The sequence below is a fragment of the Oncorhynchus clarkii genome, chromosome 4 (assembly GCF_045791955.1).
Source record: "Oncorhynchus clarkii lewisi isolate Uvic-CL-2024 chromosome 4, UVic_Ocla_1.0, whole genome shotgun sequence".
Taxonomy (NCBI): domain Eukaryota; kingdom Metazoa; phylum Chordata; class Actinopteri; order Salmoniformes; family Salmonidae; genus Oncorhynchus; species Oncorhynchus clarkii.
In genome coordinates, this window is record NC_092150.1 from 8,938,661 (window position 1) to 8,999,608 (window position 60,948).

The window sequence follows — 60,948 nt, forward strand, 5'->3', positions numbered from 1 at the left end:
GGTTGTTATTCTTCACTTCCCTCTAGCCCTTTTCTATACCAATGTCACGATGATTCATTAACGAAACGCATTTCTTTTAAATGGTTTAATGTTGAGTAAAGCAATGCCTGAAACGAAAGTAAGTTTATATAAGTATCGATTCGCTCTTACCACCTGCCCATCCGTTGTGGCCCATCCCTTATGACCACCTGAATCAACTATTATTTACGAGTCACTATAATATAAAAGGGTACTTCATTCGACGGCACACAGGATGATTTGAGAACCTATTTAGGATTTTGACAGCTTCGACGTCGTTATGCAGTCCTCTTTGGTAAGATCATATTCCATTGATCAGTTGTTGATTTTATATCATTGACAAAGGATGGTTTAAAAAACGGTTTCGGAGAGTATTATCAAGTCATTCATTCATAATGAAGATATCATACATTGATTCATGGTACTGATTTGACTGACTGTACTTTGCTTATCCAGGGTATGGGAGCAGTGTCTGGTGATACCGTAGTATTCTTTGATTTGGAGACTACCGGATTAGGTATTGTACTAAATATATACCCTTGTTTTTAAATATTGTTAGGTTGATAGAGTGCTCTACTGTTTTATGCTAAAAGCTTCTATAATAAAACATTTATGTAGTAGACTTACAGTAGACTGAGGGTAATAGCCATTGGTTGGAAAAGTACCCAATTGTCGTCATACTTGAGTAAAAGTAAAGATACTCAAATAATCCACGACTAAAATTAAAGTCGCCCAGTAAAATAACACTTGAGTAAAAAATCTTTATAAAGTATTTGGGTTTTAAATACAGTATACTTAAGTATCAAAAGTAAATGTAATTGCTGAATGTATAGCTAAGTATCAAAAGTAGAGGTATAAATAATTTTAAAAAATCCTTCCGCAAACCAGACGGTACAATTTCCGTGATTTAAAAAAATATATATGTTTTACGGATAGCCAGGGACACACTCCAACACTCAAGACATAATTTACAAATAAAGCATTTGCTTTAGTGAGTTGGTCAGATCAGAGGCAGTAGAGATGACCGGGGAAGTTCTCTAGATAAGTGTGTGAATTGGACCATTTTTCAGTCCTGATGAGTAATTTGGGGTGTCAGAGAAATTGTATGGAGTTAAAAGTACATTGTTTTCTTTAGGAAGGTAGTGGAGTAAAAGTTGTAAAAAATATATATAAATAGCAAAGTAAAGTGCAGATACTCCAAAAGACAACTTAAGTAGTACTTTAAAGTATTTATTATTTAAGTACTTTACACCACTGGTAATAACTGCTTTGTTGTTGTTGCATTTCCCCTTTTAGTAGTAGACTATACGCACAATGTATTGTAAATGTTAGAGCTAAGAAACCCTGTATACAATTCAGGAACTCTCTTTGGACTACTTTTAAAGCAATATGTATTTACAGTATATTTGTGACAAAGATGTGCGTGGGAGTTTATAGAGAGACAATTTGATGCCTGCTTTCTCTATTAACGAAAGTGATGTGTGAAAACGAGTTCCTGATGTTGTGCAATATCTACTGGCTCACTTGATGGTCCAGGATAGATATGTTCTCATATTTATCATCAATAAACCATATTATTTATGAGCCATTCACAATAGAAAAAAAATCTACGTAGCCTTAACAAGTCATTGGAAATAGAGCAACACGACACATGAGCCTGTACTTCTATTATGATAAGGTATTATTATGAACTGCACACTATGGGCCCGATTCAGACTTAGAAAATGTACTCCTTTCCTATGCACTTCTCAGTAGCTGGTATTCAGACTTAACTTATGTAGGTGCGTAATGGGGTTTCAGGCGTGGTTCCCTTGCGTGCGCTGAATAAATGTAATTCAACCGCTGACAACCCTCCCACTTGCTGGCCATCAGATTTTCATGTGGAGTTTTTATTCAGTAGGGTTTATTTATCTAAAGCCATCCCTTTAAATTTGGTGTACCTTTAAATTAGAAATTCTATCGACAGACTCATATACTATAATATATGGAATGGTTCCGAATATTTATTTGTATTTTTATTTTTTTATTTTACCTTTATTTAACTAGGCAAGTCATTTGAGAACACATTCATATTTACAATGACGGCCTACCCCGGCCAAACCCGGATGATGCTGAGCCAATTGTGCGCTGCCCTATGGGACTCCCAATAACGGCCGGTTGTGATACAGCCTGGATTCAATAAAGACACGTAAAGACACGCATATTCAACTTTTTGACAGCACCAATTGGGAGATTTGAAAATAAAATAAAAACTAGGATCTTGTATTTAGGGTTCGGAAAGTATTCATGAATAATACAAATTTTAAAAAAGATTTGGAAAGCTTTTACGAACTAAATATAATGGTGAATCAAAAATAGTGGTTTGATTCATCCTGAAAGTTGCCATATTGAATTATTCAACTCTTGAAATATTGGAAGGTGAGAAAAGTGTACAATAGGGGTTGAACAGTAAATCTACCCAAATAATACTCATTCCTCCCTAACCATGGAACTGTGAGGATAACGGTCCTGTGCAGTCGTCAGTTATAAATGTAAGGAAACTAACACTAGTGACAGTTATAAATGTAAGGAAACTAACACTAGTGACAGTTATAAATGTATGGAAACTAACACTAGTGACAGTTATAAATGTAAGGAAACTAACACTAGTGACAGTTATAAATGTAAGGAAACTAACACTAGTGACAGTTATAAATGTAAGGAAACTAACACTAGTGACAGTTATAAATGTATGGAAACTAACACTAGTGACAGTTATAAATGTAAGGAAACTAACACTAGTGACAGTTATAAATGTAAGGAAACTAACACTAAAGAGACAGTTATAAATGTACGGTATGTATAGTGGCTAATATTTAGCATGATACAAATTGAAGAAAAAAAATACTGGGAAAAGTCCAGACAATTATACTGAACCAAAATATAAATGCGACATGTCAACATGTAAAGTGTTGCAAGGATCTGTACACAATTCCTGGAAGCTAAAAATGTCCCAGTTCTTCCATGACCTGCATACTCACCAGCATGTTTGAGATGCTCTGGATCGACGTGTACGACAGCGTGTTCCAGTTCCAGCCATTGAAGTGGAGTGGGACAACATTCCACAGGCCACAATCAACAGCCTGATCAACTCTATGTGAAGGAGATGTGTCGCGCTGCATGAGGCAAATGGTCACACCAGATACTGACTGGTTTTCTGATCAACACCCCTACTTTTTTGTTAGGTATCTGTGACCAACAGATGCATATATCTGTATTCCCAGTCATGTGGAATCCATAGATTAGGGCCTAATGAATGTATTTCAATGGACCGATTTCCTTATGAACTGTAATTCAGTAAAACTGTTGTGTTTATATTTTTGTTTCCGTGTAAAACATTCTAGAAATCACAAAACAACTCTGTAGGTTTGGCGCTGTACTGTCATGGCTACAGAAGCCGATAGCGTGGATCTCCACATTTTATCCCTGCAAGTTATGAGGCCAGAATTTCATAAACGTCACTGTGGAAAAGGCGATATGTTGATATGCTTCTGTTTGCTGCCATATGACTGGTTTCACATTTGTCTCCACATTTGTTTTCAGCGATCATATTTACAATCCCCTTATCCAAACGGCTTAATAATTCACCTAGCTCTTATCAATAGCTCTTATCAATTAGTAAATTACAGTGCATGGATAATGCTGTTATTTCTATTGGGGGGAAAAAGGAAAGTAGATGTTCTTCCAGTTGGAACAGACAGGTTGCTCGACTTTATTCATCGTGCGTAAAGATAGTGGACTAATGAAGTATTCAAGTCAAGGTCAGATTACGGTGTATCTGTGGACACTCCTCCTCCACGACCTTCATTTATTTGACCTGCACGCCAAACGAATAGCGGGTGAATAGCATTATCTCATGCTTAAAGTTCAAGGTCAGAAACAAGTGTAGGGAAAAAAGTGCATAAAAAGGAATGATGTTCCATTACCCTGCAATTTAACTCAGGTCAAACCCCCCCCCCCCCCCCACCCCCCCCAGGTGCTGCATTACTCATAAATGTTTTTACACAGACCCAAAACGTCTTCTACAGGGACAGCCGAGGCACACATTGTTTTAGTTAGCACCTTTGTTCATATTTTACATGTGAATCCAGCCTTGCCACAATACTGGCAAGTATTAAACCTACTTACCAATAACCCTAACCCCTCCTAACCTTAACCCAACTGTGAATAGAGTTTAACAGGGCATAAGGGTAAACGGTACTGTCCTTTAAATGTGACGGAATCTCCATCTACCTCCATAGACACATCCATGTGTGACATCATCCAGCTGTCGGCCATCAGCGGGGAGAGGGCATTCAACGTGTACGCTGTTCCTCGTTGCACCATGACGGACGAGGCCTCCAGGATCACAGGGTTCACCGTCAGGGACCACCGGACCCTGCTCCTACACGGTCGACGGGTGGACACCATCCCCCTCAGGGAGGTCCTCACCTCCTTCATCTCCTTCCTCCGATCCTTCCACAAGCCCCTGCTGGCGGCCCACAATGCCCGGCGCTTCGACTGCCCCGTGCTGGCCAGGGCTCTGAGGGAATGCTCCCTGACGGACGAGTTCCAGGAAGTAGTGTCTGGTTTCCTAGATACTTTCAGGATTAGTAAGGAGATGTTTCCATCCAAACTGGCCAAGTACTCTCAGGAGTACATGGTGAAGGTGTTCCTCAATAAGACGTACGATGCTCACAACGCCTTGGAGGATGTCAAGGCCCTGCAGGAGCTCTATCAAAAATGGAGTCCCAGGCAGGAACTGGTGCGCCGTCATACCTTCCCCCTGTAACATGCCTCTAACCCATACACTAGAAGGGTTTTATGATAGAGGGAAGCATCTGTAAAAAAAAAAAAAAAAAAAATATATATATATATATATATATATATATATATATAAAATAATATTTTATTACACATGCAGGTTTTTTCAGTGTTTTCACACTGTATTTCCACAGTTACTTGTTTCTGATCGAGGGAAGCATCTGTAAAAAAAAAAAAACATATAATAATATTTTATTACACACTCAGGTTATTTGCGTGCCCTGGTCTTTCCTGTGCATATAGAACTTTTGTGGATGATCTTGTCCACAATATAAAAATAAGAAAATGTAACTGTAAGTATTGTCATGCACAATTTTAGCAAACAATAATCATGTGGTAGCGTGTGTAAAAAAAAAAAAAAAAAAAACGTTTTTAAACATGCTTTATAAAATTGTTATTTGAAAATGGTTATTAATTAAAGTCTGAAACAGGTTTAGGATTGTTGTTGTCTTCTTGGTTGCAATGTAAACATATATGAAGAAATGGGCCTACCTTGGAGAAACTACTGACTATTAAGTTGGACAGGAACTGGGGATAAAATCTAAACAAATCTGTCAAACCTAATGGATTCTGTGCTTCTCAATAACATTAATAATGCTATATGAGAAACTCAGGGAAACGTTTTGGTTGGACAACTAATTTCAGGTCGAGAGGGGTCAACTCATTAGTGGACTGCGCTTTTCAGGGTCCAGCTGCACTATCATCTCAGTGGATCTGTCAGGAAAAATGTGTGTTTCGAAAGGAGTGGTCGTTCCTTTAGAAACCCCCACTTCTCCTTCTATGGTTCCTTTAGAAACCCCCACTTCTCCTTCTATTGTTCCTTTAGAAACCCCCACTTCCCCTTCTATGGTTCCTTTAGAAACCCCCACTTCCCCTTCTATGGTTCCTTTAGAAACCCCCACTTCTCCTTCTATGGTTCCTTTAGAAACCCCCACTTCTCCTTCTATGGTTCCTTTAGAAACCCCCACTTGTCCTTTTTATGGTTCCTTTAGAAACCCCCACTTCTCCTTCTATGGTTCCGTTAGAAACCCCCACTTCCCCTTCTATGGTTCCTTTAGAAACCCCCACTTCTCCTTATATGGTTCCTTTAGAAACCCCCACTTCTCCTTCTATGGTTCCTTTAGAAACCCCCCACTTCTCCTTCTATGGTTCCTTTAGAAACCCCCACGTTTCCTTATATGGTTCCTTTAGAAACCCCCACTTCTCCTTCTATGGTTCCTTTAGAAACCCCCACTTCTCCTTTTTATGGTTCCTTTCGAAACGCCGACTCCGTTCGACACCCCTGCGTTTCCTGAGAGATGCACTGAGAGACGACCTATCAGTAAGTGGAAGCATAGACACCCTGAGGGATGACTGCTCTTAGAGATGACGTCAAACTTCGGATACATGCTGTAGTAGCAGAGAGGAAGAGACGAAGAGAGGGGTTTTACTAGGTCCACTAAAATAAGGAATTTTTGTATGGAGGTCAATGAGAGAGTGTTGAATTTTGATCAACAAAAAATGCAATTGCTAATTTGCTACTGTATGTGATGCCTAGAAGTTTCGTAATTGTATTTATTTTCGGTAATATCAATTACCCAAACAAAGACTTTCTTTTAAAAAAGTATACTTTGTCATAAGACTTTATATGGGCAAATAAAACTCATAGAATAAAAAGGAAAGTTAGAACATCTTCCTAAATCTGAGGCTGGTTTTAACCTTCCAGATTTGGAATTGTATCAACTCACCAGCCAAGGCGTTTACTTGCAACATATAGTTAAATACACTGAAGAGGAACAATGGGTACATATTGAAGATACGCTCATCCCCAAAATCTTCTTATGTGTATATTTTCAAGGGAAAAGCTGAGAACATTAACAACAAGGAATAAGGAAGAAAATGAAACGTATTTGCCATGGACCAATATCACTCCCTAAAAACACAACTTTATGGAACAAACCTAGGATAGCTTTTCAGAATTCACAGATAAATTGGTCTACATGGAAAACTATAAAGGCATAGAAACTGTAAATGACTTGGTAACAGGAAATACATTTATTTCAATGACAGAATTAAAAAGCAATTTTGGATTGATACATATGCAATTTTAAAGTTTCATATCACATAAATTCGAAATCTTTTGGACATCAGAGAAACCTTGAGGGAATCTTATTTGAGTCAGAAAAGGATGATCATATGACAGGTAAGATATACAAAACCTTGCAGAGAGCCAATCCAACTGACAATCTCTTAGAAACAAAATATAAACTATTGGAACCAATACTTTAAAATAACGTATGTTGGCACAAGTTGGAGGGAATGTTGAAGCATAACTAACGAAATTACAGTCAACGAAAATGTATGCTTAATCCAGTATAAACTAATGTATAGAATTTATTATACACAAGACAAAATTCACCAATGACAATGACTCATTCCCAATGAGCCATGCTTTCTGGGAATGCTATGGTGTCCAAAAGTGATGGGCGGAGCTAGAAAGTTGGCTGTCAGAAGTATTAGAATGTAAAACCTACTTTTAATCCGTCTGTCTGCATATTTCAAGACATGGCATATGGGGTTGTAGTGAGATACCCAATGGACTGGACGATTCTCTTCTCATCACTCATCTTGAAAAATAAACATACTAAAAACGTGGGAGTAAATCACTCCGACGCCATTAACACAATGGAAAAATAAATAATTAATTTAATAATTAATTTAAATTAATAATAATTAATTTAATAAATAATTTGTTATTGAAATATTGTAATAGCATGTGTGACCAAGAAAAACAAATTGGTACAATTTAAGGCCATGTGGCAAACAATAATGCAGGCACTGTGGATGGGGGTGTGGCCAGGCACTGTGGATGGGGGTGTGGCCAGGCACTGTGGATGGAGGTGTGGCCAGACACTGTGGATGGGGGTGTGGCCAGGTACTGTGGATGGGGGTGTGGCCAGGCACTGTGGATGGAGGTGTGGCCAGACACTGGGGAGGAGGATGTGGCCAGGCACTGTGGATGGGGGTGTGGCCAGGCACTGTGGATGGAGGTGTGGCCAGGCACTGTGGATGGGGGTGTGGCCAGGCACTGTGGATGGGGGTGTGGCCAGGCACTGTGGATGGGGGTGTGGCCAGGCACTGTGGATGGGGGTGTGGCCAGGCACTGTGGATGGGGGTGTGGCCAGACACTGTGGATGGAGGTGTGGCCAGGCACTGTGGATGGGAGTGTGGCCAGACACTGGGGATGGGGGTGTGGCCAGGCACTGTGGATGGGGGTGTGGCCAGGCACTGTGGATGGAGGTGTGGCCAGGCACTGTGGATGGGGGTGTGGCCAGGCACTGTGGATGGGGGTGTGGCCAGGCACTGTGGATGGGGGTGTGGCCAGGCACTGTGGATGGGGGTGTGGCCAGGCACTGTGGATGGAGGTGTGGCCAGACACTGTGGATGGGGGTGTGGCCAGGTACTGTGGATGGGGGTGTGGCCAGGCACTGTGGATGGAGGTGTGGCCAGACACTGGGGAGGAGGATGTGGCCAGGCACTGTGGATGGGGGTGTGGCCAGGCACTGTGGATGGAGGTGTGGCCAGGCACTGTGGATGGGGGTGTGGCCAGGCACTGTGGATGGGGGTGTGGCCAGGCACTGTGGATGGGGGTGTGGCCAGGCACTGTGGATGGGGGTGTGGCCAGGCACTGTGGATGGGGGTGTGGCCAGACACTGTGGATGGAGGTGTGGCCAGGCACTGTGGATGGGAGTGTGGCCAGACACTGGGGATGGGGGTGTGGCCAGACACTGGGGATGGAGGTGTGAGCATGCGAGTCTGGGCAGATGAGATGGAGTCATTATTTGTAAGTCTGTCTGTAAATTGTTGTTCGTATGTGTAACTGGTTTGGGGGAATTATTTTTTTTATTTAAAAAGTAATTTCGTAATGGTTAGGTTGTTATGAATGCACTGATATAAGTGGGTGTAAGTGGCATTTCGGCAACTTTGATAAAAACACCAACTTATATTGTTAAATAAAGGTTAAATAAAAATAATTGAAAATATATATACCGTAGTTGTGCCTGGATATAACCTGTTTTAGCATGGACATTGCCATTGAGGGACTACACCATGTTAAAGTAGTCAACTGGTGTAGAATCCTATGACTTGGGAGCAATAAGCCAATGAAGAAGAAAATGTACAACTTTAAAATGGAGATAGCCTCAATGGCGCTTCCCATGCTGTCACAGACAATATAATGGCACAGATACAAAAGGGAGTCCTCTATCTCTATGGCCTGTTGTTCACACACTTATATCTTCCATTCATTGGCTAGAATGGTCCCACCTGATTATCGCTTCCTCCCGCATGCCTTCCATCTTTGAGGGCATGTATTTCCATTGTTAGAGTGGTCACTTGAGAAAGTAGAAACCTTCCATCATCCCAGAGAAGAGTCCCCTAAGCAAGCTGGTCCTGGAGCTCTGTTCACAAACACACCCCACAGATCCCCAGGGCAGAAACACAATTAGACCCAACCAAATCCTGAGAAAACAAAAAGATAATTTACTTGACACATTGGAAAGAATTTGCAAAAAAACAGAGCAAACTAGAATGCTATTTGGCCCTAAACAGAGAGTACACAGTGGCAGAATACCTGACCACTGTGACTGACCCAAACTTAAGGAAAGCTTTAACTATGAACAGACTCAGTGAGCATAGCCTTGCTATTGAGAAAAGTCGCCGTAGGCAGACCTGGCTCTCAAGAGAAGACAGGCTATGTGCACACTGCCCACAAAATGAGGTGGAAACTGAGCTGCACTTCCTTACCTCTTGCCAAATGTATGATGACCATGTTAGAGACACATATTTCCCTCAGATTACACAGATCCACAAATAATTCATATTTATGTTTATTTATTTTCCCTTTTTTACTTTAACTATTTGCACATCATTACAACACTGTATATAAGATGACATTTGAAAAGTCTTTATTATTTTGGAACTTCTGTGAGTGTAATATGTACTGTTAACTTTTTATTGTTTATTTCACTTTTGTTTATCTACTTCACTTGCTTCGCCAATGTAAACACATGTTTCCCATGCCGATAAAGCCCCTTGAATTGAAAGGTGTCTGCAGAAGGGATAAGCCTAGATGTCCATGTCAAATCAAATCAAACTTTATTTGTCACATGCGCCGAATACAAGTCTAGACTTTACCGTGAAATGTTTACTTACAAACCCTTGACCAACAGTGCAGTTCAAGAAGAGTTAAGAAAATAATTACCAAATAGACTAAAATAAAAAGTAATAATTAAAAGTAACACAATAAGAATAACGAGGTTATATACAGGGGGAACCGGTACCGAGTCAGTGTACAGGGGTACAGGTTAGTTGAGGTCATTTGTACATGTAGGTGGGGGTGAAGTGACTATTCATAGATAATAAACAGCGAGTAGCAGCAGTGTACAAAAGGGGTGAATGTAAATTGTCCGGTGGCCATTTTATTAATTGTGTTGGGGAAGAGATTATCTCATGTGTTGTAAAAGTGAAAAGAATGTGAAGTGTTGCAATTGTGGTTGGAACCATTTTGGCATGTCCGACTAGGGCTCCCTGCCATCCAGGACCTCTATAGCAGGCGGTGTCAGAGAAAGGCCCTATAAATTGCCACCCAAGCCATAGACTGTTCTCTTTGCTACAGCACGGCAAGTGGTAAAGGTGCACCAAGTCTGGAACCAACATGACCCTGAACATATTCTACCCCCAAGCCATTAGACTGCTAAATAGTTAGTGAAATAGTTAACCAAATGGCAACCCAGATTATCTGCATTGACTCATCACATACACTGCTGCTACTGTTTACTATCAGTCGTTTTTTCCCTAGTTATATGTACATATTTACCTCAATTACCTAGTACCACTTGTATCAACGCGGTACTCATACCTATTTAGCCAAGTTATCATTTTACTCATTGTGTAATTATTAATACTTTCTTATATTACTTGTTTTACTTTTCTGTTATTTCTCTCATTTATTTCTCCCTGCATTGTTGGGAAGGGCTGTAAGGATGCGTTTCACTGTTAGTCCACACCTTTTGTCTACAAAGCATGTGACGAATAAAATTGTATTTTATTTTTACCTTGTTTTTACAACCCCTTCCAGTTGGTGGCGGCAATACACCTTTTTGGGGGATGTAGTTCGCCATGAAACGCACAAGAAGAAGAAGCAGAAGAAGACGTCGGTCACAGTAAGAACAATGGTTTGTCATACACATCTTTGATATTGTCGTCTTTCTAGAGTTTCCTCCCTCATTGTACTAGTGTTTGTGCTGTTGCCCAAGGTTTGGGATTTCCGACACTAGTTGAATAGCCCCAAATAGAATAGAAAGAATCCAAGCAAATTAGAGAATTGATTTGGTCTAGTAATATTTGTGGTTTCATTGTCTTGTCTCTAGCGAATTGTTTGCTCTCATAACTTAATTCACGGCGCATTTATAGTAAATCGTCAGTTTGAGCTCTGCATTTTCACAACATTTTTCTCGTTTGATTTATAGACGTGATGAGAACTAATGGAAAATGAGAACAATCGCCTCGTTGTGGCCACCAGCCCTGGCCGAAGTTTGGTGTTCTTTGACTTGGAGACAACAGGACTTGGTCAGTCACTCGATATTCTTGCTACATTACTGCAGCCTGTCGTGTTGTTGATATATTGTAGCAGTTTGTTTGGGGTCCCTACTTTTGCTCTTGCAACAGTGTATGAAGAACCAAGGTTGGCGCGATGTTTATACACTTTCAATCAAAGACAACGTTTACGTTTTTTCATAATCATTCGATATAATCATGTAGGGCAGGTGATATTCATTTCCCATAGTAGTGAGATCAGTCTGTCTTGGTTCTGGGGACCAACAACAGACCTGCCAACATGCACGCATTTTGCGTACCAACTACGCAGTTCTCTGTCCATGTACGCAGGTACGAGACCCAAGTATTTTCTATATATTTTTTAAAACATTTTAATAAATAAATACACGGAGTAAATCTAACATCCCGATTCTCGAGCTGCAACACACAGACATGTGCGTAGTTTTGTCAACGGACATGGAGATGAATACATAATTATTCGACGTAGCTACCCAGTGTCTGTCTGCCCCTCGTTGTTATTGCAGCCAGTCAGTAAAGCTATGTCAGACGACGAGAGTGAGGAAACAGGCAGAGCAGTAACCCCGAAACTCCAAAAAAGCAGAATACACGCGCCTGAGAAGTTCCTTCCTCGATACCAGAAGTGGTCATGCTTGACGCAATCCAAGCTATCGTATCATGCATTTTATACTTTGTGCAAGTATGATGTCATCAGTCATCAAGGAACCTCAGGTAAGTGCTTACGTATAAGGATGCTAAATGATTTGATCCTAAGAAATATTGGATAATATTACTGTTGCCCATATTACTTAGTGATTTGAATAAATGGGTCATATAAAATGAATACAGCCATGGCCATGTTATTTTCCCACTCAATTTATTGTACAATGTCCCTATGTCATTTTTAGATTGTAGACATCATGTGGATGGGAAAGGGCATCAGAAGCTACTGGCAGCTACAGCATCAACATCATGTGGATGGGGAAAGGGCATCAGAAGCTACTGGCAGCTACAGCATCAACATCATGTGGATGGTGAAAAGGCATCAGAAGCTACAGCATCAACATCATTTGGATGGTGAAAAGGCATCAGAAGCTACAGCATCAACATCATGTGGATGGGAAAAGGCATCAGAAGCTACTGGCAGCTACAGCATCAACATCATGTGGATGGGGAAAAGGCATCAGAAGCTACTGGCAGCTACAGCATCAACATCATGTGGATGGGGAAAGGCATCTACAGCATCAACATCATGTGGATGGGAAAAGGCATCAGAAGCTACTGGCAGCTACAGCATCAACCCCAGCTATAGAAACCTTTGAAGCCAGTGATTTTATTTATTTAATTTGTATTGAACCTTTATTTAACTAGGCAAGCCAGTTAAGAACAAATTCTTATTTACAACGATGGCCTAGGAACAGTGGGTTAACTGCCTTGTTCAGGGGCAGAACAACAGATTTTTACCTTGTCAGCAAAGGGATTCGATCTAGCAACCTTTCGGTTACTGGCCCAACGCTCTAACCACTAGGCTACCCGCCCCATCGAATCCTCAAGCTGACAAGGTAAAAATCTGTCGTTCTGCCTAGTTAAATAAAATAAAAATCTGGGCTGAAACTCTCTTTACGGCATATATTGTTGCACACAACCTGCTGTTGTGTGGCAGACCATGCAGGGCCCCGTTTTCAGAAGATGTTTCCCAACAGTGACATCACAAAGCAGTATGGCTGTGTCAGGACGAAGACCGCAAACATCAAAACACTGGCCCTTGATAATGAGCAAGGATTCACAGAGGCAATGAAGAGGTGTCCTTTCAGCCTGGCTACCGATGGCCGATACCGACACGGAGCATGTCAAAATGTAACTGATTGTATTTACGGCTCTTCGATGCAAGTATGGGCAAGGAAGTCGTGTTATGTGAATCGAGAGAGAGTCTACAGGAAGAGCTGTAATTGACACTGAAATGAAGAAGAGGAGCATTCCGTGGTGCAATTGTGAGGTTTTTTTTAGTGGATAATGCTGCTGTCTTACAAGGTCTGGGAAAAGGGGTGGCGACCTGAAATGAGAATGTGTACTTGGTTGGTTGTGCCTGCCATTTGCTACACATAGCTGCAGAGAGGGCGTCGAGGCAACTCCGTGTTAATACTGAAGACTTTCTCTTAACCATCTTTTACTATCTCGACAAGAGTAGCGAGAGGAAGGCTTCTCTGTTTGACACTGATGTCAGGAAGATTTTGAAGCTGGTATCTACAAGATGGTTGTCCCTTGGCCAGTGTATCCACTGCCTTCTGCAGCAATGGGATCCTCTGTGTTCTTTGCTGATGAGGTATCGGAGAAAGACCACTGTGCCCCCGAGCTTCACCACAACAGCCACATCCTCGTCCTCACTTGAGCCCTCTGCTAGGCAGCCCAAGAGTTTTTCCTCCTCCTCCACCACCACATTGCCAATGCCACGGCTCAAGCCCCCAGCTGACTCTACGAAGCCCCCAGCTGACTCTACTCCACCGGGCTCCCCCGAGCCTCCACCTGGCTCCCCCGAGCCCCTAGATCCCTCACCTGGCTCCCCCGAGCCCCCACCGGGCTCCTCTGGAAGCAAAGTCATGCCATCCTCCTCCCCCGAGCCCCCACCCTGCTCCCCTGAGCCCCCACCTGGCTCCCCCGAGCCCCCACCGGGCTCCCCCGAGCCCGGATCCCTCACCTGGCTCCCCCGAGCCCTCACCTGGCTCCTCCGAGCCCCCACCGGGCTCCCCCGAGCCCTCACATGGCTCCCCCGAGCCCTCACCAGGCTCTCCCGAGCCCTCACCTGGCTCCTCTGGAAGCAAAGTCATGCCATCCTCCATCAAATGTGGACCTACTGACAAAACCTTCGACCTGACTCTCAGTATCTGTTCAAGCAAAGGGATATTGGGGTCAAAGTGGCAACCCAAAAGGCAGAGAAGAATGAAAAAGGACCAAAAGATCTTACAAATCCTGAGAAAGTCCTAAAATCTCTCACAGATCCGGTATCAAAAATCTATGCATACTTTTTTTACAGAGAGCCATATCAATTTTTTTATGTCGGAAATCTGATTCTGCAACGAGAGGAGCCGTGTGTTCAAATTTGACTGTCAATTTTAGAGATGCAACTGCAGAAACTAATGTTGTCCTTCTATACAAGCCAGACACTGTCACTACCCTTATGATGGCAGAAACGAGTAGTGGTGTCAAGTCTACACACTACCTGGAGAGCCCAAAACCAGCTTCCTGACGAGCTGTCCATTGGCCAGGACACCCGCACCTACATAGGAAGCCTTCTAGGCAGATGTCAGAAACATATTTTCTTCTGCAGTAGACTACATGTTGCTGAAATGTCCATTTGTAGATGTGCTCCTCCAGCATGCAGCGGTTGCTGACATTGCCAAGAGGCAGACTGCCAAGTTCTCATCCCTCAACCTTTTTCATGGCACGGATCAGGCCTGGAGAGAAATCGGCCCAATGAGAAGGGGGGGGCCAGCCTGGTCTACTCCCACCTTTCGGCTGTGATGCTGGGGATATTGGTCATATTCCACAGCAACGCAGACTGTGAAGAAGGTTTCAATGATTGCCAGAGGAACTGTTTGCCATAGAGAAGTCTACCCTGATGCTATGCTGCGTAAGGCTAAATCTGCTAGCTACCAGGCAAATCTGTCTAGCAAATGGAAGATTTGTTCTCACCCACCGTTTCCTGTCGTAGCCTTTTCCTTTTTATTATGGATAGCATGCTGATTTGATACTGATGCTCTGCTCAAACATTTGTTCTTATCATATCAGAGTTTAAAAATAAATATCGTGGCTTAGACATTTTGTACCTAAACAAATAACTTATTATTTGTTTTAATGAAATAAAATAAAACTCCAAGAATAAAGGCCCTTTGTGTGTTCTTTCCAATGACATCATGTTAGTGACGTTTTACCGTATGTGTAAATAGAATGCTGTCAAGGTATTCCAACCTTGTATAGACTTGATTTGGTACAATTCTATAATTGCAATCAGACTCACAAACAGCGTGTGTGCGGGGGGGGGGGGGGGGAGAACCCCTATTCGGCACGTGCTATGCCTGCGAGTTGAATCTCCAATTTGCCGCGCATCTAGTACTCTAAAAAGTTGGACAAGGTTGGCAGGTCTGCAACAGGCTTTTGTCTCAGGCAGCCCAGAACTAACACAGATAGAATCAAAGAATATCACTGATTTGAATTCACCTTGAATCAGGTGTGTAGATCTGTAGTGGAAGAAAACCCTCAACCCCTGTGGGTCTCCAGGACCGGGACTGAAAATTTCTAACCTAATGTTATGTGAACGTCTTAATCATTTCTATACGGGCTATCGTGGTCTTGAAAACTGATTGAGTGTTTGTAATGCTTGTCATTCCAACAGGTCAGAGCTGTGAAATCGTTCAGCTGGCTGCAGTAAGTGGGGGTCACTCCCTGAACCTCTACACTGTCCCTCGATGTCGGATGCAGCGTGGAGCCGCCAAGGTCACAGGCTTCAGAGTCTGGAGGCACAGGCTCTACCACCATCGCTGCCCTGTCCTGACCAACTCCCTCAAAGAAGTCCTAGTCTCCTTCATAGCCTTCTTGCGCATGCTGGACCGCCCAATTGTCGTTGGTCACAATATCCGTCGCTTCGACTGCCCTGTGCTAGCTAGAGGGCTTGATGAGTTTGACCTTAAAGCTGAGTTCCAGTTCGCAGTTTCTGGTTGCTTGGACACGCTCCCGTTGGCGCGAGAGATTCTGAAGGGACGCGGACTCCAGAGTTTTCGTCAGGAAAACCTTGTTCGGATAGTGGTTGGCATCTCCTACGAGGCGCATGATGCCTTGGAGGATGTGCGGGCACTGCAGAGGCTCTATGGTGCCCTCAGGCCCACGCCAGAGCAGGTCCTCAGGCAGAGCTTCACCCTGGACACCATGGCAGAGCCAGCACCCAAGCAGCCCCCTGCAGCCAAGGCCAAGGGGTCATGTAGGGCAACAGGTCAGTGGCCCCTGTGGAAGAACTTTAAACAGGAAGTGAAGGTCACAGAGGGACCCAAAGGGGGCACCACAGGCCAGGGTGATGCAACTCTTATAATGGATAATGGTTGTAAATGAAACTAAATGGGCATTATCACGTTGTGGAGATTATAAATTACAGACGCTCAGTTAAATCATTTAAGGTTCTGACTTTGTGATGGATTGTAATGTGTTTGTGTAATTGTTTTTAAATTCAATATGTTTTCAGAAAATAAAGCTGTTATTTTGTTTTTTAAAACACTTCAACCTGTTAGGGGAATTCAACCGGAGATGGGCTAGAACAGTTACCTGCTACCCTCCCAGGGTAAGTGTTAGCCATAGCATTTACACTGAGATATCTATCAAACGTCTTAGAATAGGGAGTGCTGATTTTATGATCAGGTTTGCCTTCTTAAATCCCTATGAATAATATTACATGGAGATGGGACCTAATCCTAGATCAGCATCCCTACTCTGAGATGCTCTCCTTTCCAAATTCTACTTTACCAATAAAGTTATGGGCTTGTTACATTTGTTGAGGGATAAAAGTACATTCAAAAGGTGTGTAGTAGGCTAGAAATGTATCTTCTTTTGAGAAAAGGGGATTGGCAAGATTAGAACCTGTGACCTTCTGGAACCTATCCCACTGTGGCAGTAGGGGGAAGTGCACCACCCTTGTTATTTCACATATTTAAAGAGACACTAACATACTCACACAGGGGAGAAGCCATATCACTGCTCCCAGTGTGGGAATAATTACACGCCCTCTGGTGCCTTAAAGAGACACTAACATACTCACACAGGGGAGAAGCCATATCACTGCTCCCAGTGTGGGAATAATTACACGCCCTCTGGTGCCTTTAAGAGACACTAACATACTCACACAGGAGAGAAGCCATATCACTGCTCCCAATGTGGGAATAATTACACGCCCTCTGGTGCCTTAAAGAGACACTAACATACTCACACAGGGGAGAAGCCATATCACTGCTCCCAGTGTGGGAATAATTACACGCCCTCTGGTGCCTTTAAGAGACACTAACATACTCACACAGGAGAGAAGCCATATCACTGCTCCCAATGTGGGAATAATTACACGCCCTCTGGTGCCTTAAAGAGACACTAACATACTCACACAGGAGAGAAGCCATATCACTGCTCCCAATGTGGGAATAATTACACGCCCTCTGGTGCCTTAAAGAGACACTAACATACTCACACAGGAGAGAAGCCATATCACTGCTCCCAGTGTGGGAATAAATACACGCCCTCTGGTGTCTTAAAGAGACACTAACATACTCACACAGGAAAGAAGCCATATCACTGCTCCCAGTGTGGGAAGAATTTCAGCGTCCAGCATAATTTTACGAGTCACCAGCTCACTCGTACAGGAGAAAAAACATACATTTGATCTACTATTTATTAGGTTGCCCAATAACCTGCTGGCGAGACGGTGGCTACTCTTCCTGGGGTCCAAACAGGAAACACAAATAAAATACATCAATATATACAAAGCACTACATTTACATTACAATTTAATCATTTAGGAGATGCTCCCATTCAGAGAGACTTGCAGCTAGTGCATTCATCTTAAGATAGCCATGCGAGACAACCACATACCACAGTCGTATCCGAACCTTGTATCACATACATAATCCAATGCAAAATACAGTGCCTTGCGAAAGTATTCGGCCCCCTTGAACTTTGCGACCTTTTGCCACATTTCAGGCTTCAAACATAAAGATATAAAACTGTATTTTTTTGTGAAGAATCAACAACAAGTGGGACACAATCATGAAGTGGAACAACATTTATTAGACATTTAATTTCAAACTTTTTTAACAAATCAAAAACTGAAAAATTGGGCGTGCAAAATTATTCAGCCCCCTTAAGTTAATACTTTGTAGCGCCACCTTTTGCTGCGATTACAGCTGTAAGTCGCTTGGGGTATGTCTCGATCAGTTTTGCACATCGAGATACTGAATTTTTTTCCCATTCCTCCTTGCAAAACAGCTCGAGCTCAGTGAGGTTGGATGGAGAGCATTTGTGAACAGCAGTTTTCAGTTCTTTCCACAGATTCTCGATTGGATTCAGGTCTGGACTTTGACTTGGCCATTCTAACACCTGGATATGTTTATTATTGAACCATTCCATTGTAGATTTTGCTTTATGTTTTGGATCATTGTCTTGTTGGAAGACAAATCTCCGTCCCAGTCTCAGGTCTTTTGCAGACGCCATCAGGTTTTCTTCCAGAATGGTCCTGTATTTGGCTCCATCCATCTTCCCATCAATTTTAACCATCTTCCCTGTCCCTGCTGAAGAAAAGCAGGCCCAAACCATGATGCTGCCACCACCATGTTTGACATTGGGGATGGTGTGTTCAGGCTGATGAGCTGTGTTGCTTTTACGCCAAACATAACGTTTTGCATTGTTGCCAAAAAGTTCAATTTTGGTTTCATCTGACCAGAGCACCTTCTTCCACATGTTTGGTGTGTCTCCCAGGTGGCTTGTGACAAACTTTAAACAACATTTTTTATGGATATCTTTAAGAAATGGCTTTCTTCATGCCACTCTTCCATAAAGGCCAGATTTGTGCAATATACGACTGATTGTTGTCCTATGGACAGAGTCTCCCACGTCAGCTGTAGATCTCTGCAGTTCATCCAGAGTGATCATGGGCCTCTTGGCTGCATCTCTGATCAGTCTTCTCCTTGTATGAGCTGAAAGTTTAGAGGGACGGCCAGGTCTTGGTAGATTTGCAGTGGTCTGATACTCCTTCCATTTCAATATTATCGCTTGCACAGTGCTCCTTGGGATGTTTAAAGCTTGGGAAATCTTTTTGTATCCAAATCCGGCTTTAAACTTCTTCACAACAGTATCTCGGACCTGCCTGGTGTGTTCCTTGTTCTTCATGATGCTCTCTGCACTTTTAACGGACCTCTGAGACTATCACAGTGCAGGTGCATTTATACAGAGACTTGATTACACACAGGTGGATTGTATTTATCAACATTAGTCATTTAGGTCAATGGATCATTCAGAGATCCTCACTGAACTTCTGGAGAGAGTTTGCTGCACTGAAAGTAAAGGGGCTGAATAATTTTGCACGCCCAATTTTTCAGTTTTTGATTTGTTAAAAAAGTTTGAAATATCCAATAAATGTCGTTCCACTTCATGATTGTGTCCCACTTGTTGTTGATTTTTCACAAAAAAATACAGTTTTATATCTTTATGTTTGAAGTTCAAGGGGGCCGAATACTTTCGCAAGGCACTGTAAATAAAAATGTCTGTATTTGTCTTCACAGTCCCTGTAATGCCGTATGGTGTTCTTTTATCCGTTTTTTATCTGGTTTTAATGCTAGCTTGAGTTACCTGGGTGACAGAGTCATGTAGTCATTGCTATATTTAATACTGTGCGTTTCCCAGCCGCTGTTCTGGACCTGGGTACTGTAAAGAAACCTCAGGTTGCATGTCTTGTGTTGTACAGATGAGTGTCTGAACTGTGTACCAACTGCTTGAACAGACAGCTCGGTCACATCAACACTTTGCACAAAGACCAATAGTGACGCAGTCAATCTCTCCTTAACATTGAACCAGTGGAGATTGACATACACGTCACTGACGTTCACATCTAAGTGCCATATGTGCTGCTCTGTTCTGGACCAACTGCAATTTGCCAATGTCTTTCTTTGCCGCACCTGACAACTAGGGCCTGTAGGACGTGTCTGGTTGACTGAGAAGTCAAGAAATCAGTCTTATCATGGACAGACCTCTTCCCAATTTAAGAAAGGGAAAGGGGGATACAACCACTGAGTCTATATTTTCACCATGACAGCATGCTATCTAGGGTAACACCCAGCGGTTTAATCTCCTCAACTTGCTCAATAGCCACATTATAAAAATACAAAAATGCTTTTAGTTTTTTAGGTATTTAGCACCAGTCTATTGCTAGTTACTCATTATAAAACTGACTGTAGCTCTATGTTAAGGGTGTTTTATTTATTTTACTGTTGTAGCCGACGTGTATACTGTTGAGTAATCAGCATGCATAGACACACAGGCTTTATTCAAGGTCATTGGAAGTTTATTTGTAAAAACCAAAAACAATAATGGACCTAGCCAGCTGCCCTGTGGTACGCCACACTCAACCGAATTTGCATCAGAGAATGTTCCTTTAAAGAAAACCCTCTGTGTTCTATTAGACAGGTAACTCTCAATCCATGATAAATCAGAGGATGTTAATCCATAACACCTACGTTTGCTATGATCAATGTTGGAGCCATTGAAGGGTGCTTTACGGAATGAGTGTTGCTTCCCTCCAGGCCTGAGGGCACTATAACTACACTGAACAAAAATAGAAACGCAACATGTAAAGTGTTGGTCGCATGTTTCATGAGCTAAAATAAAAGATCCAGTAATTTTCCATACTCACAAAAAGCTTATTTCTCTCAAAATTTGGTGCACAATTTTATTTACATCCCTGTTAGTGAACATTTCTTATTTTTCCAGGATAATCCATCCACCTGACAGGTGTGACATATCAAGAAGCTGATTAAACAGCGTGAACATTACACAGGTGTACTTTGTGCTGGGGACAATAAAAGGCCACTCTAAAATGTGCAGTTTTGTCACGCAACACAATGTCACAGATGTCTCAAGTTTTGAGGGAGCGTGCAATTGGCATGCTGACTGCAGAAATGTCCATCAGAGCTGTTGTCAGATAATTGAATGTTAATTTCTCTACCATAAGCCGCCCCCAACATTGTTTTAGAGAATTTGGTAGTACGCCCAACCGGCCTCACAACTGCAGACCACGTGTAACCACGCCAGCCCAGGACCTTCACATCCGGCTTCTTCACCTGCAGGATCGTCTGAGATCAGCCACCCGGACAGCTGATTAAACTGTGGGTTTGCACAACCAAAGAATTTCCACACAAACTGTCTCAGGGAAGATAATCTGCGTGCTGGTTGTCCTCACCAGGGTCTTGACCTGACTGCAGTTCAACGCCGTAACCAGTGGGCAAATGCTCACCATCAGTGCCCACTGGCACCCTGGATAAGTGTGCTCTTCACGGATTAATCCCGGTTTCAACTGTACCAGGCATATGGCAGACAGCATGTATGGCGTTGTGTGGGCGAGCGGTTTGCTGATGTCAAAGTTTTAAACAGAGTGACCCATGGTCGGGTTATGGCATGTACAGACATATGCTATGCACAACGACACTGCTCAAAAAAATAAAGGGAACATTAAACAACACAATGTAACTCCAAGTCAATCACACTTCTGTGAAATCAAACTGTCCACTTAGAAAGCAACACTGATTGACAATACATTTCACATGCTGTTGTGCAAATGGAATAGACAACAGGTGGAAATTATAGGCATTTAGCAAGACACCCCCAATAAAGGAGTGGTTCTGCAGGTGGGGACCACAGACCACTTCTCAGTGCCTATGCTTCCTGGCTGATGTTTTGGTCACTTTTGAATGCTGGCGGTGCTTTCACTCTAGTGGTAGCATGAGACGGAGTCTACAACCCACACAAGTGGCTCAGGTAGTGCAGCTCATCCAGGATGGCACATCAATGCGAGATGTGGAAAGAACGTTTGCTGTGTCTGTCAGCGTAGTGTCCAGAGCATGGAGGCGCTACCAGGAGACAGACCAGTACATCAGGAGACGTGGAGGAGGCCATAGGAGGGCAACAACCCAGCAGCAGGACCGCTACCGCCGCCTATGTGCAAGGAGGAGCAGGAAGAGCACTGCCAGAGCCCTGCAAAATGACCTCCAGCAGGCCACAAATGTGCATGTGTCTGCTCAAACGGTCAGAAACAGACTCCATGAGGGTGGTATGAGGGCCCGACGTCCACAGGTGGGGGTTGTGCTTACAGCCCAACACCGTGCAGGACATTTGTCATTTTCCAGAGAACACCAAGATTGGCAAATTCACCACTGGCGCCCTGTGCTCTTCACAGATGAAAGCAGGTTCACACTGAGCACATGTGACAGTCTAGAGACGCCGTGGAGAACGTTCTGCTGCCTGCAACATCCTCCAGCATGACCGGTTTGGCGGTGGGTCAGTCATGGTGTGGGGTGGCATTTCTTTGGGGGGGCCGCACAGCCCTCCATGTGCTTGCCAGACGTAGCCTGACTGCCATTAGGTACCGAGATGAGATCCTCAGACCCCTTGTGAGACCATATGCTGGTGCGGTTGGCCCTGGGTTCCTCCTAATGCAAGACAATGCTAGACCTCATGTGGCTGGAGTGTGTCAGCAGTTCCTGTAAGAGGAAAGCATTGATGCTATGGACTGGCCCGCCCGTTCCCCAGACCTGAATCCAATTGAGCACATCTGGGACATCATGTCTCGCTCCATCCACCAACGTCACGTTGCACCACAGACTATCCAGGAGTTGGCGGATGCTTTAGTCCAGGTCTGGGAGGAGATCCCTCAGGAGACCATCCGCCACCTCATCAGGAGCATGCCCAGGCGTTGTAGGGAGGTCATACAGGCACGTGGAGGCCACACACACTACTGAGCCTAATTTTGACTTGTTTTTTTAAGGACATTACATCAAAGTTGGATCAGCCTGTAGTGTGGTTTTCCACTTTAATTTTGAGTGTGACTCCAAATCCAGACCTCCATGGGTTGATACATTTGATTTCCGTTGATCATTTTTGTGTGATTTTGTTGTCAGCACATTCAACTATGTAAAGAAAAAAGTATTTAATAAGAATATTTCATTCATTCAGATCTAGGATGTGTTATTTTAGTGTTCCCTTTATTTTTCTGAGCAGTGTATAATAAACTATACACAATTCATGGAAGCTGAAAATGTCCCAGTACTTCCATGGCCTACATACTCACAAGACATGTCACTCATTGAGCATGTTTGGGATGCTCTGGATCAATGTGGACTACAGCGTGTGCGCGTTCCCACCAATATCGAGCAACTTCGCACAGCCATTGAAGGGGAGTGGGAGAACATTCCACAGACCACAATCAACAGCCTGATCAACTCTATGCAAAGGATGGCACTGTATGAAGCAAATGGTGATCACACCAAATACTGACTGATTTTCTGATCCACGCCCCTACCTTTTTATTTACCTCTACGGGATTGGTGTCCCCCCTGTGGGACTTTTGAGCTAACGTGCGCTAATTTGGTTAGCATGACATTGTAAGGAACAAGACAAATTCCCCGGACATAGAGATGTCTTATATGGGCAGAAAGTTTAAATTCTTGTTACTCTAACTGCACTGTCCAATTTACAGTAGCTATTACATTGACATAATACCATGCTATTGTTTGACAGTGCACAGTTATGTACTTGAAAATGTAACTAAAACCAATTAGGAACATTTGGGCAGACTTGATACAACATTTGGACCAGTAATGCAATGGTTCATTGGATCAGTATAAAACATTGCAAACACACTGCTTCCATCTAGTGGCCAAAATCTAAATTGCTCCTAAACTGCAATAATACATTGTGGCCTTTCTCCTGCATTTCTAAGAAGATAAAACATTATTGAATGTGTTACATTACTTTTACATTTCCACAAACTTCAAAGTGTTTGGTTTCAAATGGTATCAAGAATATGTATATCCTTGCTTCAGGTCCAGAGCTACAGGCAGTTAGATTTGGGTATGTCAATTTAGGCAAGATTTTTTTTAAAGGGTCCGATCCTTAAGGAGGTATCTGTGACCAACAGATGCATATATGTATTCTCAGTCATGTGACATCCATAGATTAGGGCCTAATGAATTTGTTTAAATTGACTGATTTCCTTATGTGAACTGTAACTCAGTAAAACCGTTGAAATTGTTGCATGACTGTTTGAGCCATACAGTATCCTTTGTGAACTTCAACGGACAGGCCTAGCTTGATCCTAGATCTGTTTGTGCTTTTCTGCTATGGTCGTTGTCATGCCAAACATGACATATTTGGCGGCTATACAGCACAAACAGATCTGGGACCAGGCTAGTTGGGGTCTAGCTATATGAGGAAGTGTAAAGGTGTCACAAAAATAAAATACTTGTTGTATAATGCTCTCACCATCCTCAGTGACTCTTTTCACCAGCATGTCGAGTTGGTCCACAAACACCTTTTTCTCACAGTTCATCATGCAGGCGAAGCACTTCTTGAGGGCCAGCGAGATGCGGAGATCCTCCCCGATACTGCTCTGCCGTTCCTCCGCCGCCTCCTTTCCGACAAGGGTGTGAAACTCTGGGATAGCTGGGATGGACACACAGACAGACAATAGTAACACACATGTATCCTTTAAAGGCCATTAACGAGTATCATTGATCTCCACTTTATTTATCTTGAAGTGAAGGAAATCACTGAACTGAGAGGTTGAATACATTTTAAAACATGGAATATAAAACAATGATAATGGACAATCTGAAAGATATGCTAGATTTCTTATCAGCCAAAATATTTTTTACGCCATAATTACATTTAAAAAAAAACACAAAAATAACAAATGACCATGTTTTGTAATGTTTCCAAAACAAGAAATGTATTAGTAAGAAGTAATGTGGTATATTGCTCAATTTCATTTCATTTTTTGTGACCGGAGTCTTTAAACCAAAATATCAGTTGAGAAGACAAAATGTTCAGCTGTGGGAGGTTACCGTGGCAACGGGGCCACTCCAGTTGTGTCAGGTGTGTCTGTGAGATTTGTAATCTGACTAGGGCATCTTTTTCGCTATAAATTGCAGCAGCAGACTCAAACTAACGTTGGAAAAACAACAGAGCTTGTGAACAAAACCAATGTAAATAGCCCCCCCCCCCCAACAAAAAAAAACACGCTGACAAAGTCTCACTTTGTCGTCTTTAGAGTAAATAAGACCAACAATGAAACTATCAGCACTTCACTCATTCAGCTCCCCCACCAGGCAGTGTGTTTGCCCGGGGTGGGATATAGGATTCCTATTTCTTTGTGCGATTAGCGGTTAAGAAACAAAACAAAACAGCTACTGCTGCATTTGTCTTCTATAAATCTCAAGTCGACATGTACTCATACTTTACTTTTGACTATTTGTGAATGTGACGCTCCGCACTGTAGATCATTGACCACCCGCCAACGTGACTGGTGAAACAGACATTCTTACCCGCCAATAACTAAAGCTACCCGCATTCGACGAATGTTCATTTTCATGCCATGTATGCCACTCACATTTGAGAAAGCCAATGATCTCTTCCACGGGTCTGAAGCCACAGAGGCCTTCAAATTGAGTAAGTGCGATGGCCATCTCAGGCTTGTGGTTGTTGTCATGGTAATGCTCTGGAAACTGGGCATGGAGCCATCCAGGCAACTCCTGATGTGTGGACCAATGGGGAAAGGAAATAAAATGTGAAAATAAAATCTGCCCATTCACCACTGCGTTGGACTTTGTGTTTCCCACTGATAAAATGTCACCACTCCCAAACTATTGACCTTTAGGACGCTGTAGCTAAATAAATAATGACTTGTGAAAATGACAGGCATTGAAGGAGCTTTATTTGTTTATTTAACCTTTAGTTAAGTAACTAGGCAAGTCGGTTAAGAACAAATTCTTATTTATAATGACGGCCCACTCCGGCCAAACTCTCCCCTAACCCGGACTACACTTGGCCAAATGTGTGCCGCCCTATGGGACTACCGATCAATGCCGGTTGTATGTAGTGACGCCTCTAGCACTGCCATGCCTTAGACCGCTACGGCCGCTCAGCCAAAGTCCTGAAGGGACCAATCCGTGAAAACCAATCTGCAGGACAGGAATAATACATTGTCTGGAGAAAACCACTACTTATTGCATATCTCATTCCACCTTCAGAGTGGGGTCACATCACAGGCATATTTTACACCTTGTCGTCTCGGGGATTCGAACAAGAAACCTTTTGGTTACCAGCAAAATACTCTAACCGCTAGGCTACCTGCCCAACATCCAGAAAGGAGAAAAAAAGAATCAGTAACAATGATCAGGGGAGAGACAAAATGGGATAAATATGTCTCATCTCTTACTTCCTCCATCGCTGGAACGTCAGCGTTCACAGTAGTTCTGATGTCATTCTATGGGCTCAATCTTGTCACTTACAAACCATCACTTTCAAATGAAAATAGTTTTTTCTAATCAAACTTTGACCTAGTCTACATTAGTTTAGGGAATGTTTCCAAATGATTGTGCTTTTAATTATTGGCCTAGCTAGTGCCATTAATACACATTGAATTGTGTCCTCAATTTGGTATTGAAAACATGTATATATGTATTAAATAAATCTGAGACGTCTGTGTCCCAAAACATATATTTTTAGATAAATAAAGGTTCAATACATGTTTGTTTTTTTATCTACAAATGGCGCACTGTACTTGACTATCCAAAAAACGTAACTGTCATTCTCGTATGTAGCCTACCTCTGCGCACTAAACTCAATTTCAGGAAGTAACCAATGAAAGAAAGAGGAGCTGATCAAGCGATAGGAGGACTCTATTGTTTCTACTTTGAGAAGATATTATAAAAACGCTATTAAAATGTCGGAATTTGAAGATAACCCATTTGCAGAATCGTACGACATCAACCCTTTTCAGGTAATACGCTTTTATTATAATTTTTTTTTTAACAAGTGTTGATACAAAGTTGGCGCTAACTTTTCACCAAGTCTTGCTTCAAAGTAACACACAGGAAACGTGTTGGGTGTATCTGGGTGTGTAGCATGATTGACAAGGGTTTAGCCACTCATTTGTCTCCAGTTCAGGTTGGGTTTTCCCCATCTCCCTCAGATACAAGAAGTTGCAAAAGTAACGGTGTACATTTGATAAAGGAAATAGCGTACAAACTGATAAATAAGACCGTTAGTCTACTACGCTTTCTCAGCAAAGAATGCTAAATAGTTACAAAGTAGGCCCTATAGGCTACGTTATGAGCGCACTGTCAGTGAATGCATCTTTTTTTCCCCATGAACCTACACAATGCGGTTTAGCTTTAGATGTGAACAAACGTCACAGCCTCCAGGACGCCTACTACCGTTCAGTTGCACCTTTTACAATATCTCCCAATAGAACTCAGCAAAATGGAATCTCAAAACACCAATTAAGGCTACGAAGTCACTTCACTCCAAACACAGAATGTGGGTGTGAAATGTAACGGAACAAAAGCGTAGCCTCTAACCATGTGTCTGATTTATCTGAGGAATAAAACTACCAAGCAGAGATAGGGATAAAGCCTGGGGCCACACTGGCCATCTAGGAAGTGTGAGAGAGAGAGTCTGGACAAACTTTATTGCACATCAGTAAAGATGGTATACACGGGCTAGACATGAATATCAATTATCAGTGTTATGCTCATGTAACCGATGTGAAATGGCTAGCTAGTTAGCGGTGGTGCACGCAAATAGCGGTTCGATCGGTGACGTCACTCGCTCTGAGACCTAGACGTAGTTCCCCTTGCTCTGTAAGGGCTGCGGCTTCTGTGGCGCGATGGGTAACGATGCTTCGTGGGTGTCAGTTGTTGATGATGTGTGCAGAGTGTTATGCTCATGATTACATGAGCATAACACTCTGCACACATCATCAACTCTTTGTAACTACGTCCCTGGTTCGAGCCCGGTCGGGGCGAGCTTGTAGAACGGACAAAAGTTAAACTGTTACACTCTGCGTGACTCTCACTCAGAATGTATGGCTTCTTGGCAGTTTCAAACTGGGAAATGTTTCCTGTGAATACTTTAGCGCATACTGCTTTATTGACTAGCGACACAGCTCCATTAGTATGAAACAATAATTTACCAATTTTCAGTACTTTTGTTGACAGAATTCAACATCTGTTTCAATTAAAACTTACAGACAACACACAGGACTGTTTGCTACTTGTACAGTGAAACGGTATTGTTACTGCTGTAACCAAGTCAAATCTGGATAGGCCTATAGGCCTATAGGCCTGGTCTGTATGAGATACAGTGCCTTTGGTGTAACCACGTCAAATTTGGATAGGCCTATAGGCCTATAGTGCCTTTGGAAAGTATTCAGACCCTTTGACATTTTCCACATTTTGTTATGTTACAGCCTTATTCTAAAATGGGTTAAACATAATTTATTTTTTTCCCCTCATCAATCTACACACAATACCCCATAATAGCAAAGCAAAAACAGGTTTAGACATTTTTTCTAATTTATTCAAAATAAAAAAAACAGAAATACCTTCTTTACATAAATATTCAGATCCTCAAAATTGAGCTCGGATGCATCCTGTTTCCATTGGTCATCCTTGAGATGTTTCTACAACTTGATTAGAGTCCACCTGTGGTAAATTCAATTGATTGGACATGATTTGGAAAGTCACACACCTGTCTATATTAGGTCCCACAGTTGAAAGTGCATATCAGAGCAAAAACCAAGCCATGAGGTCGACCAAATTGTCTGTAGAGCTCCGAGACAGGATTGTGTCGAGGCACAGATCTGGTGAAGGATACCAAAAAAAATCTGCAGCATTGAAGGTCCCCAAGAACACAGTCGCCTCCATAATTCTTCAATGGAAGAAGTTTGGAACCACCAAGACTCTTCCTTGAGCTGGCCTCCCGGTCAAACTGAGCAATCGGGAGAGAAGGGCCTTGATCAGGGAGGTGACCAAGAAGCCAATGGTCACTATGACAGAGCTCCAGAATTCCTCTGGAGATTGGAGAACCTTCCAGAAGGACAAGCATCTCTGCAGCACTCCACCAATCAGGCCTTTATGATAGAGTGGCCAGACGGAAGCCACTCCTCAGTAAAAGGCACATGACAGCCCGCTTGGAGTTTGCCAAAGGGCACCTAGAGGACTCTCAGACCATGAAAAAAACAAGATTGAACTCTTTGGCTTGAATGCCAAGAGTCACGTCTGGAGAAAACCTGGCGCCATCCTTATGGTAAAAAGCGTGGTGGTGGCAACATCATGATTTGGGGATGTTTTTCAGAAGCAGGGACTGGGAGACTAGTCAGGATCAAGGCAAAGCTGAACGGAGCAAAGTACAGAGATCCTTGATGAAAATCTGCTCCAGAGCGCTCAGGACCTCAGACTGGGGTGAAGGCTCACCTTCCAACAGGACAACAACCCTAAGCGCACAGCCAAGACAACACAGGAGTGGCTTCGGGACAAGTCTCTAAATGTCCTTGAGTGGCTCAGTCAGAGGCCAGACTTGAACCTGATCGAGCCATCTCTGGAGAGACCTGAAAATAGCTGTGCTGCCACACTCCCCACCCAACCTGACAGCTTGAGAGGATATCAAGACAAACTGGACTCTGGGTTGACATATCAAGACAAACTGGACTCTGGGTTGACATATCAAGACAAACTGGACTCTGGGTTGACATATCAAGACAAACTGGACTCTGGGTTGACATATCAACTGGACTCTGGGTTGACATATCAACTGGACTCTGGGTTGACATATCAACTGGACTCTGGGTTGACATATCAACTGGACTCTTGGTTGACATATCAACTGGACTCTTGGTTGACATATCAACTGGACTCTGGGTTGACATATCAACTGGACTCTGGGTTGACATATCAACTGGACTCTGGGTTGACATATCAAGATCAACTGGACTCTGGGTTGACATATCAACTGGACTCTGGGTTGACATATCAAGTCAAACTGGACTCTGGGTTGACATATCAAGTCAAACTGGACTCTGGGTTGACATATCAAGTCAAACTGGACTCTGGGTTGACATATCAAGACAAACTGGACTCTGGGTTGACATATCAAGACAAACTGGACTCTGGGTTGACATATCAAGACAAACTGGACTCTGGGTTGACATATCAAGACAAACTGGAATCTGGGTTGACATATCAAGGCAAACTGGACTCTGGGTTGACATATAAACTGGACTCTGGGTTGACATATCAAGTCAAACTGGACTCTGGGTTGACATATCAACTGGACTTTGGGTTGACATATCAAGTCAAACTGGACTCTGGGTTGACATATCAAGTCAAACTGGACTCTGGGTTGACATATCAAGACAAACTGGACTCTGGGTTGACATATCAAGACAAACTGGACTCTGGGTTGACATATCAAGACAAACTGGACTCTGGGTTGACATATCAAGACAAACTGGACTCTGGGTTGACATATCAAGACAAACTGGACTCTGGGTTGACATATAAACTGGACTCTGGGTTGACATATCAAGTCAAACTGGACTCTGGGTTGACATATCAACTGGACTCTGGGTTGACACGTCAAGACAAACTGGACTCTGGGTTGACATATCAAGACAAACTGGACTCTGGGTTGACACGTTAAGACAAACTGGACTCTGGGTTGACATATCAAGACAAACTGGACTCTGGGTTGACATATCAAGACAAACTGGCCTCTGGGTTGACATATCAAGACAAACTGGACTCTGGGTTGACATATCAACTGGACTCTGGGTTGACATATCAAGTCGAACTGGACTCTGGGTTGACACGTCAAGACAAACTGGACTCTGGGTTGACACGTCAAGACAAACTGGACTCTGGGTTGACATATCAAGACAAACTGGACTCTGGGTTGACATATCAACTGGACTCTGGGTTGACATATCAACTGGACTCTGGGTTGATATATCAAGACAAACTGGACTCTGGGTTGACATATCAACTGGACTCTGGGTTGACATATCAAGTCAAACTGGACTCTGGGTTGACATATCAACTGGACTCTGGGTTGACATATCAACTGGACTCTGGGTTGACATATCAAGTCAAACTGGACTCTGGGTTGACATATCAACTGGACTCTGGGTTGACATATCAAGTCAAACGACTCCGGGTTGACATATCAAGTCAAACGACTCTGGGTTGAAATATCAAGTCAAACTGGACTCTGGGTTGACATATCAACTGGACTCTGGGTTGACACATCAAGTCGAACTGGACTCTGGGTTGACACGTCAAGACAAACTGGACTATGGGTTGACATATCAACTGGACTCTGGGTTGACATATCAAGACAAACTGGACTCTGGGTTGACATATCAACTGGACTCTGGGTTGACATATCAAGACAAACTGGACTCTGGGTTGACATATCAACTGGACTCTGGGTTGACATATCAAGACAAACTGGACTCTGTGTTGAAATATCAACTGGACTCTAGGTTGACATATCAACTGGACTCTGGGTTGACATATCAACTGGACTCTGGGTTGACATATCAACTGGACTCTGGGTTGACATATCAAGTCAAACTGGACTCTGGGTTGACATATCAACTGGACTCTGGGTTGACATATCAACTGGACTCTGGGTTGACATATCAAGTTAAACTGGAATCTGGGTTGACATAAAGTCAAACTGGACTCTGGGTTGACATATCAACTGGACTCTGGGTTGACATATCAAGTCAAACGACTCCGGGTTGACATATCAAGTCAAACGACTCTGGGTTGAAATATCAAGTCAAACTGGACTCTGGGTTGACATATCAACTGGACTCTGGGTTGACACATCAAGTCGAACTGGACTCTGGGTTGACACGTCAAGACAAACTGGACTCTGGGTTGACATATCAAGACAAACTGGACTCTGGGTTGACACGTCAAGACAAACTGGACTCTGGGTTGACATATCAAGACAAACTGGACTCTGGGTTGACATATCAAGACAAACTGGACTCTGGGTTGACATATCAAGACAAACTGGACTCTGGGTTGACATATCAAGACAAACTGGACTCTGGGTTGGCATATCAAGACAAATTGGACTCTGGGTTGACATATCAACTGGACTCTGGGTTGACATATCAAGACAAACTGGACTCTGGGTTGACATATCAACTGGACTCTGGGTTGACATATCAAGACAAACTGGACTCTGGGTTGACATATCAAGACAGACTGGACTCTGGGTTGACATATCAAGACAAACTGGACTCTGGGTTGACATATCAAGACAAACTGGACTCTGGGTTGACATATCAACTGGACTCTGGGTTGACATATCAAGACAAACTGGACTCTGGGTTGACATATCAAGACAGACTGGACTCTGGGTTGACATATCAAGACAAACTGGACTCTGGGTTGACATAATAAGACAAACTGGACTCTGGGTTGACATATCAACTGGACTCTGGGTTGACATATCAAGACAAACTGGACTGGGTTGACATATCAACTGGACTCTGGGTTGACATATCAAGACAAACTGGACTCTGGGTTGACATATCAACTGGACTCTGGGTTGACATATCAAGACAAACTGGACTCTGGGTTGACATATCAACTGGACTCTGGGTTGACATATCAAGACAAACTGGACTCTGGGTTGACATATCAAGACAAACTGGACTCTGGGTTGACATATCAACTGGACTCTGGGTTGACATATCAAGACAAACTGGACTCTGGGTTGACATATCAACTGGACTCTGGGTTGACATATCAACTGGGCTCTGGGTTGACATATCAACTGGACTCTGGGTTGACATATCAACTGGACTCTGGGTTGACATATCAACTGGACTCTGGGTTGACATATCAACTGGACTCTGGGTTGACATATCAACTGGACTCTGGGTTGACATATCAAGACAAACTGGACTCTGGGTTGACATATCAAGACAAACTGGACTCTGGGTTGACATATCAACTGGACTCTGGGTTGACATATCAAGACAAACTGGACTCTGGGTTGACATATCAAGACAGACTGGACTCTGGGTTGACATATCAAGACAAACTGGACTCTGGGTTGACATAGCAAGACAAACTGGACTCTGGGTTGACATATCAACTGGACTCTGGGTTGACATATCAAGACAAACTGGACTCTGGGTTGACATATCAACTGGACTCTGGGTTGACATATCAAGACAAACTGGACTCTGGGTTGACATATCAACTGGACTCTGGGTTGACATATCAAGACAAACTGGACTCTGGGTTGACATATCAACTGGACTCTGGGTTGACATATCAAGACAAACTGGACTCTGGGTTGACATATCAACTGGACTCTGGGTTGACATATCAAGACAAACTGGACTCTGGGTTGACATATCAACTGGACTCTGGGTTGACATATCAACTGGGCTCTGGGTTGACATATCAACTGGACTCTGGGTTGACATATCAACTGGACTCTGGGTTGACATATCAACTGGACTCTGGGTTGACATATCAACTGGACTCTGGGTTGACATATCAACTGGACTCTGGGTTGACATATCAACTGGACTCTGGGTTGACATATCAACTGGACTCTGGGTTGACATATCAACTGGACTCTGGGTTGACATATAAACTGGACTCTGGGTTGACATATCAACTGGACTCTGGGTTGAGTGCGGTTGTCCGTGACTGACGTTCCATACACTTTTTTTTACTTCAGGAAAATAAGCTTCTTGAGCTATTCGGCCTCCGAAATATCACAATAATTCATAAGCAATCTCTTTTTATATGAGTTCTGTTATTGAAGGCTACGAACGTCACATGTGAAGGCCGCCATTGTTGCATCACACCTTCTTTCTGCAATGGATTGATAGGCCTATTAAATGAGACTATAATTACGTTGAACGTAATGCTAATGAGAATGAGCTGATTGTTGCATATACTGAAGAGGAAACGTGTTGTTTTGTTTCAGGATCCCTCGGTTACACAAGTGACCAACTCTGACGTAGACCACATTGATCAATTTAACCCTTTCCCAGACCATCAGACGGTAAGATCACTTGCTTTTTTCCCCTGCATGCGCGCACGCACACACACACACACACACTGATCAAAACTACAGTAACTGACATTGAATAGACTGATGCCCCATTTGATCACAGATTACTGTATTGTGTGTTTTTTTGCCCTGCTTTTTCTCAGTCTGCCATGTGTATTTCCTGTTTCAGGTTAGCCTATCAGGGCCCACCATGCCGGACTCCAGGATCCCTTCCCAGCCTGCCGTGCTGCAGCCGTCAACAGAGCCCGGCCCACAGGTCAGTGATGACGCTGGATGATGCTGGTCACTAGTTTACAATGGAACCATAAGCCATCAATGTCTTCACATAAGAATGAAAATATGAACTTTTCCTTTTCCATATTTGACTGTCTACTTGTCCAATACTGATTTTAAAGAAGATATATGGAAGATTTTGCTTCTGGGGGTTAGGGTTCGCCAAATCAAGCTCCCTTTTAAAATGGACCAATATATGGTCCATAAACGAGCTGATTGGCCAGAAAGGGACACACCTCTCCACACCCATGAGCAAAAGTATATATTGTTTACCTCAAACTATTTATGTGGTTACATGTGATGAGAAATGGAATAGCCTAATGTTATATCACGTATGTATGTGAACAATACAGCCAACATTCAAGCCAAAATGACACCTGTCCTCTCTCTCTTCCTGTCCCTCCAGGTGACGGAGGCTGCACGCCAGGCTAGCCTGCTGAGGCAGCAGGAGGAGCTGGAGCGGAAGGCTGCAGACCTGGAGCACAGTGAGAAGGAGTTGCAGAACAGGGGAACCTCAACAGGTCACTCACTCCCTTCTCCTCACACCATATACCTCTATCCTTCCTCTCCTCTCCTCACACCATATACCTCTATCCTTCCTCTCCTCTCCTCACACCATATACCTCTATCCTTCCTCTCCTCTCCTCACACCATATACCTCTATCCTTCCTCTCCTCACACCATATACCTCTATCCTTCCTCTCCTCACACCATATACCTATATCCTTCCTCTCCTCACACCATATACCTCTATCCTTCCTCTCTTCTCCTCACACTATATACCTCTATCCTTCCTTCCTCTCCTCACACCATATACCTCTATCCTTCCTCTCCTCACACCATATACCTCTATCCTTCCTCTCCTCACACCATATACCTCTATCCTTCCTCTCCTCTCCTCACACCATATACCTCTATCCTTCCTCTCCTCTCCTCACACCATATACCTCTATCCTTCCTCTCCTCACACCATATACCTCTATCCTTCCTCTCCTCACACCATATACCTATATCCTTCCTCTCCTCACACCATATACCTCTATCCTTCCTCTCTTCTCCTCACACTATATACCTCTATCCTTCCTTCCTCTCCTCACACCATATACCTCTATCCTTCCTCTCCTCACACCATATACCTCTATCCTTCCTCTCCTCTCCTCACACCATATACCTCTATCCTTCCTCTCCTCACACCATATACCTCTATCCTTCCTCTCCTCACACCATATACCTCTATCCTTCCTCTCCTCACACCATATACCTCTATCCTTCCTCTCCCCACACCATATACCTCTATCCTTCCTCTCCCCACACCATATAGCCTAGTGGTTAGAGCGTTGGACTAGTAACCGGAAGGTTGCAAGTTCAAACCCCCGAGCTGACAATCTGTCGTTCTGCCCTTGAACAGGCAGTTAACCCACTGTTCCTAGGCCGTCATTGAAAATAAGAATTTGTTCTTAACTGACTTGCCTAGTTAAATAAAGGTAAAAAAAAAAATAAAAAAAATATATACCTCTATCCTTCCTCTCCTCTCCTCACACCATATACCTCTATCCTTCCTCTCCTCTCCCCACACCATATACCTCTATCCTTCCTCTCCTCTCCTCACACCATATACCTCTATCCTTCCTCTCCCCACACCATATACCTCTATCCTTCCTCTCCTCTCCTCACACCATATACCTCTATCCTTCCTCTCCCCACACCATATACCTCTATCCTTCCTCTCCTCTCCCCACACCATATACCTCTATCCTTCCTCTCCTCTCCCCACACTATATACCTCTATCCTTCCTCTCACCACACCATACACCTCTATCCTTCCTCTCCTCTCCTCTCCCCACACCATATACCTCTATCCTTCCTCTCCCCACACCATATACCTCTATCCTTCCTCTCCTCTCCTCACACCATATACCTCTATCCTTCCTCTCCCCACACCATATACCTCTATCCTTCCTCTCCCCACACCATATACCTCTCTCCTTCCTCTCCTCACACCATATACCTCTATCCTTCCTCTCCTCACACCATATACCTCTATCCTTCCTCTCCTCTCCCCACACCATATACCTCTATCCTTCCTCTCCTCTCCCCACACCATATACCTCTATCCTTCCTCTCCCCACACCATATACCTCTATCCTTCCTCTCCCCACACCATATACCTCTATCCTTCCTCTCCCCACACCATATACCTCTATCCTTCCTCTCCCCACACCATATACCTCTATCCTTCCTCTCCCCACACCATATACCTCTATCCTTCCTCTCCCCACACCATATACCTCGATCCTTCCTCTCCTCTCCTCACACCATATACCTCTGAACATATCCTACCTTAGCCTCACACGCTTTTTCAGTTCTGCCCACACATTTTCTATAGGATTGAGGTCAGGGCTTTGTGATGGCCACTCCAATACCTTGACTTTGTTCTCCTTAAGCCATTTTGCTACAACTTTGGAAGTATGCTTGGGGTCATTGTCCATTTGGAAGACCCATTTGCGACCAAGCTTTAACTCCTTGACTGATGTCTTTAGATGTTGCTAAAATATGTCCACATAATTTTCCTGCCTCATGATTCCATCTATTTTGTGAAGTGCACCAGTCCCTCCTGCAGCAAAGCACCCCCACGACATGATGCTGCCATCCCCGTGCTTCACGGTTGGGATGGTTTTCTTCGGGCCTGCAATCCTCCCCCTTTTTCCTCCAAACATAATGATGGTCATTATGGCCAAACAGTTCTATTTTTGTTTCATCAGACCAGAGGACATTCCTCCAAAAAGTATGATCTTTGTCCCCATGTGCAGTTGCAAACCGTAGTCTGTCTTTTTTATGGTGGTTTTGGAGCAGTGGCTTCTTCCTTACTGAATGGCCTTTCAGGTTATGTCGATATACGACTCGTTTTACTGTGGATATAGATACTTTTGTACCTGTTTTCCTCCAGCATCTTCACAAGGCCCTTTGCTGTTGTTCTGGGATTGATTTGCACTTTTCGCACCCAAGTACGTTAATCTCTAGGAGACAGAACACGTCTCCTTCCTGAGCAGTATGACGGCTGCATGATCCCATGGTGTTTATACTTGCGTACTATTATTTGTACAGATGAACGTGGTACCTTCAGGCATTTGGAAATTGAAAATCCCAAGACACAACCAGACTTGTGGAGGTCTCCAGTTTTTTTTGTGAGGTCTTGGCTGATTTCTCTTGATTTTCCCATGATGTCAAGCAAAGAGGCACTGAGTTTGAAGGTAGGCCTTGAAATACATCCACAGGTACACCTCCAATTAACTCAAATGATGTTAATTAGCCTATCAGAAGCTTCTAAAGCCATGGCATCATTTTCTGGAATTCTCCAAGCTGTTTAAAGGCACAGTCAACTTTGTGTATGTAAACTTCTGACCCACTGGAATTATGATGCAGTGAATTATAAGTGAAATAATCTGTCTGTAAACAATTGTTGGAAAAATTACTTGTCATGCACAAAGTAGATGTCCTAACCGACTTGCCAAAACTATAGTTTGTTAACAAGAAACTTGTGGAGTGGTTGAAAAACAAGTTTTAATGACTACAACCTAAGTGCATGCAAACTTCAAACTTCAACTGTACCTCTGAACATATCCTACCCTCTCCTTCTCCCCACACCATAGACCTCTGAACATATCCTACCCTCTCCTTCTCCTCATAGTAGCCGCTTAGTAGGTTTGGATCAACCCGTATCAATTCAAATCAGGAAGTAAACTGAAATTCCTATGAGGAATTTACCAAAAGGCAGAAAAAAAGAGTGTGTGTGTGTGACAAAACACACATCACGGTGAGGGACAACACTACATAAAGAGAGACTTAAGACGACAACATAGCAAGGCAGCAACACATGACAACACAGCATGGTAGTAACACAACATAGCAACAACATGGTAGCAGCACAAAACATGGTACAAACATTATTGGGCACATACAACAGCGCAAAGGGCAAGAAGGTAGAGACAACAATACGTCACACAAAGCAAACATAACTGTCAGTGTCCATGATTGAGTCTTTGAATGAAGAGATGGAGATCAAATTGTCCAGTTTGAGTGTTTGTTGCAGTTTGTTCCAGTCGCTAGCTGCAGCGAACTGAAAAGACAAGCGACCCAAGGATGTGTGTGCTTTTTGGACCTTTAACAGAATGTGACTGGCAGAACAGGTGTTGTAAGTGGAGGATGAGGGCTACAGTAGATATCTCAGATAGGGGGGAGTGAGGCCTAAGAGGGTTTTATAAATGAGCATCAACCAGTGGGTCTTGCGACGGGTATGCAGAGATGACCAGTTTACAGAGGAGTATAGAGTGCAGTGATGTGTCCTATAAGGAGCATTGGTGGAAAATCTGATGGCCGAATGGTAAAGAACATCTAGCCGCTTGAGAGCACCCTTACCTGCCGATCTATAAATTACGTCTCCGTAATCTAGCACGGATAAGGGGAAAAAGATGATTCTTACAATAGAGCTGTTGGGGAAAAAAGTGAATGATGACATATTAATCAATCCATTTTTATTTCAATTAGGCAAGGACAACAACTGGCCACCTTTTCCCAAGGCTTTTCCCATAAATCCTTGCTTCTACCAGGACTTCTCGGTGGAGATTCCCATGGAGCACCGGAGGGTCTGCCAGATGTTGTACTATCTGTGGATGCGTAAGTACACTGTGTGTGTGTGTGTGTGTGGCACTACTGGTTAGACTGGTTAGTTGCTTTTGTTAAATACAGCAAAGATGTTACCTCACGGTATATTGTAATGTCAGGCACTGCTCTGTCTGCATGGCAGGAGAACAGGGCTAATTGTTGTACATCCCTATACATGTGCCATCTATACATACATACGTACCTATCTATACATGTACCATCTACAGTGCCTTGCGAAAGTATTCGGCCCCCTTGAACTTTGCAACCTTTTGCCACATTTCAGGCTTCAAACATAAAGATATAAAATTGTATTTTTTTGTGAAGAATCAACAACAAGTGGGACACAATCATGAAGTGGAACAACATTTATTGGATATTTCAAACTTTTTAAACAAATCAAAAACTGAAAAATTGGCAGTGCAAAATTATTCAGCCCCTTTACTTTCAGTGCAGCAAACTCTCTCCAGAAGTTCAGTGAGGATCTCTGAATGATCCAATGTTGACCTAAATGACTAATGATGATAAATACAATCCACCTGTGTGTAATCAAGTCTCTGTATAAATGCACCTGCACTGTGATAGTCTCAGAGGTCCGTTAAAAGCGCAGAGAGCATCATGAAGAACAAGGAACACACCAGGCAGGTCCGAGATACTGTTGTGAAGAAGTTTAAAGCCGGATTTGGATACAAAAAGATTTCCCAAGCTTTAAACATCCCAAGGAGCACTGTGCAAGCGATAATATTGAAATGGAAGGAGTATCAGACCACTGCAAATCTACCAAGACCTGGCCGTCCCTCTAAACTTTCAGCTCATACAAGGAGAAGACTGATCAGAGATGCAGCCAAGAGGCTCATGATCACTCTGGATGAACTGCAGAGATCTACAGCTGAGGTGGGAGACTCTGTCCATAGGAAAACAATCAGTCGTATATTGCACAAATCTGGCCTTTATGGAAGAGTGGCAAGAAGAAAGCCATTTCTTAAAGATATCCATAAAAAGTGTTGGTTAAAGTTTGCCACAAGCCACCTGGGAGACACACCAAACATGTGGAAGAAGGTGCTCTGGTCAGATGAAACCAAAATTGAACTTTTTGGCAACAATGCAAAACGTTATGTTTGGCGTAAAAGCAACACAGCTCATCACCCTGAACACACCATCCCCACTGTCAAACATGGTGGTGGCAGCATCATGGTTTGGGCCTGCTTTTCTTCAGCAGGGACAGGGAAGATGGTTAAAATTGATGGGAAGATGGATGGAGCCAAATACAGGACCATTCTGGAAGAAAACCTGATGGAGTCTACAAAAGACCTGAGACTGGGACGGAGATTTGTCTTCCAACAAGACAATGATCCAAAACATAAAGCAAAATCTACAATGGAATGGTTCAAAAATAAACATATCCAGGTGTTAGAATGGCCAAGTCAAAGTCCAGACCTGAATCCAATCGAGAATCTGTGGAAAGAACTGAAAACTGCTGTTCACAAATGCTCTCCATCCAACCTCACTGAGCTCGAGCTGTTTTGCAAGGAGGAATGGGAAAAAAATTCAGTCTCTCGATGTGCAAAACTGATAGAGACATACCCCAAGCGACTTACAGCTGTAATCGCAGCAAAAGGTGGCGCTACAAAGTATTAACTTAAGGGGGCTGAATAATTTTGCACGCACAATTTTTCAGTTTTTGATTTGTTAAAAAAGTTTGAAATATCCAATAAATGTCGTTCCACTTCATGATTGTGTCCCACTTGTTGTTGATTCTTCACAAAAAAATACAGTTTTATATCTTTATGTTTGAAGCCTGAAATGTGGCAAAAGGTCGCAAAGTTCAAAGGGGCCGAATACTTTCGCAAGGCACTGTGTATATATATATATATATATATATATATATATATATATATATATATATATATATATATATATATATACATACGTATCTATACATGTACCATCTATATCTATACATACGTACCTATCTATACATGTACCATCTATATCTATACATACATACATACCTATCTATACATGTACCATCTATACATGTACCCATCGATATCTATACCTGTACCATCTATACAGGTATGTATATCTGTCCCCATCTATATCTGTCCCCATCTATATCTGCATCTGTCCCCATCTATATCTGTCCCCATCTATATCTGCATCTGTCCCCATCTATATCTGTACACATCTATATCTGTACCCATCTATATCTGTACACATTTATACCTGTACCACCTATATCTACACCTGTACATCTGTACATACAGTGGGGCAAAAAAGTATTTAGTCAGCCACCAATTGTGCAAGTTCTCCCACTTAAAAAGATGAGAGGCCTGTAATTTTCATCATAGGTACACTTCAACTATGACAGACAAAATGAGAAAAAAAATCCAGAAAATCACATTGTAGGATTTTTTATGAATTTATTTGCAAATTATGGTGGAAAATAAGTATTTGGTTAGCTACAAACAAGCAAGATTTCTGGCTCTCACAGACCTGTATCTTCTTCTTTAAGAAGCTCTTCTGTCCTCCACTCGTTACCTGTATTAATGGAACCTGTTTGAACTTGTTATCAGTATAAAAGACACCTGTCCACAACCTCAAACAGTCACACTCCAAACTCCACTATGGCCAAGACCAAAGAGCTGTCAAAGGACACCAGAAACAAAATTGTAGACCTGCACCAGGCTGGGAAGACTGAATCTGCAATAGGTAAGCAGCTTGGTTTGAAGAAATCAACTGTGGGAGCATTTATTAGGAAATGGAAGACATACAAGACCACTGATAATCTCCCTCGATCTGGGGCTCCACGCAATGACAACAAGTCATGAGCAAAAATCCCGGTGAGCAAAAATCCCAGAACCACACGGGGGGACCTAGTGAATGACCTGCAGAGAGCTGGGACGAAAGTAACAAAGCCTACCATCAGTAACACACTACGACGCCAGGGACTCAAATCCTGCAGTGCCAGACGTGTCCCCCTGCTTAAGCCAGTACATGTCCAGGCCCGTCTGAAGTTTGCTAGAGAGCATTTGGATGATCCAGAAGAAGATTGGGAGAATGTCATATGGTCAGATGAAACCAAAATATAACTTTTTGGTAAAAACTCAACTCGTCGTGTTTGGAGGACAAAGAATGCTGAGTTGCATCCAAAGAACACCATACCTACTGTGAAGCATGGGGGTGGAAACATCATCTGTCCCCATCTATATCTGTATCTGTACCCATCTATATCTGTATCCATCTATATCTGTATCCATCTATATCTGTACCCATCTATATCTGTATCTGTCCCCATCTATATCTGTCCCCATCTATATCTGTACCCATCTATATTTGTACTTGTACCATCTATACCTATACCCATCTATATCTGTACCTGTACCCATCTATCTATATCTATACCTATCTATGCCTCTCTATATACACTACCGTTCAAAAGTTTGGGGTCACTTAGAAATGTCCAGGTTTTTGAAAGGAAAGCTATTTTTTTTGTCCTTTTAAAATAACATCAAATTGATCAGAAATACAGTGCAGACATTGTTAATGTTGTAAATAACTATTGTAGCTGGAAACGGCTGATTTTTAATGGAATATCTACATAGGCATACAGAGGCCCATTATCAGCAACCATCACTCCTGTGTTCCAATGGCACGTTGTGTTAGCTAATCCAAGTTTATCATTTTAAAAGGCTAATTGATCATTAGAAAACCCTTTTACAGCTATGTTAGCACAGCTAAAGAAGCAATAAAACTGTCTTTCTTTAGATTAGTGGAGTACCTGGAGCAGCATTTGTGGGTTCGATTACAAAATGGCCAGAAACAGTCTTTCTTCTGAAACTCGTCAGTTTATTCTTGTTCTGAGAAATGAATGAAGGCTATTCCATATGAGAAATTGCCAAGAAACTGAAGATCTCGTACAACGCTGTGTACTCCTCCCTTCACAGAACAGTGCAAACTGTCTTGTGTGCATGATATTTGTGCGTCTGTAACTTTCTCACTCATCATTATTCACGATTCATTCAGGACTGTCTAATCATGGTAGCGTCCTCATTAATGTAGAAGTGTTTAGAATCATATTCTATTCTTATTTACAGCAAAAGTGACTCCAAAATTACACTACATTATTTACCATTCATTTCTATTGGGCACATAATAATATGAAACGCAACCAAAACAAACAGCAAATGCATACAACAAGTTTGTAGAGTCACAAGCTTGATGTTATCATTCTGTGCTGGGAATATGGGACCAAAGACTAAACTTTTGACAACTTTAATACACATAAGTGAATTTGCCCCAATACTTTTGGTCCCCTAAAATGGGAGTATGTACAAAAAGTGCTGTGATTTAAAAATGGTTCACCTGATATGGATGAAAATACCCTTAAATGAAAGCTTACAGTCTGTCACTATAACCTCATAACCATTGTATCATTAGGGGTGCATTCATTAAGGGCGTGTTCACATTGAAAGCATTTTGCAACGTGAAACAAAAATGAGTCCAGGTTGCCTTAACCCTGTTCCAGTCAGTTTTCTTCCGTTTGGTACCTAATGAACACAACCCCCCCCCCCCCCTTTTCTCCCTCCCTCCAGTCCACTGTGTGACTCTGTTCCTCAACCTGCTGGCCTGTCTGCTCTACTTCACCGTGGAAACGTCCTTTGGTGTGAAATTTGGCCTGTCCATTCTTTGGCTCATCCTGTTTGCCCCCTGCTCCTTCCTCTGTTGGTACAGACCTGCCTACAAGGCCTTCAAGTGAGTTTACCAGGACCTAGTGAGTTTACCAGGACCTACTGAGTTTACCAGGACCTAGTGAGTTTACCAGGAACTACTGAGTTTACCAGGACCTAGTGAGTTTACCAGGACCTACTGAGTTTACCAGGACCTAGTGAGTTTACCAGGACCTACTGAGTTTACCAGGACCTACTGAGTTTACCAGGACCTACCGAGTTTACCAGGACGTACCGAGTTTACCAGGACCTAGTGAGTTTACCAGGACCTACCGAGTTTACCAGGACCTACTGAGTTTACCAGGACCTACTGAGTTTACCAGGACCTACTGAGTTTACCAGGACCTACCGAGTTTACCAGGACCTACCGAGTTTACCAGGACGTACTGAGTTTACCAGGACCTACTGAGTTTACCAGGACGTACCGAGTTTACCAGGACCTACTGAGTTTACCAGGACCTACTGAGTTTACCAGGACCTACCGAGTTTACCAGGACCTACCGAGTTTACCAGGACCTACTGAGTTTACCAGGACCTACCGAGTTTACCAGGACCTACTGAGTTTACCAGGACCTACCGAGTTTACCAGGACCTAGTGAGTTTACCAGGACCTACTGAGTTTACCAGGACCTAGTGAGTTTACCAGGACCTACTGAGTTTACCAGGACCTAGTGAGTTTACCAGGACCTACTGAGTTTACCAGGACCTACTGAGTTTACCAGGACCTACCGAGTTTACCAGGACCTACCGAGTTTACCAGGACCTACCGAGTTTACCAGGACCTACCGAGTTTACCAGGACCTACCGAGTTTACCAGGACCTACCGAGTTTACCAGGACCTACCGAGTTTACCAGGACCTACCGAGTTTACCAGGACCTACCGAGTTTACCAGGACGTACTGAGTTTACCAGGACCTACTGAGTTTACCAGGACGTACCGAGTTTACCAGGACCTACTGAGTTTACCAGGACCTACTGAGTTTACCAGGACCTACCGAGTTTACCAGGACCTACCGAGTTTACCAGGACCTACTGAGTTTACCAGGACCTACCGAGTTTACCAGGACCTACTGAGTTTACCAGGACCTACCGAGTTTACCAGGACCTACTGAGTTTACCAGGACCTACTGAGTTTACCAGGACCTACTGAGTTTACCAGGACCTACTGAGTTTACCAGGACCTACTGAGTTTACCAGGACCTACTGAGTTTACCAGGACCTAGTGAGTTTACCAGGACCTAGTGAGTTTACCAGGACCTACTGAGTTTACCAGGACCTACTGAGTTTACCAGGACCTACTGAGTTTACCAGGACCTACTGAGTTTACCAGGACCTACCGAGTTTACCAGGACCTACCGAGTTTACCAGGACCTACTGAGTTTACCAGGACCTACTGAGTTTACCAGGACCTACTGAGTTTACCAGGACCTACTGAGTTTACCAGGACCTAGTGAGTTTACCAGGACCTAGTGAGTTTACCAGGACCTACTGAGTTTACCAGGACCTACCGAGTTTACCAGGACCTACTGAGTTTACCAGGACCTACTGAGTTTACCAGGACCTACTGAGTTTACCAGGACCTACTGAGTTTACCAGGACCTACTGAGTTTACCAGGACCTACTGAGTTTACCAGGACCTACCGAGTTTACCAGGACCTAGTGAGTTTACCAGGACCTACTGAGTTTACCAGGACCTACTGAGTTTACCAGGACCTACCGAGTTTACCAGGACCTACCGAGTTTACCAGGACCTAGTGAGTTTACCAGGACCTACTGAGTTTACCAGGACCTACTGAGTTTACCAGGACCTACTGAGTTTACCAGGACCTACTGAGTTTACCAGGACCTACTGAGTTTACCAGGACCTACCGAGTTTACCAGGACCTACCGAGTTTACCAGGACCTACTGAGTTTACCAGGACCTACTGAGTTTACCAGGACCTACTGAGTTTACCAGGACCTACTGAGTTTACCAGGACCTACCGAGTTTACCAGGACCTACTGAGTTTACCAGGACCTACTGAGTTTACCAGGACCTACTGAGTTTACCAGGACCTACTGAGTTTACCAGGACCTACTGAGTTTACCAGGACCTAGTGAGTTTACCAGGACCTAGTGAGTTTACCAGGACCTAGTGAGTTTACCAGGACCTACTGAGTTTACCAGGACCTAGTGAGTTTACCAGGACGTACTGAGTTTACCAGGACCTAGTGAGTTTACCAGGACCTACTGAGTTTACCAGGACCTACTGAGTTTACCAGGACCTACTGAGTTTACCAGGACCTAGTGAGTTTACCAGGACCTACTGAGTTTACCAGGACCTACTGAGTTTACCAGGACCTAGTGAGTTTACCAGGACCTACTGAGTTTACCAGGACCTATTGAGTTTACCAGGACCTACTGAGTTTACCAGGACCTAGTGAGTTTACCAGGACCTAGTGAGTTTACCAGGACCTAGTGAGTTTACCAGGACCTACTGAGTTTACCAGGACCTACTGAGTTTACCAGGACCTAGTGAGTTTACCAGGACCTACTGAGTTTACCAGGACCTACTGAGTTTACCAGGACCTAGTGAGTTTACCAGGACCTACTGAGTTTACCAGGACCTACTGAGTTTACCAGGACCTACTGAGTTTACCAGGACCTAGTGAGTTTACCAGGACCTACTGAGTTTACCAGGACCTACCGAGTTTACCAGGACCTACCGAGTTTACCAGGACCTACTGAGTTTACCAGGACCTAGTGAGTTTACCAGGACCTACTGAGTTTACCAGGACCTACCGAGTTTACCAGGACGTACTGAGTTTACCAGGACCTACTGAGTTTACCAGGACCTACTGAGTTTACCAGGACCTACTGAGTTTACCAGGACCTAGTGAGTTTACCAGGACCTAGTGAGTTTACCAGGACCTAGTGAGTTTACCAGGACCTACTGAGTTTACCAGGACCTAGTGAGTTTACCAGGACCTACTGAGTTTACCAGGACCTACTGAGTTTACCAGGACCTACTGAGTTTACCAGGACCTACTGAGTTTACCAGGACCTACTGAGTTCACCAGGACCTACCAGGACCTACTGAGTTTACCAGGACCTACTGATCTTCACGAGAAGTTATTTAATTAATAAGAGATTCTATAATCTTTCATGTTTGCATATAGCTAATTTGTGCATCCAATTGGTTTGCATGCCACTGTGCTTCGGCTGACAACAAGGCTTTGTTTATCTGGTGGATCACAAAGAGCATTTTAAAGTCCATCCCAGGATTTCAGTGTGTTTTGTGTGTGATATTTGCATGCAGAATAGTTCATTTTCAAATTTGTCACAAATGCACTGACAGGGCCTCCCGGGTGGCGCAGTGGTTAAGGGCGCTGTACTGCAGCGCCAGCTGTGCCATCAGAGACGCTGGGTTCGCGCCCAGGCTCTGTCGTAACCGGCCGCGACCGGGAGGTCCGTGGGGCGACGCACAATTGGCCTAGCGTCGTCCGGGTTAGGGAGGGGTTGGTCGGTAGGAATATCCTTGTGTCATCGCGCACCAGCAACTCCTGTGGCGGGCTGGGCGCAGTGCGCGCTAACCAAGGTTGCCAGGTGCACGGTGTTTCCTCCGACACATTGGTGCGGCTGGCTTCCGGGTTGGATGCGCGCTGTGTTAAGAAGCAGTACGGCTGGTTGGGTTGTGTATCGGAGGACGCATGACTTTCGACCTTCATCTCTCCCGAGCCCGTATGGGAGTTGTAGCGATGAGACAAGATAGTAGCTACTAAAACAATTGGATACTACGAAATTGGGGAGAAAAAGGGGTAAAACATTTTTTTTTAAATAATAATAAAAAAATACAAAAAAATGCACTGCCGGGATGAAAGGTTTGTTTAAGTGTGGCTTGATTTAACCATTTTATGCGGTAAAAGTGCTGATTGGTTAATGGTGATTGGTCACATTTGTAAGCTGTTGATTTAGCTAAAAAAAAGTATGCAATTGCAAGATACTGGAGGGACTGATTTGAAACATTGCTGTAGCAAGGTAAAAGTATTATTTATATATTATAAACTGGGTGGTTCGAGCCCTGAATGCTGATTTGGCTGACAGTCGTGGTATATCAGACCGTATGACAAAACATGTCCTTTTTACTGCTCTAACTGTTGGCATCCTGTCCAAACACAGAGAAACAGTGAAGTGTTTAAAAAAAAAAGAAATAAGGCTTTTATTTCCCAATTTACTGCCAAATGGTGTTATTTAATTCTGTGTTCTCTAAACCCTGGGTCTCTGCAGGTCGGACTGCTCCTTCAGTTACTTCTTCTTCTTCTTTGTGTTCTTCTGCCAAGTGGTGGTGTTCATTATCCAGTCTGTGGGCTTCCCCAACTTGGGAAACAGGTGGGTGTGAGGAACAGGTCTGAGTGAGTGGGATGCTATGGATGTCAAATTGATGTTGTTTTTTATCTTCAATCTGTGTGTGTTCACCAGTCCAACCAGGGCCCATATACACCAGACCAAGATTATGAGTACTGATCTAGGATCTGTTTTCCCTTTTTAGGTCAGAATAAATATGAGTATAATGGCAATGAGGGACCTGATCCTAGATCAGCACTCTGAGATGCTTTGTTGGGTTCACAAACATTTTATCTTGCCACTGTATATATAGTGCATTCTATAAATATTGTGACTTTAAACCATATAATTGTTCAATGGTGACTAACATGTATATTTTATAACAATTTCAAAGGAAAATGCATTTCCGCGTTCGACTAAATTAAACAATTTACCGTATATTGATTTCTTCTTGATTCCAGTGGTTGGATCACCTCGTTGTTGGCCTTCGCCTCCAACAAGGCGGTGGGAGCCATCATGATGGTGGTGGCCTACTTCTTCACTGCCTGTGCTGTTCTGTCAGTCATCCTGCTGTGGATGGTACGTGGCGTTACCGTAACTCCCTGGGAGAATCTCTATTGCATTTCCTTGATTCCTCGCATCCTCACCACCTCATCAAAACCCATCAGATGAGAAGGTCAGAGGGGAGGAACCTCTGACCTCATCCAGTTGATTTTAGGAATTTAACCACGGTGTAGTGACTGTATCCATGTAGTTAAACAGAATGTAAGCTGGTGAGATCAGGATGCTTCTTACGGCTAAGTTATAATTAACCTGATTCATTTTATCAACCATCTAATTATTAGAATCAGGTGTGCTAGATTAGGATTGGAGTGAATTTACAGGACGGTAGCTCTCCAGGGACAGGGTTGGAGAGAACCTAGAGGACGGTAGCTCTCCAGGGACAGGGTTGGAGAGAACCTAGAGGACGGTAGCTCTCCAGGGACAGGGTTGGAGAGAACCTAGAGGACGGTAGCTCTCCAGGGACAGGGTTGGAGAGAACCTAGAGGACGGTAGCTCTCCAGGGACAGGGTTGGAGAGAACCTAGAGGACGGTAACTCTCCAGGGACAGGGTTGGAGAGAACCTAGAGGACGGTAGCTCTCCAGGGACAGGGTTGGAGAGAACCTAGAGGACGGTAGCTCTCCAGGGACAGGGTTGGAGAGAACCTAGAGGACGGTAGCTCTCCAGGGACAGGGTTGGAGAGAACCTAGAGGACGGTAGCTCTCCAGGGACAGGGTTGGAGAGAACCTAGAGGACGGTAGCTCTCCAGGGACAGGGTTGGAGAGAACCTAGAGGACGGTAGCTCTCCAGGGACAGGGTTGGAGAGAACCTAGAGGACGGTAACTCTCCAGGGACAGGGTTGGAGAGCCCTGCTATACATTCTATACTATAACCCCTAATGATGTGGTGTCCTCCCCCAGGTGCACAGCCAGTACAGGCGTACCGGGGCCAGCTTCCAGAAGGCCCAGCAGGAGTTCTCCCAGGGCGTGCTCACCAACAAGACCTTCCAGACGGCTGCCACCTCCGCAGCCGCCTCCACTGCCTTCCAGGGGAACAACTAGACCCAGGCCGGGCTAACTCAACCCCCAGATACCCCCTTCACTCTCCACCCGTTGAGACTCTGTTGTAAAGGAACCACTGGTTTAGTCTCTCAACAATGGTGTCTTTTCAGCATCCTTTAATTTCAATGTACAAATGAAGACCACGAGTGTTGCTTTTAGCAGGGTGAAACCTGAATGAAAAATATAATGACGTTTAAAGTGTGTACTCTGTCTCATAAGACTATGATAATCACCTAGGTTATTAGTTACCAGGGCTACTGTAATTATTAGATGCATATGTTCCATTATACTTAGAAATCACCTCAAACTAACGCACCTTCAGATCCACACCATTTCATTAGCCTTTTCAGATAGTTTTCGTCAAAATGAGGTACTTTGTTTCCAATCTCTTCATGTTGTATAGTCCTGCTGTATGTGTAGAGTATTGGCTTTGGCAATGAGAGACAGGTGTTGTGTAAGAATGGCTTGAATATTTAACAGCAGGTTGGTTTGTCAGTATAGGCTGTCCCATTCAACTTAAAGGGACAGTTCACCCCATTGTCAGTATAGGCTGTCCTATTCAACTTAAAGGGACAGTTCACCCCATTGTCAGTATAGGCTGTCCTATTCAACTTAAAGGGACAGTTCACCCCGGAACCAAAGTTTGTCATTTTCATACCCCTGCCTGGTAAACTTGGCTTTTGGAATGGACTATACCTTTTGACCAAAACCTTGACGTGTGCCTTGACCAGTGTCTCTCCAGTTTGTCGCTGTAGCCATTGGTTCCTACGTTAACCAACCATTTTGCTCTTTTTTATTGTGGGAGAAATTCCGTTATTAAAGAACTATTTTTATATATATATAAAAAAAAAAAAATGTATGACACATGCCCTGTTCATACTATCGTGTCGACCTGAATCGTGCTGTACACACACTTTTTTTTTTTCTTCACATTGTCCTTTCCAGCACGGTTCAGGCAACTATGCTGGATGAATAACCAGGCCAGTAGACTTCTGTTCAGCTCAGCTCAGTAGTGTGAAAATGGTATCATTTAGATTGACAAACTCACTTACAAATGATTTGCTATGTTATATGTTATGGATTTGCCACCAACAGATTCATCATGTGAACAATGAGAAATAGCTCTTTGCTCTGCTTTTGATTAGTGTTTTGGTAACTCAGGTCGGGAAGCGCTTGTCACTCAAAATTAGAGCTGGACAAAGTAGAGCTGAGTGGTCAAACAATAAGATATATGCTCTTATTTGAGATGTCTTTCTTACTGTAACACAAATGATTAGACAAAAGATCAAGTACTTAAATGATTTGTGACTGGATTGATGTAAACGATCTATTTTATCATTTTGATTTGCCACATTCACAGGAGCAATGTATGTATACATTTGTATAAGTGGCGGTTTAAATGTAAGACTTCAAAATCAAAAAATCAACAAAGCAAATCGATCATGAAGAATGTAATATTTGATCTATTGGTTTACTAAAGTTTTTTTTTTAATGTATCTCAAATCAGTGTTACTTATCATAAAAATACTATTGATATTGAAATAGATTTTGTTTTCTTAATTCATATCTGTGTGAATATAACCTTTGACCTGCATTGTTTTAGGAGTGGAGAATTTTATATGGCCTTTTTGACATTCAAATTATAAAAACTTGTAGCATTTTTCTAATAAAAAAATGTTTGCTTTAATTGATACAATTGTTGTTTTTAAAGGAAGATAAGTTAACATAACATACGTGTGGTTTGGGAATGAATTCGTTTCTTCCTTCCTTGAAGTGATCACTAATCTAACATTTTAATTGGACAGGTGAGAGCAAGGCTTCTGCTGCATTGCCTTCACCACTCCGGTCATATCAGTACCGAGATAATGGCACCCTAATTCCCTACAAAGTGCTCTCCTTTTTGACTAGAGATGCAGCCTACTTTTAGGAAACTAGGAAGGAAGGATGCAATTCTGAAGTATTGGAATGGGACCAATATTGAAATGCACTGTAGCCTTTTATTTCCTCCACCTTGACCCTTGACCCACTCCACCACTACACTGTCTGATGCTGCAGTGACTTTGCAATAAAGAACACACAGAACAGCAGCTGATGCTCTCCTCTCTCCAGGGTGCAGGCCAGAATAACAACCAAGCCTCCTCCGCCTCCTCTTTCTCCTCCCCCCTCTCCTACTCCACCTTCATGAAATGGGCCAGACAGCGTCCCAGCCAACCATCGCCTCTTCATCCTCCTCCCTCTCCTCTTCCTCCTCACATACCTCTGCTATCAACAAATGGGCCAGACGGCATCCCAGCCAACCACCTGACCCTGCACACCACTCATTCAGATCCCAGGCTGTAAGACACAGCGACCCAGTGGAATTCTCCTGACGCTTCACAGGTACATTACACGGCAGGGCAGCTATTTATAAGTCGAACAAAGGAATCGAGGTCGACGAGGCGAGGAGCAGTCAGAGTTTGAACACTGGAGGGAGGCAAGGAGGAGGCTGTACCTGTTGTACTATGTAGCTAACCAATGGAACAGATTGTTGTGGTTTTCTTTGCAGGAACTGTGGGATGTTCGAGTCATAGCCTGGACCCAGATCTGTTGGACATGGGTCCAGGCCTGGACCCAGTCAGCCTGGACCCATGTCTTGTCGACATATAAGGTAATCGATGGCCATCAATCACCATAGGGTTTGGGAAGACAGCACAAACAGATCTGGGACCAGGCTAGTCGAGGCCTATCTTGTTAAATAGATAGATTCTGAATGTACAGAGTTTTGGAGGTGTTGGTTGACTGGTATCAGAACGAGAAAGTGACATTTTAGAAAAGGAAACAAAATATGCTTCGAAAAGGGACGTGTGTTCAGAGAGGTCAAGCAGCAGAGGTCACTCCAGCTCTTCATGAGTTAGTAACTTGTACATTTACATAATTGGCATGGCAACACCTACCATAAAGAAGCTAAGCTGATAGCTCTCACAAAAACTTGGGATTTGACTTATCCTAATTGTTTTATTATTAACAAACAAATATTTTCAGCACTGCAGGGATATGAATGACAAGGGAATATTTATTTTTAAACTAGGAGAGTCAATGTTTTTTTTCCCCAGTAGGGGGCAGCACGCTGGAGTTTCTGGAACATGCTGAAATGAAGAGCTGACTCACCGCTCGGTGCTTGGATCATATGAGGAGACTGGGTATGGTTGTAACACAATTTAATACAAATAACATCTGTCCTCTACAAATTAGTGAAGTTATTATATACCTCACTCAAACCGCAAATGCATGGTTTTGTTTTAAATACAATTTATCCCATAGTCTGTCTCAGTTTGCTTGTTGAGGTTAAATGTAACAGTTGGGGGAAAAAAATCATGATTTATCAACTAAACGTTAAAAATACTTGAGAACATGAGAACTCACATCGCCATGTGGCAGAAATTATATTACAAATTATACACTGTTTATTGTTGAACTCAATCCACAGGCCCTTCTCAACTATTCAACGACATTTGAACTAAACAGTGTGTGTGTGTGTGTGTGTGTGTGTGTGTGTGTGTGTGTGTGTGTGTGTGTGTGTGTGTGTGTGTGTGTGTTACATGTACGCTCAACCAGAGTCACAGTTGTGACAGTGGCACAGTAGACCTGGGTTTACAGGCTTTGTGGGCCCATCATCGGTATTCACAGCACTGCACCTAGACCTTCTTAGACTTGTTTACAACGAACCCTGACCCTTGCAGCCATCAGCTAGCTTCAATTTTAAAACTTAAACATTGATAATTTACATTAAATATTTCTACACAGATTGGTTAGAAACCTGATATAAGTTTGGCGAATCTAACTACAAAGCAGGTGATACCATCATCTCCCCCTCCCAAAAATAAAAAAATAAAGAATATGTTACCTCAAAATCATATTTTGCTCAACAGTTTTGCTTCTACACATGAGGGTTGAGGACTAAACTGAGCATGTGCAAAGTGAATTACATGATTCTACCTTGCTCCTGGTTGGAGGAATTGAAAGATTCCAACTATCCCAAGTTACAACCATCCCCAGTCTCCCCCAACCTGCAGCCCATACTGTACATGTACTGCTTTGTGTATGTATTCAACTGAACTATCTATGAATGCCTGTCTGCCTGCCTGCCTGTCTGTCTGCCTGCCTGCCTGTCTGTCTGTCTGTCTGTCTCCCTCCCTCCCTCCCTCCCTCCCTCCCAAATAACCTAAAATATAGCCTATTGGAACTCCAGCCTTTTAACCCAATTGCATCAACCTTCAGAAAAGGTTATCATCAAGTCCTGTGGTGATGGTTTCTGATGGAACACCTTCTGCTATATATTTAGATGTGTGAACCGCAGGCACAAGGGTAGTGTCCCAAATAGAACCCTATTCTCTACAAAGTGCACTACTCCTTATGTGGCCTGGTCAAAAGTAGTGCACTATAAAGGGAATAGGGTGCCATTTGGGAGGAAAGTCAAAGTCAACGAGGAGAAAAGCTGAATTAGGCAGTCACAGAGAATAAAGAGAGTTTGAAGACTGGTCTATGCACTGAACTCACCGCACGGGCCTGAATTGGGAAATAGCAACTGATATCTTTGACATTTTCCACTGATCATATTAATATCCTCTTCCACTGTAGCAGATTCCTGGGTTAGTCCATTGAACAAATGGGAAATGGGCTACAAATTAATTTTAGACACATCAAAAGTCCCTAAAATAGTGCCTTTATATATTAAATATAAAAAATAGTTTTCACTACATTTTAGCCATCTAAATAAAAATCTAGCAACTAAATCACACTTTTTATCTGACTAATTAATTTAATTAGTGTTGTGGGAGTCCTATTGCAATGACTAAGGCTTGTCTTTACTTTTAACATAATTAAATTGCTAAACATTGATAATGATGTCTTAAGAGGCTTCCTCTGCATTTTTGTTTAGAATTCATCCAAGCTTGTCTGACAGACCCAGTAGAAATACAACGAAGGCAGGATCTCTGAGGCAGCAAGAGATCTGTGTTCGGCGGTCCACTTCTGGACCTTTTTTGGAACACCATTATTTTTCCTCTTACTGAGATTCACTGAAATAAATCATTCTCTCTACTATTATTCTGACATTTCACATTCTTAAAATAAAGTGGTGATCCTAACTGACCTAAGACAGGGATTTCTTTTACTAGGATTAAATGTCAGGAATTGTGAAAAAACTGAGTTAAAATGTATTTGGCTAAGGTGTATGTAAACTTCTGACTTCAACTGTAGATATAGTTTTTTGTGTGCTCTAGTGCAACAGTGTCTAGATGGAATTTGCATTTGTTGTCCTGGCTACTGGACCTTTATTGGAAAACCATTATTTTTGTCTTACAGAGATTTACTGTCAAGGCCCAAGTCTGACAGAATCTGTGCAGAAGATTGAGGTGCTGCTGTAGGCCCTTCTTGATTGGGTACAGGAGCACCAGATAATCTGCAAACAGTAGACATTTGATTTCCAAGTCCAGTAGGGTGAGGCCGGGTGCTGCAGACTGTTCTAGTGCCCTCCCCAATTCATTGATATACACTGAGTATCAGTGGCGGTCGGTGTAGTTTAAGATGATAAATGATATTCCATTCCCCAGTTCAATGTAACATGGATAGGTTTGGTCTACTACATGATACTCTAATGTTCCCTGTACTCATCATGGGGTTGCTACAACCTAGTCTGTCGCTACAAAACCTAGTCTGTCGCTACAACCTAGTCTGTCGCTACAACCTAGTCTGTCGCTACAAAACCTAGTCTGTCGCTACAACCTAGTCTTTCGCTACAACCTAGTCTTTCGCTACAACCTAGTCTGTCGCTACAACCTAGTCTGTCGCTACAAAACCTAGTCTGTCGCTACAACCTAGTCTGTCGCTACAAAACCTAGTCTGTCGCTACAAAACCTAGTCTGTCGCTACAACCTAGTCTGTCGTTACAAAACCTAGTCTGTCGCTACAACCTAGTCTGTCGCTACAAAACCTAGTCTGTCGCTACAACCTAGTCTGTCGCTACAAAACCTAGTCTGTCGCTACAACCTAGTCTGTCGCTACAAAACCTAGTCTGTCGCTACAAAACCTAGTCTGTCGCTACAACCTAGTCTGTCGCTACAAAACCTAGTCTGTCGCTACAAAACCTAGTCTGTCGCTACAACCTAGTCTGTCGCTACAACCTAGTCTGTCGCTACAAAACCTAGTCTGTCGCTACAAAACCTAGTCTGTCACTACAACCTAGTCTGTCGCTACAAAACCTAGTCTGTCGCTACAAAACCTAGTCTGTCGCTACAAAACCTAGTCTGTCGCTACAAAACCTAGTCTGTCGCTACAACCTAGTCTGTCGCTACAACCTAGTCTGTCGCTACAACCTAGTCTGTCGCTACAACCTAGTCTGTCGCTACAACCTAGTCTGTCGCTACAACCTAGTCTGTCGCTACAAAACCTAGTCTGTCGCTACAACCTAGTCTGTCGCTACAACCTAGTCTGTCGCTACACAACCTAGTCTGTCGCTACAACCTAGTCTGTCGCTACAACCTAGTCTGTCGCTACAAAACCTAGTCTGTCGCTACACAACCTAGTCTGTCGCTACAACCTAGTCTGTCGCTACAACCTAGTCTGTCGCTACAACCTAGTCTGTTGTCGCTACAACCTAGTCTGTCGCTACAACCTAGTCTGTCGCTACAAAACCTAGTCTGTCGCTACAAAACCTAGTCTGTCGCTACAAAACCTAGTCTGTCGCTACAACCTAGTCTGTTGTCGCTACAACCTAGTCTGTTGTCGCTACAACCTAGTCTGTCGCTACAACCTAGTCTGTCGCTACAAAACCTAGTCTGTCGCTACAACCTAGTCTGTTGTCGCTACAACCTAGTCTGTTGTCGCTACAACCTAGTCTGTTGTCGCTACAACCTAGTCTGTTGTCGCTACAACCTAGTCTGTTGTCGCTACAACCTAGTCTGTTGCTACTACAACATAGTCTGTTGCTACTACAACCTAGTCTGTTGCTACTACAACCTAGTCTATGAAACTTTAGAAAGTAGGTTCATAGGTCAAGATAATTTGTAGTAACCAAGGTGACCGAAAGTAATACATTCAATGCACACTCATACCTGCATCTATCTCATCTAGGGATGTAATCATTAGTCCAAACAGTTGCGTTTTACAATCAAAACGAGAGTTTATATTGGACAGATTCAGATAGGTCTTTCCCAGTTTAGGTTTGCTTCTGTTTTAAGAAAAGGTTTTCAACAGAATCGGCAGAATGAAAACAAAGTTCAGCCACATACAAACAGCATCATCTCTTTGCTCATTGTATAATTCCTTCTTGTGTCTACACGCTCGCACCTCCTCTCACCTTTTCCTTTCGTTTGGGGACTTCAGTGCACAACACATCTGCTGTCTGCAGTGGAGTGTATTCATGGATGCCAAGGGAAGCCAGTCTTCAGCAAATATTTGACCAATTAAAAAAAATACCAATGATAAAATAATGTATCTTTCATCTATCTCAGTGTTTTCATAATTTCCCATCAATTGGCATGTGGTTGAATCTCTCCGGAGAAATCATCAGAGGGAGGGAAACAGCGCCCCTCTGTCTCTGTATGTGTAGCCCATGTATGTGATGCTGTCTGGACAAAAAGTGTATAACATGCTGCCACGCAGCATTTGATTGATTGATGAGAGCAAGCATTTGGTCAATCAGCATTCAGCTGAGCTCAACTGTGGGTTGTCCTGGTGCAGCAAAATGCCCCCCAAGGGAGGCCAGTTAGGTTTTGGCTTCAGACCAATCAATTGGGTCATTCATCCCCCCAGCACTCCCATATAACTATTCCCCAGGTCGTGGCTGTAAACGAAAATGTGTTCTCAGTCAACTTACCTGGTAATATAAGGGTAAAAAAAAACTTTAAAAACACTTAAGCAAAAACATCATTTTCAGAAAAATGTGTATGTTTCTGGTCTGCTTGTGTTGATGTCCTGTAGTAGCTTGCTAGCTTGCTAAATCGTCCCTTTCCTAAACAATGGATGGAGATGGGGATTTGGACTTATGGTCAGAAATCAGGACCATGGACAGCCACATTATATTTATACTGAACAAAAATATAAACGCAACATGTAAAATGTTGGTCCCATGTTTCATGAGTTGAAATAAAATTGTTCATTTGCATGAAAAGCTTTTTTCTCTAGCATTTTGTGGACAAATTTGTTTACATCCTTGTTAGTGAGCATTCCTCCTTTGCCAAGATAACCCATCCACCTGACAGGTGTTAAATATCAAGAAGATGATTAAACAGCATGATCATTACACAGGTGCACCTTGTCCTGGGGACAATGAAAGGCCACATATGTCAAGATTTGAGGGAGGGTACAATTGGCATGCTGACTGCAGGGATGTCCGCCAGAGTTGTTGCCAGAGAATTGAATCTTTATTTCTCTACCATAAGCCGCCTCCAATGTTGTTTTAGAGAATTTGTCAGTGCGTCCAACCGGCCTCACAACCGCAGACTACGTGTCACCACGCCAGCCCAGTATTTGGAATTATATTACGATCCCCATTAGCTGTTGCAAAAACAAAGCTACTCTTCCTGGGGTCCACATGAAACATGACATAATACAGAACATTAATAGACAAGAACAGCTCAAGGACAGAAGAACTACAGACATTTAAAAATGGCACACGTAGTCTGCATATCAATACATACACACAAACTATCTAGGTCAAATAGGGGAGAGGCGTTGTGCCGTGTGGTGTTGCTTTATCTGTTTTTTAAAACCAGGTTTGCTGTCCATGTGTGCAATATAATATGCAATAATGGCTCTATATAATACTGTACGCTTTCTTGAATTTGTTCTGGATTTGGGGACTGTGAAACGTGTGTGTGTGTAAGTTGACAATGCGAATAATTTGGGATTTTCAACACATTAACATTTCTTATAAAAATAAGAAGTGACGGAGTCAGTCTTTCCTCAACTCTTAGCCAAGAGAAACTGGCATGAATAGTGTTTATATCAGCCCTCTGATTATAATGCAAGACGTGCAGCTCTGTTCTGGGCCAGCTGAAGCTTAACTAGGTCTTTCCTTGCAGCACTCGGCCACACAACTGGATAATAATCAAGATAAGACAAAACTAGAGCCTGCAGGAGTTGCTTCTTAGAGTGTGGTGTCTTTATTACGGCCCGACCTCTCCCCATCTTTACAACCATTGGATCTATATGTTTGACCATGACAGTTTACAATCTAAGGTAACACCAAGTAATTGAGTCTCCCCAACTTGTTCAACAGTCACACCATTCATTACCAGATCCAGCCGAGGTCTAGAACTTCGGGAATGATTTGTACCAAATACAATGCTCTTAGTTTTAGAGATGTTCAGGACCAGTTTATTACTGGCCACCCATTCCAATACAGACTGCAACTCTTTAAGGTTTTCAGTGACTTCATTAGCTGTGGTTGCGATGCGTATATGGTTGAATCATCAGCATACATAGACTTACAAATAGAAAATAGTAGAAGGCCTAGAGAGCTTCCCTGCGGTACACCACACTTTAGATCTTTGACATTAGAGAAGCTTCCATTAAAGAAAACCCTATGAGTTCTATTAGATTGATAGCTCTGAATCCACGATATGGCAGAGTTTGAAAAGCCATAACACATACGTTTTCTCAACAACAGGTTAGGATCAATAATGTCAAAGGCTGCACTGAAATCTAACAGTATAGCTCCCACAATCTTGTTATTATACATTTCTATCAACCAATCCTCAGACATTTGTGTCAGTGAAGTATATGTTGAGTGTCCTTCTCTATAAGAATGCTGGAAGTCTGTTGTTCATTGGTTTACAGAGAAATAGCATTGTATTTGTTCCAACACAATTTTTTTCTAACAGTTTGCTAAGAGCTGGCAGCAGCAAGCTTATAGGTATGCTGTTAGAACCAATAAAGGCTGCTTTAACACTCTTGGGTAGGGACAAGACTTTGGCTTCCCTCCATGCCTGAGGACAAAGACTTTCCTCTAGGCTCAAATTAAATATATGACAGATAGCACTGGCTATAGAGTCAGCTACCATCCTCAGTAGCTTTCCATCTAAGTTGTCAATGCCAGGAGGCTTGTCATTACTAACAATAATTTTTCCACTTCTCCCACACTAACTTTACAAAAATTCAAACTTGAAATGCCTTTTTTTCATTATTAGTTTTTTATGCATAAGTACGGTGGCTCACTGTTCATTGTTGGCATTTCCTGCGTACTTTTGCCACTTCGCAAATTACATAATCGTTTAAAAGAATTGGAATCATTAAATGGTTTTGCAATGAATAAGTCATCAGAAGATGGAGTTGAATTAGTCTTTCTGCCCATCATTTCATTTAAAGTACTCCAAAGTTTTTTTTCCCATCATTCTTTATATATTTTTAACATCACATGTGCTCCTTCTCTGGCCTCTAGGTCACCAGGCTACTCATTATGCCGCACACCTGTCACCATCGTTACGTGCACCTGCGTGTCGTCAGACTCACCTGGACTACATCACTTCCCTGATTACCTTCCCTATATATGTCACTCTCTTTGGTTTTTTTCCCCAGACATCATTGTTTCTGTGTCATGTTTGTGTGTTGTTCATGGTTTCTTGTTTTGTATTATGTTACGTTTATTTATTAAAACACTCACCTAAGGGAAGCATCATGGAGTGTTTTTTTTCTGTTTTTTCCTGCCTCCGCCGGTTGGTCAGACTCTCATCCAGCGCATCAGCAGGGGATCGTCATTTTGATCGGCGTGCTGCGGCTGGAGCAGTACTGTCACGTGTTCTCCCTCTCCTGCCTCTAGGTCACCAGGCTGCTCATTTTGGAGCAAACCTGTCACCTGTCACCTGTCACCATCATTACGCGCGCCTGCGTGGCGACAGACTCACCTGGACTCCATCACTTCCCTGATTACCTTCCCTATATATTTCACTCCCTTTGGTTCTTTCCCCAGGCGTCATTGTTTCGGTGTCACGTCTGTGCGTTCGTGGTTTCTTGTTTTGTACTATGTTACGTGTATTTATTAAAACACTCACTCCCTGAACTTGCTTCCCGACTCTCAGCGCACGTCGTTACAATCACATGAGTCACAGCTAAATCTTTTGTATGATCTCTTATACACTATTTTAGGCCCAGCTGTTGGAACTTTGGCTTTCCTGGATATGGCCACTGTATTGTGGTCACTGCAACTAATGGGTAAGGATACTGCTTTAGAACAAAATTC

General features: G+C 43.1%; 3 protein-coding genes across 4 annotated transcripts in view; all 3 read left to right on the plus strand.

Annotated features, from left to right (window-relative positions):
* LOC139406372 (protein PML-like) overlaps window positions 1-4,903 on the plus strand; it is a 4,938-nt gene extending 35 nt beyond the window's left edge. Inside the window, exons 1-3 of the mRNA XM_071148905.1 lie at window positions 1-313; window positions 475-535; window positions 4,299-4,903. The exon at window positions 1-313 is cut by the window's left edge and continues 35 nt beyond it. Coding sequence (XP_071005006.1) covers window positions 299-313; window positions 475-535; window positions 4,299-4,828 — 606 coding nt within the window. The 5' untranslated portion in view covers window positions 1-298 and the 3' untranslated portion in view covers window positions 4,829-4,903. The remainder of the gene's footprint in view (window positions 314-474; window positions 536-4,298) is intronic.
* A 6,075-nt stretch (window positions 4,904-10,978) lies between these two features.
* On the plus strand, window positions 10,979-16,714 carry LOC139406373 (protein PML-like). 2 transcript variants are annotated; one of them, XM_071148906.1, is made up of 3 exons: window positions 10,979-11,075; window positions 11,370-11,469; window positions 15,845-16,714. In XM_071148906.1, the coding sequence occupies exons 2-3, from the start codon at window positions 11,385-11,387 to the stop codon at window positions 16,552-16,554; spliced, it is 795 nt and encodes a 264-aa protein (XP_071005007.1). In that variant the 5' UTR covers window positions 10,979-11,075; window positions 11,370-11,384; the 3' UTR covers window positions 16,555-16,714. The 2 variants fall into 2 exon arrangements, with proteins under 2 accessions (XP_071005007.1, XP_071005008.1); XM_071148907.1 differs by having other exon boundaries at window positions 11,042-11,063.
* A 10,160-nt stretch (window positions 16,715-26,874) lies between these two features.
* On the plus strand, window positions 26,875-51,421 carry LOC139407549 (secretory carrier-associated membrane protein 2-like). The gene is made up of 9 exons (XM_071151371.1): window positions 26,875-27,028; window positions 34,057-34,134; window positions 34,313-34,399; window positions 34,823-34,937; window positions 38,962-39,090; window positions 43,671-43,830; window positions 48,072-48,173; window positions 48,590-48,707; window positions 49,590-51,421. Exons 1-9 carry the CDS (start codon window positions 26,972-26,974, stop codon window positions 49,728-49,730), a joined length of 987 nt encoding a protein of 328 aa, XP_071007472.1. The 5' UTR covers window positions 26,875-26,971; the 3' UTR covers window positions 49,731-51,421.
* The last annotated feature ends 9,527 nt before the right edge of the window (window positions 51,422-60,948 follow it).

Bases quoted from the DNA above. Each gene is read 5' to 3' on its own strand.
- LOC139406373 (XM_071148906.1), top strand. From the start codon at position 11,385: ATGGAAAATGAGAACAATCGCCTCGTTGTGGCCACCAGCCCTGGCCGA. The intron at 11,470-15,844 runs GTCAGTCACTCG...TCATTCCAACAG, and splicing joins CTTGGAGACAACAGGACTTG to GTCAGAGCTGTGAAATCGTT.
- LOC139407549 (XM_071151371.1), top strand. From the start codon at position 26,972: ATGTCGGAATTTGAAGATAACCCATTTGCAGAATCGTACGACATCAAC. The intron at 34,938-38,961 runs GTCACTCACTCC...TATTTCAATTAG, and splicing joins GAACAGGGGAACCTCAACAG to GCAAGGACAACAACTGGCCA. The intron at 39,091-43,670 runs GTAAGTACACTG...CCCTCCCTCCAG, and splicing joins GTTGTACTATCTGTGGATGC to TCCACTGTGTGACTCTGTTC.